The sequence below is a fragment of the Rhinoraja longicauda genome, chromosome 8 (genome assembly GCF_053455715.1).
Source record: "Rhinoraja longicauda isolate Sanriku21f chromosome 8, sRhiLon1.1, whole genome shotgun sequence".
Lineage (NCBI taxonomy): Eukaryota > Metazoa > Chordata > Chondrichthyes > Rajiformes > Arhynchobatidae > Rhinoraja > Rhinoraja longicauda.
The window spans coordinates 67979912-68042526 of NC_135960.1; the positions used below are offsets into that span (position 1 = coordinate 67979912).

Here is a 62615-nt window from a genome sequence, read left to right on the forward strand (position 1 = left end):
TAGGAAGGAGATGAGGAATTTCTTTAGTCAGAGGGTGGCGAATCTGTGGAATTCTTTACCACAGAAGGCAATGGAGGCCATGTCAATGGATATTTCTAAGGCAGCGATAGATAGATTCTTGATTATTACGGGTGTCAGGAATTATGGGGAGAAGGCTGGAGAATGGGGTTGAGCGAGAGAGAGAGAGATAGATCGGCCATGATTGAATGGCGGAGCAGACTTAATGGGCCGAATGGCCTAATTCTGCTCCTGTCACTTATGGCTTTTTTACCTTTATGCAAGATGGCCCAGTGCTCATTACGAAGGTAGACACAAAGTGCTAGAGTAACTCAGCGGGTCAGGCAGCATCTCAGGAGAGAAGGAATGGGTGACGTTTCGGGTCGAGACCCTTCTTCAGACTGGTGGTTACAGTACTTATTACAGTGTGGCAGCAAGCGAGGTAACATTCTGGAAACATATAAGATTCGGAGTGGAAGGGGTGGTGTCAAGGTGGATTCTGAAAGGATGCTCCCCCCCCTCCTGAGCTCAGAGTGTAGAACTCGGAGTGTCGGAAAATAACTGCAGATGCTGGTACAAATCGAAGGCATCACAAAATGCTGGAGTAACTCAGCAGGTCAGGCAGCATCTCTGGAGCGAAGGAATAGGAGACGTTTTGGGTCGAGACACTTCTCCAGTCTGAATAATGGTCTCAACCCGAAACCTCACCCACTCCTTCTCTCCAGAGATGCTGCCTGTCCCGCTGAGTTACTCCAGCTTTTTGTGTCTATCTTCAGTTTAAATCTGCAATTCCTTCTTACACACTTTAGTTTAGTTTAGTATAGTTTAATTTAGAGATACAGCGTGGAAACAAGCCCTTCGGCCCACTGAGTCCGCACCGACCAGCGATCCCCGCACATTAACATTATCCTACACACACTAGGGACAATTTACACTTATACCAAGCCAAATTAACCTGCAAACCTGTACGTCTTTGGAGTGTGGGAGGAAACTGAAGATCTGGGAGAAAGACCACGTGGTCACGTGGAGAACATACAGACTCCGTACAGACTCCGTACAGACAGCGCCCGTAGTCGGGATCGAACCCAAGGCTCTGACGCTGAAAGTGCTATAAGGCACCAACTCTACCACTGTGTCACCATGCTGCCCCAAGGAAGAAGTGGCAGATATTTAAACTATAAGACATGTAGAGAGCAGGAAAGTGGTGTTGAGGCTAAGATTGGACCCTGATGGCTCCATTGCATGATAGAGTAAGCTTAAGGGATTTCCTAGCCTGTCGCTGTTCCTGCTTGTGTTTCGTACGTACTTACAACACGCTGAGATAAAAAGCTCGGTCACTTTAATGCATAAAGGCCACAAAACTGCCTTAACAGTTCAGCCATCTGACCCCATTAATGTTGGTGTATGTTGAATGGAAATGATTCTTTCAGCAGGTTTGGCTGCAATGTGTGTTATTTACGTTTATGAACTATTTGCAGAGTTGGGCGTTACCTGTATAGATTGGTGCATTCAAGATCTTATGGTGAAGAGAAATTATCTTCGTTAAATCTAGACATTACACAGCCCCTGGCAGTTTAATGCTATGAAAAGATCACTGTATGTTCTGTTCAGTGTTCTCAGTTCACCAGAGGCTCTGATTCACTCTCTGCTCACCACAGAGTGCAAAGCATTAGCTGCCGACATCAAACGGAAAGTTTTGTCAGGACCGATGACGGGGAAGAGGGAAATATTACGTGTCGAACAGAAGTATTACATTTTGTTCTCGGTTTATTATTGACACACACACACCGAAATACAGTGAAAACCTTTGCTTTGCCTGGTATCTAGGCAAATCACAGAATACAAGGTGCCGCAAGGCTCAGTGCTGCAACCCCAGTTACTTACAATACTTACATTAACGATTTAGACGAGGGAATTAAAAGTAACCAAATCTCCAAGTTTGCGGATGACACAAAGCTGGGTGGCAGTGTGAACTGTGAGGAGGATGCTATGAGGCTGCAGGGTGACTTGCATAGGTTGAGTGAGTGGGCAGATGCATGGCAGATGCAGTACAATGTGGATAAATGTGAGGTTATCCACTTTGGTGGCAAGAACGGGAAGGCAGATTATTATCGGAACGGTGTCAGATTAGGAAAAGGGGAGGTGCAACGAGGCCTGGGTGTCCTTGTACATCAGTCACTGAAAGCAAGCATGCAGGTACAGCAGGCAGTGAAGAAAGCCAATGGCATGTTGGGCTTCATTGTGAGAGGATTTGAGAATGGGAGCAAGGAGGTCCTACTGCAGTTGTATAGGGCCCTGGTGAGACCACACCTGGAGTATTGTGTGCAGTTTTGGTCTCCAAATTTGAGGAAGGACATTCTTGCTATTGAGGGAGTGCAGCGTAGGTTCACCAGGTTAGTTCCCGGAATGGCGGGACTGACATATGATGAAAGAATGGCTCGACTAGGCATGTATTCACTGGAATTTAGAAGGATGAGAGGGGATCTTATAGAAACATACAATTCTTAAGGGATTGGACAGGCTAGATGCAGGAAAAATGTTCCCCATGTTGGGGGAGTCCAGAACCAGGGGGTCACAGTTTACGAATAAGAGGTAGGCCATTTAGGACTGAGATGAGGAAAAACCTGTTCACCCAGAGAGTTGTGAATCTGTGGAATTCTCTGCCACAGAAGGCAGTGGTGGCCAATTCACTGAATGTATTCAAGAGAGAGCTAGATTTAGCTCTTAGGCCTAATGGAATCAAGGGATATGGGGGAAAAGCAGGCACGGGGTACTGATTTTGAATGATCAGCCATGATCACATTGAATGGCGGTGCTGGCTCGTAGGGCCGAATGACCTACTCCTGCACCTATTGTCTATGTTTCTATCTTTCTAAATGAGTCTGAAGAAGGGTCTCGACCTGAATCGTCACCCATTCCTTCTCTCCAGAGATGCTGTTAAGTGTTGCGCTGAGTTACTCCATACATCAGCAGAAGGAAATAAGCACAATGTAGTCTCCGGTGTTGTAAGGCAGCAGCTCTACCACTGCACCACCCTGCTCTCAGTGCTGAGGACCTCATGTCGCTTTAAGTTCCTCCATCTTGTTTTCAATAGTTCAGGAGTATGTCGGGGAGAAGAGATTTGAAACTGCATTGTTGGGGGAGGGGGTCGGGGGAAACCTTTTTTCAATCTCTTACCTTGCCGGAGATGCGATTGTTTTCCGGATAGTATCTCCGGTCGCTCTGCGGCCTAACATCATGGTGCTGGCGGCCTTGCCTGGGACTGACTTTGAGCCCCATCACGGGGACATAGACAATAAACAATAGACAATAGACAATAGACAATAGACAATAGACAATAGGTGCAGGAGGAGGCCATTCAGCCCATCGAGCCAGCACCACCATTCAATGTGATCATGGCTGATCATTCTCAATCAGTACCCCGTTCCTGCCTTCTCCCCATACCCCCTGACTCTGCTATCCTTAAGAGCTCTATCTAGCTCTCTCTTGAATGCATTCAGAGAATTGGCCTCCACTGCCTTCTGAGGCAGAGAATTCCACAGATCTACACCCTCTGACTGAAAACGTTTTTCCTCATCTCAGTTCTAAATGGCCTACCCATTATTCTTAAACTGTGGCCCCTTGTTCTGGTCTCACCCAACATTGGGAACATGTTTCCTGCCGCTACCGTGTCCAACCCCTTAATAATCTTATACGTTTCGATAAGATCCCCTCTCATCCTTCTAAATTCCAGTGCATCTGAGCGTCTTACCATCTGAGCGTGCGATCCCTTGCCTGGGATCGACACTCCAACCGCAGACTTTAGCATCAGGGAGCTCGCAGTCTCGGTTTGAGACTGAAGTCAGGAGCTCCAAGCTACACGAGGTTCGACAACGTCTGACCTGGGGTAGATCGCCCGGTGCGGGGGAGCTGAGATTCCCCCCGATGCAGGAGCTCGATCGCCCCGATGTGGTGGGCCCGACCACCGGCTACGGGAGTCAAGATCGTCCCGTCTACGGAAGGTTCGAGGCCCCCGACTGCCGGAAGAGAAAGAAGGGAGAGATTGAACTTTTGTTCGCCTTCCATCACAGTGAGGAATGTGGTGGAGTCACTGTGGTGGATGTTCATGTTAAAATGTATTTTGTGTGTCCTGTTGCTTTTTATTGTTATGACTGTGTGGCAAATGAAATTCCTCGTATGTTGCAAAACATACTTGGATAATAAAGTATGATTATGATTATGATTGTTTTAACCTCACCCTCAGAATATTGTGTTCAGTTCTGGGCAGCATGTTATAGGAAAGATATTGCCAAGCTTGAAAGGGTCAGAAAAGGTTTACGAGGATGTTGCCAGGATTAGAAGGTGTGAGCTCTAAGGAGAGGTTGAGTAGGCTGGGTCTCTATTCCTTGGAGTGCAGGAGGATGAGGAGTGATCTTATAGAGGTATATAAAATCATGAGAGGAATAGATCGGGTAGATGCCCAGAGTCTCTTGCCCACAGAATCGAGGACCAGAGGACAGAGGTTCAAGGTGAAGGGGAAATTATTTAATAGGAATCTGAGGGGTAACTTTTTCACACAAAGGGTGGTGGGTGTATAGAACAAGTTGCCAGAGGAGGTAGTTGAGGCAGGGACTATCACATTGTTTAAGAAACAGTTACACAGGTACATGGATAGGACAGGTTTGGAGGGATATGGACCAAGCGCAGGCAGGTGGGACTAGTGTAGCTGGGACAATGTTGGCCGGTGTGGACAATGTTGGCCGGTGTGGGCAAGTTGGGCCGAGGGGCCTGTTTCCACACTGTATCACTCGACGTCTCTATGACTCTATTCCTTAGCATCAATCAATGTTCTGTTTGCAACCAAATGTGGAACAGTGGAAGAAATGAATCATAGGGTTCTGCAGATGGTGCCAAGATTGAACACTCATAGTTCATAGACCGTGGGAGGACTAGGAGGAAAGTATTTGTTAAGTGTCAGACATGGTGCGGTGAGTCGTGATTTCAATGCAGTAGGATGGATGCAGCAAAAATCAAGTGCACTCAACGGTGGACTTAGAATTTAAAGAGAGCACAAGGTGAAAATGCAGAGAGGGGATGACCACACACCACAAAAAACAAGAATGGACGTTTAGAGGCAAGAAACAGAGAATATTCTCTGTATTGTGTCCAAGGTGTTAGAGGGAAGTGCTCAAACAATTTAGAAGTTAAGGCAGCAGTTTTTAAGATGATGAACAGATTAAACATTGAACATTAAAACTTTGGTGGCGCAGCGGTAGAGTTGCTGCCTTACAGCGCCGGAGACCCGGGTTCGATCCTGACTATGGATGCTGTCTGTACGGAGTTTGTACGTTCTCCCCGTGACCGCGTGGGTTTTCTCCGAGATTTCCGGTTTCCTCCCACACTCCAAAGGCGTACAGGTTTGTAGGTGAATTGGCTTGGTCTAAATGACAAATCGTCCCCGGTGTGTGTAGGATTGTGTTAGTGTGCGGGGATCGCTGGTCGGTGCTGATGCGGTGGGCCGAAGGGCCTGTTTCCGCGCTGTATCTCTAAACTGAACTAAACTGAATGGAGTATTAAGAATTGATGACTGAGGATTAAAAAAAATCTGGTTTTTGGATTCGAAGCAAGATGGATTTCCTGGAGATAGCTCTGTGATGAAGGATATTTGGCTCAGACAGTCCATTTATGATCAGACAGCTTTCATCAGAGTGGAAAAATATAATGGAGGAATTAAAATTAATAGGGCCTACTTTTACAATGCTGAGTAACTTTAGACCTGTAAGATGGTGTGTGCAATGCATCCTCACATTCATGGTTTACATAGGATGTCAGTTGATAAGGGTGCGTTCATGGGACACACATGCAAGCTCAACTGGAATAAGTCAGGTTATAGTGTTGATTTATATATTTGATCCAGTGCTAACCCATCCATTTGGAGCAGAGCCTTGTATCTTCAGTAGGAATCTTGGCAGTGATCACCCACTCCTTTCTGGCACTTCATTGAGTGTGTTAGAACATAGAACAGAACAGTACAGCACAGGAACTGGCTCGTTGGTCCACAATGTTTGGTCCGAACATGACGCCTAGCTGAACTGATCTCATCATCCTGCACGTGATCCATATCCCTCTATTCCCTGTGTTTCCATGCGCCTACCTAAAAGAGTGTTGGTGGTGTGAGCCACAGAGTGTTGCATGTGTCCAGTGCCCTGGTATAAATCCAGACGCCATTGGCTAGCAGTTTTTGTGATAAAGGGAGCGGAGTGAGTGAGCCTCCCCCTGCCAGTACACAACCTCTGCATCATCAATACTCTCGCAGTGCCTCCTCCTGGCAACACATGGTAACTGGGGCCACCTTCAGTCCCAGGCTAAACTGCGCGGGGATCTCAGGGGAACTCTGGCCCCCAGAGATGCGACGTGCAGGTCCCACCGGCATGTGGACACATCCTGACGTCCATCAACCAGGTCCCAGCTATGGGTTGGAGAGCACCCCACGGCCTTGTGGGTAAGGCTCAGGAGAGCCAAAGGCACTGGAGCTGGAGCCCCCTAGAGACGGTCGGCTGATCCCTCGTGCGTCTGCCTTCCGGCAACTTCTGCAACCCCAGGAGTAGGCCCCAGGCGTAGCAGCCACGCCGCTCCTCTGGAATCACCCTATCAGGTGGAGAGGGGAATGCAGATGCTGGGCAAGTTTTGTATTCCCATTTACCTCAGCGGCCAAATCAAATGGAGAGGGCACTTCATCCTCGCTGGGAACAGTGAGATGTGACCACAGATGAAAAATCCTCCCTCCCCAAGCAGGACAACGCCAAGCCGCACCATCACCGCCCGCAGATGGACGGGTGCCAGTACGCATCTAAAAACCTGTTAAAGGCTTTTCGTCACCTACAACGGGACCCCACCACTGGCCACATCTTCCCATCCCCTCCCCTTTCTGCGTTCCGCAGAGACCATTCCCTCCGTAACTCCCTGGTCCACTCGTCCCTTCCTACCCAAACCACCCCATCCCCGGGCACTTTCCCCTGAAACCGCAGGAAATGCAACACCTGTCCCTTTACCTCCCCCCTCAACTCCATCCAAGGACCCAAACAGTCTTTCCAGATGAGACAGAGGTTCACCTGCACCTCCTCCAATCTCATCTATTGTATCCGCTGCTCCAGATGTCAACTTATTTACATCGGCGAAACCAAACGTAGGCTCGGCGATCGTTTCGCTCAACACCTTCGGACATTCCGCCTTAACCAACCTGATCTCCCGGTGGCTGAGCACTTCAACTCCCCCTCCCACTCCCAGTCTGACCTTTCTGTCATGGGCCTCCTCCAGTGCCATAGTGAGGCCCACCGGAAATTGGAGGAACAGCACCTCATATTTCGCCTGGGCAGCTTGCAGCCCAGCGGTATGAACGTTGACTTCTCCAACTTTAGATAGTCCCTCTGTCCCTCTCTTCCCCTCCCCCTTCCCAGATCTCCCTCTATCTTCCTGTCTCCACCTGTATCCTTCCTTTGTCCCGGCCCCCTGACATAAGTCTGAAGAAGGGTCTCGACCCGAAACGTCACCCATTCCTTCTCTCCTGAGATGCTGCCTGACCTGCTGAGTTACTTCAGCATTTTGTGAATAAATACCTTCGATTTGTACCAGCATCTGCAGTTATTTTCCTGTTGGGTTCCTAAAAGCCTGTTAAACATCAGTATCATCTCTGACTTCACCGCCACCCCTGGCAATGCGTTCCAGGCCCCGACCTCCCTCTGCATAAAAAAACTGCCCCGCTCATCCCCATTAAACGTTTCCCCTCTCACCTTATCGCTCTCCCCTCCAGTGTTGGATATTTCTACTCTGGGAAAAACATTCCGACTGTCTACCCTAACTGTGCCTCTCATCATTTGATATACTTCTACCAAGTCTCCCCTAACAATGAAGGCAAGCATACCATATGCCTTCTTAACCACCATACCACCACAGAGGTGTGAGGAGGAGACCTCTATGGTGAGGTATGGTATATGATTCCTCATGAGGGGAATAGATCGGGTAGATGCACAGAGTCTCTTGCCCAGAGTAGGGGAATCGAGGACTAGAGGACATAGTTTCAAGGTGAAGGGGAAAAGTTTAAATAGGAATCTAGAGGGGTAACTTTTTCGCACAAAGAGTAGTGGGTGCATGGAACAAGCTGCCAGAGGAGGTAGTTGAGCCTGGGACTATCCCATTGTTTAAGAAACAGTTAGACAGGTACATGGATAGGACAGGTTTGGAGGGATATGGACCAAGCACAGGCAGGTGGGACTCGTGTAGCTGGGACATGTTGGCCATTGAGGGCAAGTTGGGTGGAAGGGCCTGTTTCCACACTGTATCACTCTGTGACTCTACAGCTATCTACTTGTGCTGCCACGTACTGTGAGCTATGAACTTGGACTCCAAGATTCCTCCGCACATCAATGCTGTTAATAGTCTTTCCATTAACTGTATACTCTCTCCTTACATGGTGGCACGGTGGCGCAGGGGTAGAGTTGCTGCCTTATAGTGCTTGCAGCGCCGGTGGGCTGGATTCAAGGGTGCCGTCTGTACGGAGTTTGTACGTTCTCCCCGTGACCTCATGGGTTTTCTCCAAGATCTTCGGTTTCCTCCCACACTCCAAAGACATACAGGTTTGTAGGTTAATTGGCTTGGCAAATGTAAAAATTGTCCCTAGTGTGTGTAGGATAGTGTAAATGTGCGGGGATCGCTGGTCGATGCAGACCTGGTGGGCCGAAGGGCCTGTTTCCGCGCTGTATCTCTAAACTAAACTAAACTAAATTCAATCTCCCAAAGTGCATCGTTTAACTATTGTTCTGGTTAGATTCCATCTGCCATCTCTCCACCCATTTCTGAAGGTGGTCTGTATCCCTCTGTATCTTCTGACAGCATTTGTCACTGCACCCTGCAACGCCTCCAATTTTGGTGTCATCAGCAAACTTACTCACCAACCCATCCACATTTACGTGGATGTAGATGAGACATAGATGGCATAGCCCATGTCTTTCAGGGTCTGATTCTGTGACTACTACAGAGCTCAGAACCCCTAATAAGATAGCCATTGTGTCCATGTAGACAATAGACAATAGGTGCAGGAGGAGGCCATTCGGCCCTTCGAGCCAGCACCGCCATTCAATGTGATCATGGCTGATCATTCTCAATCAGTACCCCGTTCCTGCCTTCTCCCCATACCCCCTGACTCCGCTATCCTTAAGAGCTCTATCTAGCTCTCTCTTGAATGCATTCAGAGAATTGGCCTCCACTGCCTTCTGAGGCAGAGAATTCCACAGATGTACAACTCTCTGATTGAAAAAGGTTTTCCTCGTCTCCGTTCTAAATGGCCTACCCCTTATTCTTAAACTGTGGCCCCTTGTTCTGGACTCCCCCAACATTGGGAACATGTATCCTGCCTCTAACGTGTCCAACCCCTTAATAATCGTAAGGGCTCGCATTGCCAATGCAGGAGCCAAGAGGCTTCAATTCCAGAAATGGTGGGTATTTCTTGAAAGAAGTTCACTGCAAATCCCACTCAATTTCAGTGACGTCGTCACTGGGCCTGTACTCGCTGGAGTTTAGAAGAATGAGGGGGGACCTCATTGAAATGTACTGAACAGTAAAAGGCTTGGATAGAGTGGATGTGGAGAGGATGTTTCCACTGGTGGGAGAGTCTAGCCTCAGAGGTCACAGCCTCAGAATTAAAGGACGTTCTTTTAGGAAGGAGATGAGGAGAAATTTCTTCAGTCAGAGGGTGGTGAATCTTGTGGAATTCTTTGCCACAGAAGGCTGTGGAGGCCAAGTCAGTGGATATGTTCAAGACAGAGATAGATAGATTCTTGATTCGTACGGGTGTCATGGGTTATGGGGAGAAGGCAGGAGAGTGGGGTTAGGAGGGAGAGATAGATCAGCCATGATTGAATGGCGGAGTGGACTTGATGGTAGAATGGCCTAGTTCTACTCCTATCACTTTTGACCTTATGACGTCATTTATGACGTCGTATCCGCAGAGATACGACGCTGCCCCTAATGTTAAGGCTGGCTATGGTTATATTTGTGTCTCGATTACTCTGGCATTTTGATTGTTTGGACTCAAAACTTGGCATTGACTCCCGTTTCCTTCTAAGTGCATGTCTGAGGATTCCTCTGGCATTAATATTGCAAGCAGCATGTGAAGGTTAATTGAGCAAAGAGACTTATGCGGCCATTCTCAGGAACTATTTAATTCCTGTTAACTTGCCATATTGATGTAACCTAAAACTGGCATCATTACAGTTCTGAGAGAGTGCCAAATAAGTCAGCTTGTGGCCTAAATTAGATTTTTTTTCTTAACTCTATGGGAGAGTCCATAGAGAATTGTTGTATTTTGGATGAGGTAATTCAAGGAGAACCACACTCAGAACTTAAGATGAGGCCAAACCCTGTACTTTCCTGACACTTTCTAACAAGATCACATTAAGTTATTTTGACTTGATTGTAGAAGCATTGAAACGTAGAAAATAGGTGCAGGAGGAGGCCATTCGGCCCTTGCGAGCCAGCACCATCATTCACCATGATCATGGCTGATCATCCACAATCAGTAACCCGTGCCTGCCTTCTCCCCATTGCCCTTAGATTCCACCAGCCCCTAGAGCTCTATCTAACTCTCTTTTAAATTCATCCAGTGAATTGGCCTCCACTGCCTTCTGTGGCAGAGAATTCCACAAATTCACAACTCTCTCGGCGAAAAAGTTTCTTCTCACCTCAGTTTTAAATGGCCTCCCCTTTATTCTTAGACTGTGGCCCCTGGTCCTGGACTCCCCCAACATTGGGAACAGTTTTCCTGCTTCTAGCTATGTAGGTTAATTAAAACTAAATGCTGCAACTTGACTCATTGCATGCTTCATTAAAATTCATTACTAATTGCTTGCCGTGTACAAGGCAGTGAAGAAAGCCAATGGAATGTTGGCCTTCATAACAAGAGGAGTTGAGTTTAGGAGCAAAGAGGTCCTTCTGCAGTTGTACAGGACCCTAGTGAGACCTCACCTGGAGTACTGTGTGCATTTTTGGTCTCCAAATTTGAGGAAGGATATTCTTGCTATTGAGGTCTACTGTCCCATGTCTGACTCCAGATGCCTGAAGCAGAACTGAGGCACGTTACACATTTCAAGAGAGCGTAGGTTTACTAGGTTAATTCCCGGAATGGCGGGACTGTCATATGTTGAAAGACTGGAGCGAATAGGCTTGTATGCACTGGAATTTAGAAGGATGAGAGGAGATCTTATCGAAACGTATAAGATTATTAAGGTGTTGGACACGTTAGAGGCAGGAAACATGTTCCCAATGTTGGGGGAGTCCAGAACAAGGGGCCACAGTTTAAGAATAAGGGGTAGGCCATTTAGAACTGAGATGAGGAAAAACTTTTTCAGCCAGAGAGTTGTGAATCTGTGGAATTCTCTGCCTCAGAAGGCAGTGGAGGCCAATTCTCTGACTGCATTCAAGAGAGAGCTAGATAGAGCTCTTAAGGATAGCGGAGTCAGGGGTATGGGGAGAAGGCAGGAACGGGGTACTGATTGAGAATGATCAGCCATGATCACATTGAATGGCGGTGCTGGCCCGAAGGGCTGAATGGCCTCCTCCTGCACCTATTGTCTATTGTCTATTATCCATCTGCCATGTGTTCTGTTGGAGTCTGCTTTGAGCAGTACTCTTCTCCCACTGTCTCTCAGGATCAAGGATGACTTGCTGATGCATGTTGAGGCATCTGAGCAGCCCACTGAACTCTCTCCCCCTCCAAAAGCTGGAACAGGAGGCTTTGTATGTCGTGATGTGGTCCACTCCAACCACTGTCTATGCATCTCTGTGAGCTCCTGATAAATGGTCTTGACGTTCTCAATTCCATTCTGATTCAGTTTGTTGTCACGTGTACCAAGTTACAGCAAAAAAAAAAGCTTTTCGTTAATGCTAACCAGTCAATGGAAAGGCAATACCTGATTACAATCAAGACATTTACAGTGTACAGACCTATGATAAGGGAATAACGTTTAGTGCAGGATAAAGCAATATCAAAGATAATCCGAGGGGCTCCAATGAGGTAGATAGTAGTTCAGGACTGCTCTCTGGTTGTGAGTAGGATGGTTCAGTTGCCTGATAACAGCTGGGAAGAAACTGTCTTTGAATCTGAACCACACTTCTGTACCTTTTGCCCGATGTGAGAGGGGAGAGGATGGAATGGTCAGGGTGCGACTCGTCCTTGATTGTAAATTCGAAGGGATTTCTAAATTCTCCTTCGCTGCTTTGACTGGTCCTGGGTCAGAGGTTCCCACAGAACTGAGGCACGTTACACCTTTCAAGAGAGCACAGAGAATTTCCGTGAATCCATTTGCCTGGGAACCCACCTCCCATTCGAGTTTCACTGTACCTTAATTGGCATGCGTGACAGTAAACTGACCTTTGAGCCATTAAGAGATTGGAATCGAGTGCCTGTTTCAGGCATCTGGAGTCAGACATGGGACAGTGGACCATATCTAGAACTTAGAGGTCTGAAACGTATTTGAGCAGTGATGGTGGCATGGTGGCGCAGCGGTAAAGCTGCTGCCTTACAGCGGCAGAGAGCCGGGTTCCATCCTGACCTCGTGTGCCGTCTGTTCAGAGGTCGTACATTCTCCCTGTGACTGCTTGGGTTTTCTCCGGGTGTTCCGGTTTCCTCTCGCAACCCAAAACGTACAGGTTTGTAGGTTAATTGGCTTCTGGAAACTGTAAACTGTCCCTGGTGTGTAGCTGGTACCTCAGCTGCACGGAGGCAGAGAGGAAAGCTCTTCAGCGGGTAGTCCATAGAGCTCAGAAGACCACCGGAACACAGCTACCAGCCTTGGAGGGCATCTACAACACATGATGCCTCAAAAAAGCCACCAGCATCCACAAAGACTCTTCACATCCCTGCAACAGTCTGTTCGAACTTCTACCATTGTGCAGACGATACAAGGCCTTCTACGCCCGCACCTCCAGACTCAGGAACACCTTCATCCCCAGGGCCATAGCTGCTATGAACCGGTCCTGCTGAGCCGGATGGTCACATTGCACAGTGATCCGGCACAGATCTCCTTGCACTTCATTCCGTTTTAAAACTGTTACAATTTGTTTCATTGGGTTGTTTAAATTAATACTGATTAGCTAATTAAATTATTGCATCGTATGGGAGGCGCATTCCCAATCTCGTTGTACCCCTGCACATTGACAATAAAAATATATTGTATTGTATTGTTGTATTGGATAGTGTAAGTGGACGGGGTGATCTTTGGTCCACACAGAATGGGTGGGCCGGGGGGCCTGTTTCCACGCTGTATCTCTAAACTCTGAAGTCTACAGTCTATAGGTTTGCCACTACCCTGGGCCTGCCGGCCAACTGCCCCAGCCACTATTTGACTTTGAGCAGCATAGTCTCGAGCCCACCGGTTACTGGAATATCGGCCTGTTCCAGTACAACACAGGAATTCTCCCAGGTGGCTGTGCTGCCAGGATAGCTTTGGCAACCAGTGAGGCAACGCCTTCAGAGTCTTCAACTGTAGGACCTCAAGAGTATCCATATCAGAGATTCCATGTAAGAAATATATAATAAGCCCAAAAATAAAGTGGAAAATGTTGTAAGCCAGAAGACTGAAAGCACGCACACTGGACCTTTGGTTTGGTTTAGTTTAGTTTAGTTTAGTTTAGTTTAGTTTAGTTTAGTTTAGTTTAGTTTAGTTTACTTTAGTTTAGTTTAGAGACACAGCGTGGAAACAGGCCCTTCGGCCCACCGAGTCCGCGCCAACTAGCAACCACCCAGCACACCAGCACTAGGGACAACTTACAATTCTTACCGAAGCCAATTGACATACATCTTTGCAGAGTGGGAGTAAACCGGAGCACCCGGGGGAAACCCACATGGTCCCAGGGAGAGAGGACACAAACTCCGTACAGACAGCACCCGTAGTCAGGATCAAACCCAGGTCTCTGGCACTGCAAGGCAGCAACTCTACTGCTGCGCCGCCGTGCCACCCAGAACTTCTGCCAGTTTAATCTGGCACAGGTTGAGTGGGGAAATGTCCCACCCTGAGTGGAAGTATCAGTGGATGTTTGCTCTGCCCAATTAGACCACATCACAGATGGGCACAAATGTTTCCACGCCTTTCCTCCATTGTGTGTCATGTGGAGTCCAATAGGCTACCACAAGGGCCTTGCTGAGCAGGAGAGAGCTCTCCGGGCTTCCCTTTTTTTAAATATCAAAAATAATTAATTCAATGATGATACTGTGATGTTTGATGGACTGCGTGGGGTGGGAGGACCCGTTGCTCCTCCCGTGCAGCAGGCGGCGCTGCACAGGACAAAGGGAGATGTTTTGTACATAGTTATCTTGGCTGTACACAGTGTTGAGTGTGGGGTTGCAGCCATTTTAGTTGTCTTGCTGCCAGCATTGAGTTACTGTAATAAAGACTTCTGTTGTACCTTGAAGACTCGCAAAGTTTCATACAGGCATAGGACAAGAACACAAAAGATACAAAATAATATTTACAAAACAAAACTGTAGTAACACACCCACCATCATAATACAAAAACACTAAATTATCTAAGACACTAGATTTCCAAATAACTATAATGCAATCCTTAATCAGGATACATTCCACCCCACCCCCGCAGTGCCCAGTGGTCCCGGAAATCTCCCAGGGTGCTCTCGGACAATGGGTAGTTCAGTTCAATTCAATTCAATTCAATTCAATTCAATTCAATTCAATTCAATTCAATTCAATTCAATTCAATTCAATTCAATTCAATTCAATTCAATTCAATTCAATTCAATTCAATTCAATTCAATTCAATTCAATTCAATTCAATTCATTTCAATTCAATTCAATTCATTTCAATTCAATTCAATTCAATTCAATTCAATTCAATTCAATTCAATTCAATTCAATTCAATTCAATTCAATTCCATTCAATTCAATTCAATTCAATTCAATTCCATTCCATTCCATTCCATTCCATTCAATTCCATTCCATTCCATTCCATTCAATTCCATTCAATTCCATTCAATTCAATTGCATTCCATTCAATTCAATTCCATTCAATTCAATTCAATTCAATTCAATTCAATTCAATTCCATTCAATTCAATTTAATTCCATTCAATTCCATTCCATTCCATTCAATTCCATTCCATTCCATTCCATTCAATTCAATTCCATTCAATTCAATTCAATTCCATTCAATTCCATTCAATTCAATTCAATTCCATTCAATTCCATTCAATTCAATTCCATTCAATTCCATTCAATTCAATTCAATTCAATTCCATTCCATTCCATTCAATTCCATTCCATTCCATTCCATTCCATTCAATTCCATTCAATTCCATTCAATTCAATACATTTTATTAGTCAAGTATGTACACATACAAGGAATTTGCCTTGGTACTCCACTCGCAAGTAACGACACGACATACGGTAAACAATTAAGAATAAAACATAAAACATTCAAACATTAAGAATAAAACATCATAGCTTAAACATGTGAAGAATGAAATTAAATATCAGAGGCGACAGATGTTTGGTTGTTGAGTAGTCCCTCTCTAGTGCCACCCGGGCACAGACGTAACCCCGGAAAAGGGGCAGGTAGTCGGCTCGGGCAGAGCCCTCTTCCGCCTGGCGCCATGACTCACGGATGGCCAGCTTGGCCAGGCCCAGGAGCAACCCAACCAAGAGGTCTTCTACAGGTTTCTTTTGGGAATTTCCCACTAAATGTCGAATCACGAGCAAACCATCATGGAACGTGGGGGAGGATTTTCTCCAGAGAGGCTGAGTGTGTTTGACTGGGTTGAGTCTGTAAAGATGTTTTCTCTCAACGAGATCAACCAAGGACAACCAAACGCAGGCTCAGCGATCGTTTCGCTCAACATCTTCGCTCAGTCCACCTTAACCAACCTGATCTCCCGGTGGCTCAGCACTTCAACTCCCCCTCCCACTCCCAGTCTGACCTTTCTGTCATGGGCCTCCTCCAGTGTCATAGTGAGGAGGATCAAATTGGAGGAACAGCACCTCATATTTCGCTTGGGCAGCTTGCAGCCCAGCGGTATGAACATTGACTTCTCCAACTTCAGATAGTTCCTCTGTCCCTCTCTTTCCCCTCCCCTTCCCAGTTCTCCTGCTAGTCTTCCTGTCTCCTACTACATCCGATCTTTGTCCCGCCCCCTCCCCTGACATCAGTCTGAACAAGGGTCTCGACCCGAAACATCACCCATTCCTTCTCTCCTGAGATGCTGCCTGACCCGCTGAGTTACTCCAGCATTTTGTGCTTATCCCCAAGGACGAGGGTCACATAAATTTGGATAAGGCCTCAATTAAGGCCTCAATTAAGTCTCAGTGAGATGTGAATCTTTGGGATTCTCTGTAGCAATCTTTGGGATTGCTGTAGATCAAATAGATTTTTCCGACTATTGGGGAATAAAGGGTTGCGGTGACCAGACAGAAAAATGTAGCTCAATCCAAAGATCAAACCCTCCTCCTGCTCCTCCTTATGTTTTTTTTAATCTATTGTTGCATAATCCTTTCCTGTTTTGGACAATTCCAAAGCACTTCAATTGGCATCCACAAGTATATTTCTCAGTATATTACATTTCAGCAACTGTGACCCTGGTCTCTCATGATTCCAATCCTGCTCAGAGATTCTATCAAAAGTGCAGAAATGTTTCATTCTGCTTTTGGTCGAGGGGGCAGAGCAACAACAGAAATGAATCAGATTTCCATCTGCTTGTGCTTCTGGCCAATGCAGATCTCATCCAGACTTCTTTGCGTTAATAGCGTTCACAGCCCAGGGTATGGCTTGGGAAACGCACCCACAATCAGGGTCACAAAGGTAAATGTTAAAAGAACGACAAATTTAATGGGAGGGTTTTTTTTTAAAAAGAGCAACAGAATCATGAAAGGCTCAAGAAACATTTCAAGCTCTGGGCCGCCATAGGCTCGGCTAAAGGGGATTAAGGTTAGGAAAATGTCACTGGAAACAGAAGTTAAGATAAAAACAGATAATTTGATAACCTCAGGAATTACAGTGTAAGATAATTGACCCGAAACATCACCCATTCCTTCTCTCCTGAGATGCTGCCTGACCTGCTGAGTTACTCCAGGATTTTGTGAAATGCTTGGAATTATGGTGTTGTGGCCGTTACAGAAACCTGGTTGTGAGAGGGGCTATTATGGGTCGAGCTCAAACATAAAAAAGGAGCAATTATTCTAAAAGGAATATAATATAGGGCATCCAGTAGCCCGTGGGAGATAGAGGATCCGATATGTAGACAGATTACAGAAGGATGCAAGAAACACAGGGTTGGTGTAGAGGGTGACTTTATCCTCCCCAATATTAAAGGGATTAAAAGTACCATTAGCAAATTTGCAGATGATACAAAGCTGGGTGGCAGTGTGAACTGTGAGGAAGATGCTATGATCACCTACTAATTTGATCATGTTTTTGAGGATATGACCAAGGTGATCAAATGAGGGTAGGGTAAAGTCTGAAGAAGGATGATAGGTGACCCATATGGAAGTGCACAAGATCATGAGGGGGAGATGCACAGAATCTTTTACCCAGGTATTACGGAATGCTGGAGTAACTCAGCAGGTCAGGCAGCATCTAGGAGAGAAGGAATGGGTGATGTTTCGGATCGTCAGACTGAAGAAGGGTCTCGACCCAAAACGTCACCCATTCCTTCTCTCCAGAGATGCTGCCTGACCCGCTGAGTTACCCGAGCATTTTCTGAGAACAGGGGACTGAGTGCCGGTGCAGCTTATAGCGCGCATCTGTGAAGTCCTTTGCAGAATACTATTCATTTGCTTCTGGAAACCTGGCTCCAGTGTGAATGCGTCTCTCGAGTTGACGTCAAAACCAAACAAAACATCAACGTCGCAACCTGTGGGAGGAGGGGAGGGGAGGAGGGGTGTGATAATATTTTATATTGAGTTAACGGTGACTGAACAGGAGGGGTAGCAAATTAAAATTGCGACTGCACTCCTTACCACAAATGCTTCACATCACATCGTCTGCCCACCACAATCCCTGACACCACGGGCGGCACAGCGATAGAGTTGCTGCCTTACAGCGAATGCAGCGCCGGAGACCCGGGTTCGATCCTGACTACGGGCGCCGTCTGTATGGAGTTTGTACGTTCTCCCCGTGACCTGCGTGGGTTTTCTCTGAGATCTTCGGTTTTCCTCCCACACTCCAAAGACGTACAGGCATGTAGGTTAAATGGCTTGGTAAAATTTTTTTTTTTAATTGTCCCTAGTGGGCGTAGGATAGTGTTAATGTGCGGGGATCGCTGGGTGGCACGGACTCGGTGGGCCGAAGGGCCTGTTTCCACGCTGTATCTCTAAATCTAAATCTAAAATCTAATAACTGGACAAGTAAGCTGTCCCACCATGGTTCGTTCACATACGTCCCTCAGTTGCATGGGAGTTATGAGAGAGATCGGAACCAGCCACCATAGGAATTGTTCCCCCCCACCGTGATGTCACAAAACCCCCTCCTCCACGTGGAGCGGCCGGGGGTGGGGGCTGGGTGTGGGTCCAGGCTTATTAGTGTTGTCACCTGTACCGAGGTACAGAGCAAAGGTACTAGAGGAGCAAGATAGACCACTCATCCCTAAAAACCGTAGCACGGCACCAATTTAGTAGGCAGAAACTTGCAGAAACATTTAAAAAGAAAAATAACAAAAATCTGTGAATTGATAGATGAGGTATATTCTGCATTTTTATGGTGTCATCACACATACTGTTCCCCCAAAACATTGATTAAACTGCGAGAGGCAGAGCGAACGGAGGGTTTTGCCAACTAAAATGGCGGACGACACGCTCCTTTGCGTACTACACCAGTGCACGCGATATTGACGGAGTGGTCCATCTTGCTCCTCTAGTATCTTTGGTACAGAGAAAGGCTTTGTCTTGCATGTTACATCAGATCAGAGTTTAGCTTAATTTAGTTAAGTTTGGTTAAGTATAGTTAAGCTTAGTTAATTAAGTCTGATTAAGTCTAGTTAAATTTAGTTCAGTTTGGTTAAGCTTAGTTAAGCTTGGTTAAGCTTAGTTAAGTCTAGTTAAGTTTAATTACTCTTAGTTAAGCTTAGTTAAGTTTAGTGTCATGAGTAACCGAGGTAGAGAGAAAAGCTTAGTCTTGCATGCCACATCAGATAGGTCGATTTTGTTCTACAGTTACAGTTTTACTATTGGAGATTTCTTTTTTGCAGTGAAATCCCTTCCCTAATGAGAAGTTGCAAAATATTTATTTAAACTAAAGATCTGTTATTTTACAAGGAGCATCACCACAGAAAAAAAAAGATTAAATAATTGCCAGAAATTATTCAGCAAACTCACCTCAGCGTCATTTCGTAAAATACCAAAGCTGGCCGATCCTAACATATATTTCAGTATCGCTTTTTACTACAATAAATATACAAAAAAACTGGTGCACTGCTTTAAACCTCTAACAATTTATCTTTAAAAAAATAATAATTATTATTATTATTATTATTTTTTTATTTTTTTTTAAACTTTTATTTTTTATCATAATTTTATTTATTTATTGATCGCTTTATTTATCTATCTATCTATCTATCTATCTATCTATCTATCTATCTATCTATCTATCTATCTATCTATCTATCTATCTATCTATCTATCTATCTATCTATCTATCTATCTATCTATCTATCTATCTATCTATCTATCTATCTATCTATCTATCTATCTATCTATCTATCTATCTATCTATCTATCTATCTATCTATCTATCTATCTATCTATCTATCTATCTATCTATCTATCTATCTATCTATCTATCTATCTATCTATCTATCTATCTATCTATCTATCTATCTATCTATCTATCTATCTATCTATCTATCTATCTATCTATCTATCTATCTATCTATCTATCTATCTATCTATCTATCTATCTATCTATCTATCTATCTATCTATCTATCTATCTATCTATCTATCTATCTATCTATCTATCTATCTATCTATCTATCTATCTATCTATCTATCTATCTATCTATCTATCTGTTTATTTGTTTTTATGCTTATGTTTATGTTTACATATTTACTTATTTTCCTTGCATATCTTAAGTTGTATACCCTCTGAATGGTATTGTGGGTGGGGGTGGTGGGTGGGGGTGGGGGGGATATCTATCAGTACTAATGTGTTCATGCATTGAATTGTCAAAGCTGTATCAATAAAAAATCAGAAATAAACATTGTTCAAAGAAAACCCACAAATGTTATTCCAGGATAAAACCCTGGAACAGCCCAGTACCATTCTGTATTGTCCAAGGAGATTGCTTTGCATTTTATTAAATCCCTAAGAGCACAGCCCAGTCTACCACTCTAAGAAGCTGTCTGGTGAAATGGAAGGTATTTATTCACAAAATGCTGGAGTAACTCAGCGGGTCAGGCAGCATCTCAGGAGAGAAGGAATGGGTGACGTTTCGGGTCGAGACCCTTCTTCAGACTGATGAAATGTCTGGTGAAATATTGCTACGGTCCCTTTATCGCAAGTATTGGGAGAGCCGAGCATAGTTTTCAAGGTGCAATGCAGTTGTCTTCTTTAATGTTTGCTGTTCCTGTGTTAGCTTTCAGTGATTCCTAGTAAAGTACATTATGGAAATAGTCCCCTCGGCCCTCAATCTGATGCCAAGTTAAATTAATCTCCTCACCCTGCATGTGATCTATATCATTCCATTACCTGCTTACCCACGTGCCCATCTAAAAGCATTTAAAAACATTCATATTGTGTCCGTATTTACAACACACATGGTACCACATTCCAGGCACCCACCATCCTCTGTGTAAAAAACTGGCCCACCACATCTTTATACTAAAACTCGTGTTTGTTTGTTTGTTTGTCCTGAACTACAGCCAAAACGGTACACGACAGCGTGACAATTTTAGGCCCACCTTACTCACCGTCGTCCCTTTGGTGCTAATGGAAGAAATTCATTGAAATCGGTGTTATATTTTTAGAGTTATTCATATTTTAAAGTTTAAATCTATCTCCTAGGGAGGGAGGGGGGAGGGAGAGGGGGAGGATAAAGGGGGTTGAGGGGGATGGAGTGGGGGGGAGGGGAAGGAGGGAGGGAAAAGGGAAGGGGGGGAGGGGAGGGGGGGAGGGGAGGGGGGAGGAGGGAGGTGTGTGAACTCAGCCGGGAGACCTGACCACATGGGGGACTTGAACAAACAATAGTTTTATTTTGCATTGTTGATAGTTTGGGAATTGCATCAAAAGCAAGGATCAAAATGAGAATCCAGCATCTGCATTAGTTTAGTTTAGAGATACAGCACAGAAACAGGCCCTTTGGCCCACCGAGTCCGCACCGACCAGCGATCCCCGCACCTTAACACCATCCTACACCCACTAGGGACAACTTACACTTATACCAAGCCAATTAACCTACAAACCTGTCGGTCTTTGGAGTGCGGGAGGAAACCAAAGATCTCGGAGAAAACCCAAGCGGTCACGGGGAGAATGTACTGTACAAACTCCGTACAGACAGGACCCGTAGTCGGGATGGAACCCGGGTCTCCGGCGCTGCAAGCGCTGTAAGGCAGCAACTCTACCGCTGCGCCACCGTGACCGCCCCCAGCGCAGTGCTAGAACATCTGGTGCTTGCATGGGATGCTAAATGGAGACTGCATTTTAATTTTCACCCTTCCCCCAGTTAGTAACGATACTTGACTCAGAAAACTAAACAAAAGCGCTCATTAGCTCACGCTCAGAGCATGTGTTTATCAAACTGATCTCCCGGTGGCCAAGCACTTCAAATCCCCCTCCCACTCCCAGTCTGACCTTTCTGTCATGGGCCTCCTCCAGTGCCATAGTGAGGCCCAATGGAAATTGCAGGAACAGCACCTCATATTTCGCTTGGGCAGTTTGCAGCCCAGTGGTATGAACATCGACTTCTCCAACTTTAGATAGTTCCTCTGTCCCTCTCTTCCCCTCCTCCTTCCCAGATCTCCATCTATCTTCCTATATCCTTCCTTTGTCCCGCCCCCCTGACATCAGTCTGAAGAAGGGTCTCGACACGAAACGTCACCCATTCCTTCTCTCCCGAGATGCTGCCTGACCTGCTGAGTTACCCCAGCATTTTGTGAATAAATACCTCAGAGCATGTGATCAGTTTATATTTTGCGCGTAAGTGAATAATTTGTTAATTACCACCAGTTGATGGTGGGCAGAGTTCACCGTCACTAGCAATGATATCGATCGTGGCTAACAGGACTCGCTCGATCAGCTCAGAGAGTGTGTCCATGTCTGCCACTCTGAAGACCACGGCTGGCTCACTCGCGATTTTGTTCATTTCATCGACATCCGCATCCTGCACACCGATGGTGATAATCTTGAATCCTGCATTCTTCAGCTCCGTCGCAGCGGCGATCGCATCATCGTTGGATTTGCCGCCAATTATTAGGAATGCAATTTGTGGGACGCGTTGATCACTCCTGCTCCCCGCCGACTTGATAAACTGATTGTTCTTCACAAAGCGCAAGGCGGCTCCCACATTTAATGTCGTGTCCCCCTTGTACACTATATTCTCAATGGCCTTGAGGACATCTTCCCTGTTTCGGTACGAATTGAGGAAGAATTCGTTGGTGGCGTCAGAATTGTACTGGACTACTCCCACCTGGAGAGACTCGTCATCGATAAAGATAGCGTCAACTAGGTTGGAAACAAACCCAGTGATATGGGGGAAGTTTTGCCTTCCGACGTTGATGGACCCATCCAGAATGAATACAATGTCGGCTTTACTCTGTGGCAAAACTTGAAAAGCAAATGGAGGAGAATTAAATTAGAAAAAAAAACATCAATCTTTATCAATATGCATAATAGAATTTCAAACCATAAGGACTTAGTTGCTGTTTTACCTCCTTCCCTTCCCGTACGGTGTCACCTATTATCTGCGCACGTTGTGTTATGGTGCTGGGGATGTTGGGCATCTGATGATTGAGGGGGGATCTTATAGAAACTTACAAAATTCTTAAGGGGTTGGACAGGCTAGATGCAGGAAGATTGCTCCCGATGTTGGGGAAGTCCAGAAAAAGGGGTCACAGTTTAAGGATAAGGGGGAAGTCTTTTAGGACCGAGATGAGAACGTTTTTTTTCCACACAGAGAGTGGCGAGTCTGTGGAATTCTCTGCCACAGAAGGTAGTTGAGGCCAGTTCATTTGCTATATTTAAGAGGGAGTTGGATGTGGCCCTTGTGGCTAAAGGGATCAGGGGGTATGGAGAGAAGGCAGGTACAGGATACTGAGTTGGATGATCAGCCATGATCATATTGAATGGTGGTGCAGGCTCGAAGGGCCGAATGGCCTCCTCCTGCACCTATTTTCTATGTTTCTATGATGCACGAGGTCCTCTTTACCATCATGCATAAATGCCCATCTCTTCATTCACGCGGGAGCCTGGATTGCGTGAATGCGCGGGGGCCTCACTGAAACATACTGAAAGGCTTGGACAGAGTGGATGTGGAGAGGATGTTTCCACTGGTGGGAGAGTCTAGGACCAGAGGGCACAGCCTCAGAATTAAAGGATGTTTTTTTAGGAAGGAGATGAGGAGAAACTTCTTTAGTCGGGGGGCAGTGAATCTGTGGAATTCTTTGCCACTGAAGGCTGTGGAGGCCAAGTCAGTGGATATTTTTAAGGCAGAGATGGATAGATTCTTGATTAGTACGGGTGTCGGGGTTGTTGGGGAGAAGGCAGGAGAATGGGGTTAGGAGGGAGAGAAAGATCAGCCATGACTGAATGGCGGAGTAGACTTGAATGGCCGAATTCTGCTCTGTTCCTTATCACCTTGCGACCTTATGCTGCTGTGAGCAGCCGCTTCATGAAGTACCACTGCAAAGTGGGCTCCATGCTCCATGATTCTGTTGCCGGCGCATTCCCTTCCGGAGTTACCGGACGGTAAGTAAGCAAAACCACGATGGACCATTTCACGCTTCCCAAGTTTAGACTTCAAACACCAGCTGCTGTGGCTCTTGGCTGACAGGCAGTCATCTCACCATGAATGATGCATAAAAGCAACGAACATTAACCCTTCCAACCGGCCCATTTTCCGAGAAACAGTTTCGCCCACTATTTATCATGGTTCAACTTGTTCTTTTTGAATGCTCCTACCTTACAACTCTGTCAAGTTAAGTGCATCGGTTATTTCAAAGGCTTAGAAACATAGAAACATAGAAAATAGGTGCAGGAGTAGGCCAATCGGCCCTTCGAGCCTGCACCCACATTCCAGGCACCCACCATCCTCTGTGTAAAAAACTGGCCCACCACATCTTTATACTAAAACTCGTGTTTGTTTGTTTGTTTGTCCTGAACTACAGCCAAAACGGTACACGACAGCGTGACAATTTTAGGCCCACCTTACTCACCGTCGTCCCTTTGGTGCTAATGGAAGAAATTCATTGAAATCGGTGTTATATTTTTAGAGTTATTCATATTTTAAAGTTTAAATCTATCTCCTAGGGAGGGAGGGGGGAGGGAGAGGGGGAGGATAAAGGGGGTTGAGGGGGATGGAGTGGGGGGGAGGGGAAGGAGGGAGGGAAAAGGGAAGGGGAGGGGAGGGGGGGAGGGGAGGGGGAGGAGGGAGGGGGGAGGAGGGAGGGGGGAGGAGGGAGGGGGGAGGAGGGAGGTGTGTGAACTCAGCCGGGTGACCTGACCACATGGGGGACTTGAACAAACAATAGTTTTATTTTGCATTGTTGATAGTTTGGGAATTGCATCAAAAGCAAGGATCAAAATGAGAATCCAGCATCTGCATTAGTTTAGTTTAGAGATACAGCACAGAAACAGGCCCTTTGGCCCACCGAGTCCGCACCGACCAGCGATCCCCGCACCTTAACACCATCCTACACCCACTAGGGACAACTTACACTTATACCAAGCCAATTAACCTACAAACCTGTCGGTCTTTGGAGTGCGGGAGGAAACCAAAGATCTCGGAGAAAACCCAAGCGGTCACGGGGAGAATGTACTGTACAAACTCCGTACAGACAGCACCCGTAGTCGGGATGGAACCCGGGTCTCCGGCGCTGCAAGCGCTGTAAGGCAGCAACTCTACCGCTGCGCCACCGTGACCGCCCCCAGCGCAGTGCTAGAACATCTGGTGCTTGCATGGGATGCTAAATGGAGACTGCATTTTAATTTTCACCCTTCCCCCAGTTAGTAACGATACTTGACTCAGAGAACTAAACAAAAGCGCTCATTAGCTCACGCTCAGAGCATGTGTTTATCAAAATGATCTCCCGGTGGCCAAGCACTTCAACTCCCCCTCCCACTCCCAGTCTGACCTTTCTGTCATGGGCCTCCTCCAGTGCCATAGTGAGGCCCAATGGAAATTGGAGGAACAGCACCTCATATTTCGCTTGGGCAGTTTGCAGCCCAGTGGTATGAACATCGACTTCTCCAACTTTAGATAGTTCCTCTGTCCCTCTCTTCCCCTCCTCCTTCCCAGATCTCCCTCTATCTTCCTATATCCTTCCTTTGTCCCGCCCCCCTACATCAGTCTGAAGAAGGGTCTCGACCCGAAACGTCACCCATTCCTTCTCTCCCGAGATGCTGCCTGACCTGCTGAGTTACCCCAGCATTTTGTGAATAAATACCGCAGAGCATGTGATCAGTTTATATTTTGCGGGTAAGTGAATAATTTGTTAATTACCATCAGTTGATGGTGGGCAGAGTTCACCGTCACTAGCAATGATATCGATCGTGGCTAACAGGACTCGCTCGATCAGCTCAGAGAGTGTGTCCATGTCTGCCACTCTGAAGACCACGGCTGGCTCACTCGCGATTTTGTTCATTTCATCGACATCCGCATCCTGCACACCGATGGTGATAATCTTGAATCCTGCATTCTTCAGCTCCGTCGCAGCGGCGATCGCATCGTCGTTGGATTTGCCGCCAATTATTAGGAATGCAATTTGTGGGACGCGTTGATCACTCCTGCTCCCCGCCGACTTGATAAACTGATTGTTCTTCACAAAGCGCAAGGCGGCTCCCACATTTAATGTCGTGTCCCCCTTGTACACTATATTCTCAATGGCCTTGAGGACATCTTCCCTGTTTCGGTACGAATTGAGGAAGAATTCGTTGGTGGCGTCAGAATTGTACTGGACTACTCCCACCTGGAGAGACTCGTCATCGATAAAGATAGCGTCAACTAGGTTGGAAACAAACCCAGTGATATGGGGGAAGTTTTGCCTTCCGACGTTGATGGACCCATCCAGAATGAATACAATGTCGGCTTTACTCTGTGGCAAAACTTGAAAAGCAAATGGAGGAGAATTAAATAAGAAAAAAAAACATCAATCTTTATCAATATGCATAATAGAATTTCAAACCATAAGGACTTAGTTGCTGTTTTACCTCCTTCCCTTCCCGTACGGTGTCACCTATTATCTGCGCACGTTGTGTTATGGTGCTGGGGATGTTGGGCATCTGATGATTGAGGGGCGATCTTATAGAAACTTACAAAATTCTTAAGGGGTTGGACAGGCTAGATGCAGGAAGATTTCTCCCGATGTTGGGGAAGTCCAGAACAAGGGGTCACAGTTTAAGGATAAGGGGGAAGTCTTTTAGGACCGAGATGAGAACGTTTTTTTTCCACACAGAGAGTGGCGAGTCTGTGGAATTCTCTGCCACAGAAGGTAGTTGAGGCCAGTTCATTTGCTATATTTAAGAGGGAGTTGGATGTGGCCCTTGTGGCTAAAGGGATCAGGGGGTATAGAGAGAAGGCAGGTACAGGATACTGAGTTGGATGATCAGCCATGATCATATTTAATGGTGGTGCAGGCTCGAAGGGCCGAATGGCCTCCTCCTGCACCTATTTTCTATGTTTCTATGATGCACGAGGTCCTCTTTACCATCATGCATAAATGCCCATCTCTTCATTCACGCGGGAGCCTGGATTGCGTGAATGCGCGGGGGCCTCACTGAAACATACTGAAAGGCTTGGACAGAGTGGATGTGGAGAGGATGTTTCCACTGGTGGGAGAGTCTAGGACCAGAGGGCACAGCCTCAGAATTAAAGGATGTTTTTTTAGGAAGGAGATGAGGAGAAACTTCTTTAGTCGGGGGGCAGTGAATCTGTGGAATTCTTTGCCACTGAAGGCTGTGGAGGCCAAGTCAGTGGATATTTTTAAGGCAGAGATGGATAGATTCTTGATTAGTACGGGTGTCGGGGTTGGTGGGGAGAAGGCAGGAAGAATGGGGTTAGGAGGGAGAGAAAGATCAGCCATGACTGAATGGCGGAGTAGACTTGAATGGCCGAATTCTGCTCTGTTCCTTATCACCTTGCGACCTTATGCTGCTGTGAGCAGCCGCTTCATGAAGTACCACTGCAAAGTGGGCTCCATGCTCCATGATTCTGTTGCCGGCGCATTCCCTTCCGGAGTTACCGGACGGTAAGTAAGCAAAACCACGATGGACCATTTCACGCTTCCCAAGTTTAGACTTCAAACACCAGCTGCTGTGGCTCTTGGCTGACAGGCAGTCATCTCACCATGAATGATGCATAAAAGCAACGAACATTAACCCTTCCAACCGGCCTATTTTCCGAGAAATAGTTTCGCCCACTATTTATCATGGTTCAACTTGTTCTTTTTGAATGCTCCTACCTTACAACTCTGTCAAGTTAAGTGCATCGGTTATTTCAAAGGCTTAGAAACATAGAAACATAGAAAATAGGTGCAGGAGTAGGCCATTCGGCCCTTCGAGCCTGCACCCACATTCCAGGCACCCACCATCCTCTGTGTAAAAAACTGGCCCACCACATCTTTATACTAAAACTCGTGTTTGTTTGTTTGTTTGTCCTGAACTACAGCCAAAACGGTACACGACAGCGTGACAATTTTAGGCCCACCTTACTCACCGTCGTCCCTTTGGTGCTAATGGAAGAAATTCATTGAAATCGGTGTTATATTTTTAGTTATTCATATTTTAAAGTTTAAATCTATCTCCTAGGGAGGGAGGGGGGAGGGAGAGGGGGAGGATAAAGGGGGTTGAGGGGGATGGAGTGGGGGGGAGGGGAAGGAGGGAGGGAAAAGGGAAGGGGAGGGGAGGGGGAGGGGAGGGGGGAGGAGGGAGGGGGGAGGAGGGAGGGGGAGGAGGGAGGGGGGAGGAGGGAGGGGGGAGGAGGGAGGTGTGTGAACTCAGCCGGGTGACCTGACCACATGGGGGACTTGAACAAACAATAGTTTTATTTTGCATTGTTGATAGTTTGGGAATTGCATCAAAAGCAAGGATCAAAATGAGAATCCAGCATCTGCATTAGTTTAGTTTAGAGATACAGCACAGAAACAGGCCCTTTGGCCCACCGAGTCCGCACCGACCAGCGATCCCCGCACCTTAACACCATCCTACACCCACTAGGGACAACTTACACTTATACCAAGCCAATTAACCTACAAACCTGTCGGTCTTTGGAGTGCGGGAGGAAACCAAAGATCTCGGAGAAAACCCAAGCGGTCACGGGGAGAATGTACTGTACAAACTCCGTACAGACAGCACCCGTAGTCGGGATGGAACCCGGGTCTCCGGCGCTGCAAGCGCTGTAAGGCAGCAACTCTACCGCTGCGCCACCGTGACCGCCCCCAGCGCAGTGCTAGAACATCTGGTGCTTGCATGGGATGCTAAACGGAGACTGCATTTTAATTTTCACCCTTCCCCCAGTTAGTAACGATACTTGACTCAGAGAACTAAACAAAAGCGCTCATTAGCTCACGCTCAGAGCATGTGTTTATCAAACTGATCTCCCGGTGGCCAAGCACTTCAACTCCCCCTCCCACTCCCAGTCTGACCTTTCTGTCATGGGCCTCCTCCAGTGCCATAGTGAGGCCCAATGGAAATTGGAGGAACAGCACCTCATATTTCGCTTGGGCAGTTTGCAGCCCAGTGGTATGAACATCGACTTCTCCAACTTTAGATAGTTCCTCTGTCCCTCTATTCCCCTCCTCCTTCCCAGATCTCCCTCTATCTTCCTATATCCTTCCTTTGTCCCGCCCCCCTACATCAGTCTGAAGAAGGGTCTCGACCCGAAACGTCACCCATTCCTTCTCTCCCGAGATGCTGCCTGACCTGCTGAGTTACCCCAGCATTTTGTGAATAAATACCTCAGAGCATGTGATCAGTTTATATTTTGCGGGTAAGTGAATAATTTGTTAATTACCATCAGTTGATGGTGGGCAGAGTTCACCGTCACTAGCAATGATATCGATCGTGGCTAACAGGACTCGCTCGATCAGCTCAGAGAGTGTGTCCATGTCTGCCACTCTGAAGACCACGGCTGGCTCACTCGCGATTTTGTTCATTTCATCGACATCCGCATCCTGCACACCGATGGTGATAATCTTGAATCCTGCATTCTTCAGCTCCGTCGCAGCGGCGATCGCATCGTCGTTGGATTTGCCGCCAATTATTAGGAATGCAATTTGTGGGACGCGTTGATCACTCCTGCTCCCCGCCGACTTGATAAACTGATTGTTCTTCACAAAGCGCAAGGCGGCTCCCACATTTAATGTCGTGTCCCCCTTGTACACTATATTCTCAATGGCCTTGAGGACATCTTCCCTGTTTCGGTACGAATTGAGGAAGAATTCGTTGGTGGCGTCAGAATTGTACTGGACTACTCCCACCTGGAGAGACTCGTCATCGATAAAGATAGCGTCAACTAGGTTGGAAACAAACCCAGTGATATGGGGGAAGTTTTGCCTTCCGACGTTGATGGACCCATCCAGAATGAATACAATGTCGGTTTTACTCTGTGGCAAAACTTGAAAAGCAAATGGAGGAGAATTAAATAAGAAAAAAAAACATCAATCTTTATCAATATGCATAATAGAATTTCAAACCATAAGGACTTAGTTGCTGTTTTACCTCCTTCCCTTCCCGTACGGTGTCACCTATTATCTGCGCACGTTGTGTTATGGTGCTGGGGATGTTGGGCATCTGATGATTGAGGGGGGATCTTATAGAAACTTACAAAATTCTTAAGGGGTTGGACAGGCTAGATGCAGGAAGATTGCTCCCGATGTTGGGGAAGTCCAGAACAAGGGGTCACAGTTTAAGGATAAGGGGGAAGTCTTTTAGGACCGAGATGAGAACGTTTTTTTTCCACACAGAGAGTGGCGAGTCTGTGGAATTCTCTGCCACAGAAGGTAGTTGAGGCCAGTTCATTTGCTATATTTAAGAGGGAGTTGGATGTGGCCCTTGTGGCTAAAGGGATCAGGGGGTATGGAATGAAGGCAGGTACAGGATACTGAGTTGGATGATCAGCCATGATCATATTGAATGGTGGTGCAGGCTCGAAGGGCCGAATGGCCTCCTCCTGCACCTATTTTCTATGTTTCTATGATGCACGAGGTCCTCTTTACCATCATGCATAAACGCCCATCTCTTCATTCACGCGGGAGCCTGGATTGCGTGAATGCGCGGGGGCCTCACTGAAACATACTGAAAGGCTTGGACAGAGTGGATGTGGAGAGGATGTTTCCACTGGTGGGAGAGTCTAGGACCAGAGGGCACAGCCTCAGAATTAAAGGATGTTTTTTTAGGAAGGAGATGAGGAGAAACTTCTTTAGTCGGGGGGCAGTGAATCTGTGGAATTCTTTGCCACTGAAGGCTGTGGAGGCCAAGTCAGTGGATATTTTTAAGGCAGAGATGGATAGATTCTTGATTAGTACGGGTGTCGGGGTTGTTGGGGAGAAGGCAGGAGAATGGGGTTAGGAGGGAGAGAAAGATCAGCCATGACTGAATGGCGGAGTAGACTTGAATGGCCGAATTCTGCTCTGTTCCTTATCACCTTGCGACCTTATGCTGCTGTGAGCAGCCGCTTCATGAAGTACCACTGCAAAGTGGGCTCCATGCTCCATGATTCTGTTGCCGGCGCATTCCCTTCCGGAGTTACCGGACGGTAAGTAAGCAAAACCACGATGGACCATTTCACGCTTCCCAAGTTTAGACTTCAAACACCAGCTGCTGTGGCTCTTGGCTGACAGGCAGTCATCTCACCATGAATGATGCATAAAAGCAACGAACATTAACCCTTCCAACCGGCCCATTTTCCGAGAAATAGTTTCGCCCACTATTTATCATGGTTCAACTTGTTCTTTTTGAATGCTCCTACCTTACAACTCTGTCAAGTTAAGTGCATCGGTTATTTCAAAGGCTTAGAAACATAGAAACATAGAAAATAGGTGCAGGAGTAGGCCAATCGGCCCTTCGAGCCTGCACCCACATTCCAGGCACCCACCATCCTCTGTGTAAAAAACTGGCCCACCACATCTTTATACTAAAACTCGTGTTTGTTTGTTTGTTTGTCCTGAACTACAGCCAAAACGGTACACGACAGCGTGACAATTTTAGGCCCACCTTACTCACCGTCGTCCCTTTGGTGCTAATGGAAGAAATTCATTGAAATCGGTGTTATATTTTTAGAGTTATTCATATTTTAAAGTTTAAATCTATCTCCTAGGGAGGGAGGGGGGAGGGAGAGGGGGAGGATAAAGGGGGTTGAGGGGGATGGAGTGGGGGGGAGGGGAAGGAGGGAGGGAAAAGGGAAGGGGAGGGGAGGGGGGGAGGGGAGGGGGGAGGAGGGAGGGGGGAGGAGGGAGGGGGAGGAGGGAGGGGGGAGGAGGGAGGTGTGTGAACTCAGCCGGGTGACCTGACCACATGGGGGACTTGAACAAACAATAGTTTTATTTTGCATTGTTGATAGTTTGGGAATTGCATCAAAAGCAAGGATCAAAATGAGAATCCAGCATCTGCATTAGTTTAGTTTAGAGATACAGCACAGAAACAGGCCCTTTGGCCCACCGAGTCCGCACCGACCAGCGATCCCCGCACCTTAACACCATCCTACACCCACTAGGGACAACTTACACTTATACCAAGCCAATTAACCTACAAACCTGTCGGTCTTTGGAGTGCGGGAGGAAACCAAAGATCTCGGAGAAAACCCAAGCGGTCACGGGGAGAATGTACTGTACAAACTCCGTACAGACAGCACCCGTAGTCGGGATGGAACCCGGGTCTCCGGCGCTGCAAGCGCTGTAAGGCAGCAACTCTACCGCTGCGCCACCGTGACCGCCCCCAGCGCAGTGCTAGAACATCTGGTGCTTGCATGGGATGCTAAATGGAGACTGCATTTTAATTTTCACCCTTCCCCCAGTTAGTAACGATACTTGACTCAGAGAACTAAACAAAAGCGCTCATTAGCTCACGCTCAGAGCATGTGTTTATCAAACTGATCTCCCGGTGGCCAAGCACTTCAACTCCCCCTCCCACTCCCAGTCTGACCTTTCTGTCATGGGCCTCCTCCAGTGCCATAGTGAGGCCCAATGGAAATTGGAGGAACAGCACCTCATATTTCGCTTGGGCAGTTTGCAGCCCAGTGGTATGAACATCGAATTCTCCAACTTTAGATAGTTCCTCTGTCCCTCTCTTCCCCTCCTCCTTCCCAGATCTCCCTCTATCTTCCTATATCCTTCCTTTGTCCCGCCCCCCTACATCAGTCTGAAGAAGGGTCTCGACCCGAAACGTCACCCATTCCTTCTCTCCCGAGATGCTGCCTGACCTGCTGAGTTACCCCAGCATATTGTGAATAAATACCTCAGAGCATGTGATCAGTTTATATTTTGCGGGTAAGTGAATAATTTGTTAATTACCATCAGTTGATGGTGGGCAGAGTTCACCGTCACTAGCAATGATATCGATCGTGGCTAACAGGACTCGCTCGATCAGCTCAGAGAGTGTGTCCATGTCTGCCACTCTGAAGACCACGGCTGGCTCACTCGCGATTTTGTTCATTTCATCGACATCCGCATCCTGCACACCGATGGTGATAATCTTGAATCCTGCATTCTTCAGCTCCGTCGCAGCGGCGATCGCATCGTCGTTGGATTTTCCGCCAATTATTAGGAATGCAATTTGTGGGACGCGTTGATCACTCCTGCTCCCCGCCGACTTGATAAACTGATTGTTCTTCACAAAGCGCAAGGCGGCTCCCACATTTAATGTCGTGTCCCCCTTGTACACTATATTCTCAATGGCCTTGAGGACATCTTCCCTGTTTCGGTACGAATTGAGGAAGAATTCGTTGGTGGCGTCAGAATTGTACTGGACTACTCCCACCTGGAGAGACTCGTCATCGATAAAGATAGCGTCAACTAGGTTGGAAACAAACCCAGTGATATGGGGGAAGTTTTGCCTTCCGACGTTGATGGACCCATCCAGAATGAATACAATGTCGGCTTTACTCTGTGGCAAAACTTGAAAAGCAAATGGAGGAGAATTAAATTAGAAAAAAAAACATCAATCTTTATCAATATGCATAATAGAATTTCAAACCATAAGGACTTAGTTGCTGTTTTACCTCCTTCCCTTCCCGTACGGTGTCACCTATTATCTGCGCACGTTGTGTTATGGTGCTGGGGATGTTGGGCATCTGATGATTGAGGGGGGATCTTATAGAAACTTACAAAATTCTTAAGGGGTTGGACAGGCTAGATGCAGGAAGATTGCTCCCGATGTTGGGGAAGTCCAGAACAAGGGGTCACAGTTTAAGGATAAGGGGGAAGTCTTTTAGGACCGAGATGAGAACGTTTTTTTTCCACACAGAGTGGCGAGTCTGTGGAATTCTCTGCCACAGAAGGAAGTTGAGGCCAGTTCATTTGCTATATTTAAGAGGGAGTTGGATGTGGCCCTTGTGGCTAAAGGGATCAGGGGGTATGGAGAGAAGGCAGGTACAGGATACTGAGTTGGATGATCAGCCATGATCATATTGAATGGTGGTGCAGGCTCGAAGGGCCGAATGGCCTCCTCCTGCACCTATTTTCTATGTTTCTATGATGCACGAGGTCCTCTTTACCATCATGCATAAATGCCCATCTCTTCATTCACGCGGGAGCCTGGATTGCGTGAATGCGCGGGGGCCTCACTGAAACATACTGAAAGGCTTGGACAGAGTGGATGTGGAGAGGATGTTTCCACTGGTGGGAGAGTCTAGGACCAGAGGGCACAGCCTCAGAATTAAAGGATGTTTTTTTAGGAAGGAGATGAGGAGAAACTTCTTTAGTCGGGGGGCAGTGAATCTGTGGAATTCTTTGCCACTGAAGGCTGTGGAGGCCAAGTCAGTGGATATTTTTAAGGCAGAGATGGATAGATTCTTGATTAGTACGGGTGTCGGGGTTGTTGGGGAGAAGGCAGGAGAATGGGGTTAGGAGGGAGAGAAAGATCAGCCATGACTGAATGGCGGAGTAGACTTGAATGGCCGAATTCTGCTCTGTTCCTTATCACCTTGCGACCTTATGCTGCTGTGAGCAGCCGCTTCATGAAGTACCACTGCAAAGTGGGCTCCATGCTCCATGATTCTGTTGCCGGCGCATTCCCTTCCGGAGTTACCGGACGGTAAGTAAGCAAAACCACGATGGACCATTTCACGCTTCCCAAGTTTAGACTTCAAACACCAGCTGCTGTGGCTCTTGGCTGACAGGCAGTCATCTCACCATGAATGATGCATAAAAGCAACGAACATTAACCCTTCCAACCGGCCCATTTTCCGAGAAATAGTTTCGCCCACTATTTATCATGGTTCAACTTGTTCTTTTTGAATGCTCCTACCTTACAACTCTGTCAAGTTAAGTGCATCGGTTATTTCAAAGGCTTAGAAACATAGAAACATAGAAAATAGGTGCAGGAGTAGGCCATTCGGCCCTTCGAGCCTGCACCCACATTCCAGGCACCCACCATCCTCTGTGTAAAAAACTGGCCCACCACATCTTTATACTAAAACTCGTGTTTGTTTGTTTGTTTGTCCTGAACTACAGCCAAAACGGTACACGACAGCGTGACAATTTTAGGCCCACCTTACTCACCGTCGTCCCTTTGGTGCTAATGGAAGAAATTCATTGAAATCGGTGTTATATTTTTAGTTATTCATATTTTAAAGTTTAAATCTATCTCCTAGGGAGGGAGGGGGGAGGGAGAGGGGGAGGATAAAGGGGGTTGAGGGGGATGGAGTGGGGGGGAGGGGAAGGAGGGAGGGAAAAGGGAAGGGGAGGGGAGGGCGGAGGGGAGGGGGGAGGAGGGAGGGGGGAGGAGGGAGGGGGAGGAGGGAGGGGGGAGGAGGGAGGGGGGAGGAGGGAGGTGTGTGAACTCAGCCGGGTGACCTGACCACATGGGGGACTTGAACAAACAATAGTTTTATTTTGCATTGTTGATAGTTTGGGAATTGCATCAAAAGCAAGGATCAAAATGAGAATCCAGCATCTGCATTAGTTTAGTTTAGAGATACAGCACAGAAACAGGCCCTTTGGCCCACCGAGTCCGCACCGACCAGCGATCCCCGCACCTTAACACCATCCTACACCCACTAGGGACAACTTACACTTATACCAAGCCAATTAACCTACAAACCTGTCGGTCTTTGGAGTGCGGGAGGAAACCAAAGATCTCGGAGAAAACCCAAGCGGTCACGGGGAGAATGTACTGTACAAACTCCGTACAGACAGCACCCGTAGTCGGGATGGAACCCGGGTCTCCGGCGCTGCAAGCGCTGTAAGGCAGCAACTCTACCGCTGCGCCACCGTGACCGCCCCCAGCGCAGTGCTAGAACATCTGGTGCTTGCATGGGATGCTAAACGGAGACTGCATTTTAATTTTCACCCTTCCCCCCGTTAGTAACGATACTTGACTCAGAGAACTAAACAAAAGCGCTCATTAGCTCACGCTCAGAGCATGTGTTTATCAAACTGATCTCCCGGTGGCCAAGCACTTCAACTCCCCCTCCCACTCCCAGTCTGACCTTTCTGTCATGGGCCTCCTCCAGTGCCATAGTGAGGCCCAATGGAAATTGGAGGAACAGCACCTCATATTTCGCTTGGGCAGTTTGCAGCCCAGTGGTATGAACATCGACTTCTCCAACTTTAGATAGTTCCTCTGTCCCTCTCTTCCCCTCCTCCTTCCCAGATCTCCCTCTATCTTCCTATATCCTTCCTTTGTCCCGCCCCCCTGTCATCAGTCTGAAGAAGGGTCTCGACCCGAAACGTCACCCATTCCTTCTCTCCCGAGATGCTGCCTGACCTGCTGAGTTACCCCAGCATTTTGTGAATAAATACCTCAGAGCATGTGATCAGTTTATATTTTGCGGGTAAGTGAATAATTTGTTAATTACCATCAGTTGATGGTGGGCAGAGTTCACCGTCACTAGCAATGATATCGGTCGTGGCTAACAGGACTCGCTCGATCAGCTCAGAGAGTGTGTCCATGTCTGCCACTCTGAAGACCACGGCTGGCTCACTCGCGATTTTGTTCATTTCATCGACATCCGCATCCTGCACACCGATGGTGATAATCTTGAATCCTGCATTCTTCAGCTCCGTCGCAGCGGCGATCGCATCGTCGTTGGATTTGCCGCCAATTATTAGGAATGCAATTTGTGGGACGCGTTGATCACTCCTGCTCCCCGCCGACTTGATAAACTGATTGTTCTTCACAAAGCGCAAGGCGGCTCCCACATTTAATGTCGTGTCCCCCTTGTACACTATATTCTCAATGGCCTTGAGGACATCTTCCCTGTTTCGGTACGAATTGAGGAAGAATTCGTTGGTGGCGTCAGAATTGTACTGGACTACTCCCACCTGGAGAGACTCGTCATCGATAAAGATAGCGTCAACTAGGTTGGAAACAAACCCAGTGATATGGGGGAAGTTTTGCCTTCCGACGTTGATGGACCCATCCAGAATGAATACAATGTCGGCTTTACGCTGTGGCAAAACTTGAAAAGCAAATGGAGGAGAATTAAATTAGAAAAAAAAACATCAATCTTTATCAATATGCATAATAGAATTTCAAACCATAAGGACTTAGTTGCTGTTTTACCTCCTTCCCTTCCCGTACGGTGTCACCTATTATCTGCGCACGTTGTGTTATGGTGCTGGGGATGTTGGGCATCTGATGATTGAGGGGGGATCTTATAGAAACTTACAAAATTCTTAAGGGGTTGGACAGGCTAGATGCAGGAAGATTGCTCCCGATGTTGGGGAAGTCCAGAACAAGGGGTCACAGTTTAAGGATAAGGGGGAAGGCTTTTAGGACCGAGATGAGAACGGTTTTTTTCCACACAGAGAGTGGCGAGTCTGTGGAATTCTCTGCCACAGAAGGTAGGTGAGGCCAGTTCATTTGCTATATTTAAGAGGGAGTTGGATGTGGCCCTTGTGGCTAAAGGGATCAGGGGGTATGGAGAGAAGGCAGGTACAGGATACTGAGTTGGATGATCAGCCATGATCATATTGAATGGTGGTGCAGGCTCGAAGGGCCGAATGGCCTCCTCCTGCACCTATTTTCTATGTTTCTATGATGCACGAGGTCCTCTTTACCATCATGCATAAATGCCCATCTCTTCATTCACGCGGGAGCCTGGATTGCGTGAATGCGCGGGGGCCTCACTGAAACATACTGAAAGGCTTGGACAGAGTGGATGTGGAGAGGATGTTTCCACTGGTGGGAGAGTCTAGGACCAGAGCGCACAGCCTCAGAATTAAAGGATGTTTTTTTAGGAAGGAGATGAGGAGAAACTTCTTTAGTCGGGGGGCAGTGAATCTGTGGAATTCTTTGCCACTGAAGGCTGTGGAGGCCAAGTCAGTGGATATTTTTAAGGCAGAGATGGATAGATTCTTGATTAGTACGGGTGTCGGGGTTGTTGGGGAGAAGGCAGGAGAATGGGGTTAGGAGGGAGAGAAAGATCAGCCATGACTGAATGGCGGAGTAGACTTGAATGGCCGAATTCTGCTCTGTTCCTTATCACCTTGCGACCTTATGCTGCTGTGAGCAGCCGCTTCATGAAGTACCACTGCAAAGTGGGCTCCATGCTCCATGATTCTGTTGCCGGCGCATTCCCTTCCGGAGTTACCGGACGGTAAGTAAGCAAAACCACAATGGACCATTTCACGCTTCCCAAGTTTAGACTTCAAACACCAGCTGCTGTGGCTCTTGGCTGACAGGCAGTCATCTCACCATGAATGATGCATAAAAGCAACGAACATTAACCCTTCCAACCGGCCCATTTTCCGAGAAATAGTTTCGCCCACTATTTATCATGGTTCAACTTGTTCTTTTTGAATGCTCCTACCTTACAACTCTGTCAAGTTAAGTGCATCGGTTATTTCAAAGGCTTAGAAACATAGAAACATAGAAAATAGGTGCAGGAGTAGGCCATTCGGCCCTTCGAGCCTGCACCCACATTCCAGGCACCCACCATCCTCTGTGTAAAAAACTGGCCCACCACATCTTTATACTAAAACTCGTGTTTGTTTGTTTGTTTGTCCTGAACTACAGTCAAAACGGTACACGACAGCGTGACAATTTTAGGCCCACCTTACTCACCGTCGTCCCTTTGGTGCTAATGGAAGAAATTCATTGAAATCGGTGTTATATTTTTAGAGTTATTCATATTTTAAAGTTTAAATCTATCTCCTAGGGAGGGAGGGGGGAGGGAGAGGGGGAGGATAAAGGGGGTTGAGGGGGATGGAGTGGGGGGGAGGGGAAGGAGGGAGGGAAAAGGGAAGGGGAGGGGAGGGGGGAGGAGGGAGGGGGGAGGAGGGAGGGGGGAGGAGGGAGGGGGGAGGAGGGAGGTGTGTGAACTCAGCCGGGAGACCTGACCACATGGGGGACTTGAACAAACAATAGTTTTATTTTGCATTGTTGATAGTTTGGGAATTGCATCAAAAGCAAGGACCAAAATGAGAATCCAGCATCTGCATTAGTTTAGTTTAGAGATACAGCACAGAAACAGGCCCTTTGGCCCACCGAGTCCGCACCGACCAGCGATCCCCGCACCTTAACACCATCCTACACCCACTAGGGACAACTTACACTTATACCAAGCCAATTAACCTACAAACCTGTCGGTCTTTGGAGTGCGGGAGGAAACCAAAGATCTCGGAGAAAACCCAAGCGGTCACGGGGAGAATGTACTGTACAAACTCCGTACAGACAGCACCCGTAGTCGGGATGGAACCCGGGTCTCCGGCGCTGCAAGCGCTGTAAGGCAGCAACTCTACCGCTGCGCCACCGTGACCGCCCCCAGCGCACTGCTAGAACATCTGGTGCTTGCATGGGATGCTAAATGGAGACTGCATTTTAATTTTCACCCTTCCCCCAGTTAGTAACGATACTTGACTCAGAGAACTAAACAAAAGCGCTCATTAGCTCACGCTCAGAGCATGTGTTTATCAAACTGATCTCCCGGTGGCCAAGCACTTCAACTCCCCCTCCCACTCCCAGTCTGACCTTTCTGTCATGGGCCTCCTCCAGTGCCATAGTGAGGCCCAATGGAAATTGGAGGAACAGCACCTCATATTTCGCTTGGGCAGTTTGCAGCCCAGTGGTATGAACATCGACTTCTCCAACTTTAGATAGTTCCTCTGTCCCTCTCTTCCCCTCCTCCTTCCCAGATCTCCCTCTATCTTCCTATATCCTTCCTTTGTCCCGCCCCCCTGACATCAGTCTGAAGAAGGGTCTCGACCCGAAACGTCACCCATTCCTTTTCTCCCGAGATGCTGCCTGACCTGCTGAGTTACCCCAGCATTTTGTGAATAAATACCTCAGAGCATGTGATCAGTTTATATTTTGCGGGTAAGTGAATAATTTGTTAATTACCATCAGTTGATGGTGGGCAGAGTTCACCGTCACTAGCAATGATATCGATCGTGGCTAACAGGACTCGCTCGATCAGCTCAGAGAGTGTGTCCATGTCTGCCACTCTGAAGACCACGGCTGGCTCACTCGCGATTTTGTTCATTTCATCGACATCCGCATCCTGCACACCGATGGTGATAATCTTGAATCCTGCATTCTTCAGCTCCGTCGCAGCGGCGATCGCATCGTCGTTGGATTTGCCGCCAATTATTAGGAATGCAATTTGTGGGACGCGTTGATCACTCCTGCTCCCCGCCGACTTGATAAACTGATTGTTCTTCACAAAGCGCAAGGCGGCTCCCACATTTAATGTCGTGTCCCCCTTGTACACTATATTCTCAATGGCCTTGAGGACATCTTCCCTGTTTCGGTACGAATTGAGGAAGAATTCGTTGGTGGCGTCAGAATTGTACTGGACTACTCCCACCTGGAGAGACTCGTCATCGATAAAGATAGCGTCAACTAGGTTGGAAACAAACCCAGTGATATGGGGGAAGTTTTGCCTTCCGACGTTGATGGACCCATCCAGAATGAATACAATGTCGGCTTTACTCTGTGGCAAAACTTGAAAAGCAAATGGAGGAGAATTAAATTAGAAAAAAAAACATCAATCTTTATCAATATGCATGATAGAATTTCAAACCATAAGGACTTAGTTGCTGTTTTACCTCCTTCCCTTCCCGTACGGTGTCACCTATTATCTGCGCACGTTGTGTTATGGTGCTGGGGATGTTGGGCATCTGATGATTGAGGGGGGATCTTATAGAAACTTACAAAATTCTTAAGGGGTTGGACAGGCTAGATGCAGGAAGATTGCTCCCGATGTTGGGGAAGTCCAGAACAAGGGGTCACAGTTTAAGGATAAGGGGGAAGTCTTTTAGGACCGAGATGAGAACGTTTTTTTTCCACACAGAGAGTGGCGAGTCTGTGGAATTCTCTGCCACAGAAGGTAGTTGAGGCCAGTTCATTTGCTATATTTAAGAGGGAGTTGGATGTGGCCCTTGTGGCTAAAGGGATCAGGGGGTATGGAGAGAAGGCAGGTACAGGATACTGAGTTGGATGATCAGCCATGATCATATTGAATGGTGGTGCAGGCTCGAAGGGCCGAATGGCCTCCTCCTGCACCTATTTTCTATGTTTCTATGATGCACGAGGTCCTCTTTACCATCATGCATAAATGCCCATCTCTTCATTCACGCGGGAGCCTGGATTGCGTGAATGCGCGGGGGCCTCACTGAAACATACTGAAAGGCTTGGACAGAGTGGATGTGGAGAGGATGTTTCCACTGGTGGGAGAGTCTAGGACCAGAGGGCACAGCCTCAGAATTAAAGGATGTTTTTTTAGGAAGGAGATGAGGAGAAACTTCTTTAGTCGGGGGGCAGTGAATCTGTGGAATTCTTTGCCACTGAAGGCTGTGGAGGCCAAGTCAGTGGATATTTTTAAGGCAGAGATGGATAGATTCTTGATTAGTACGGGTGTCGGGGTTGGTGGGGAGAAGGCAGGAGAATGGGGTTAGGAGGGAGAGAAAGATCAGCCATGACTGTATGGCGGAGTAGACTTGAATGGCCGAATTCTGCTCTGTTCCTTATCACCTTGCGACCTTATGCTGCTGTGAGCAGCCGCTTCATGAAGTACCACTGCAAAGTGGGCTCCATGCTCCATGATTCTGTTGCCGGCGCATTCCCTTCCGGAGTTACCGGACGGTAAGTAAGCAAAACCACGATGGACCATTTCACGCTTCCCAAGTTTAGACTTCAAACAACAGCTGCTGTGGCTCTTGGCTGACAGGCAGTCATCTCACCATGAATGATGCATAAAAGCAACGAACATTAACCCTTCCAACCGGCCCATTTTCCGAGAAATAGTTTCGCCCACTATTTATCATGGTTCAACTTGTTCTTTTTGAATGCTCCTACCTTACAACTCTGTCAAGTTAAGTGCATCGGTTATTTCAAAGGCTTAGAAACATAGAAACATAGAAAATAGGTGCAGGAGTAGGCCATTCGGCCCTTCGAGCCTGCACCGCCATTCAATATGATCATGGCTGATAATCCAACTCAGTATCCTGTACCTGCCTTCTCTCCATACACCCTGATCCCTTTAGCCACAAGGGCCACATCTAACTCCCTCTTAAATATAGCCAATGAACTGGCCTCAACTAACTTCTGTGGCAGAGAATTCCTCAGATTCACCACTCTCTGTGTGAAAAAAAACGTTCTCATCTCGGTCCTAAAAGACTTCCCCCTTATCCTTAAACTGTGACCCCTTGTTCTGGACTTCCCCAACATCGGGAACAATTTCCCTGATCTAGCCTGTCCAACCCCTTAAGAATTTTGTAAGTTTCTATAAGATCCCCCCTCAATCTAAATTCCAGCGAGTACAAGCCTAGTCTATCCAGTCTTTCTTCATATGAAAGTCCTGCTATCCCAAGAATCAATCTGGTGAACCTTCTCTGTACTCCCTCTATGGCAAGAATGTCTTTCCTCAGATTAGGAGACCAAAACTGTACGCAATACTCCAGGTGTGGTCTCACCAATGCCCTGTACAACTGCAGCAGAACCTCCCTGCTCCTATACTCAAATCCCCTCGCTATGAATGCCATCATACCATTCGCTTTCTTCACTGCCTGATGCACCTGCAAGCCTACGAGAGCTTTGCGGAAAAAGCAATGAATGTGAGCATTGGATGGAAGACGGCAGAAATACAAAAAAGATTATGCTGGCTGCAACTAAATCAAGATTAGTCTTAATCATCACAGTCAAAAAACCTCAACCATCAGAACAGTGATGTCTGCCAATCTCTGCAGATTATTAGAAATTTGTTTCCCTAAATGATAAAAATGAACAAAATGTTATAGACAATAAAAATCTTTAATGAAATGTATGGCCAGCTATAGTTTGTTTGAAGCAAATTAAATTTAGCTTTTAACATTTTAACTCAAATCCCACAAATAGTTTTGGAAGTGTTGGTACAAAGACATACAGGTATGTAGGTTAATTGACTGGGTAATATGTAAAAATTGTCCCTAGTGTGTGTAGGATAGTGTTAGTGTGCGGGGATCGCTGGGCGGCGCGGACTCGGTGGGCTGAAGGGCCTGTTTCCGCGCTGTATCACTAAATCTAAATCTAAAAAAAAATCCCCCCCCTCCTCAAACCAAATTATTCAATGTTATCCAAATGGAAAATGTACCCTTTTTAATAACACAGGATGACTATATGAAGTGTAGTTTGCCTTTCACATTTTGTCATCCCAGCATGCAAATAGCACATCACCTTTAGATCTTGCTATTTTAACATCGATGTTATCCCTGTTATCGCTGATTAATGCTTTTGTTGCAAAAGCAAAGAAATGAAGCCCACCACGTTTTTCGCAACATTCACTCCTCGCCTTAGGTACTCACTTTCAGTGGGTGGTTCTGGCGTTTCATACGTATTGGGATTTTCCAATTGCAAGCGATCCTTCAAAGACTCTTGTATGCCTTTAAGTTCCTGAAAGTTATTGACGATGTAGGTGCCATAATTAACCGTCGCAATCCGTTGGAGTTCATTTGCATCCACGTTCTTTGCCCCTATGCCAAAGACATAAATTCCTGAATTTTGTAATGTCCCGAGGTAACGTTGAATATTGTCTCTGGAATTTCCTCCGTTGATGACGATCAGATACTGGGGTACTCCTTCGTGCCTTCTACCTCCAGCCTCCCTGGTGAAAAGACTTTTCATGACAAAGTCCAAACCTATGCCCATATTCAGAGGGGCACCTCCTTTTGGTCTCATTCGCCTCACGGCATTCTGAAGGGTGCCTTTGCCTACGTGTTGCTTCAGGGTGAACTCCATTTTCCCATTGCTGCTATATTGTGCCAGGCCAACGCGGACCGCGTTGGGTCCAATATCAAAGTTATTAATTATGTACTGGATAAAATCACGAATGTGGGCAAAATCTTCGGTCCCAACATTGTTAGACCCATCGATTAAAAACACAATGTCTTTCTTGTCACCACTGGGAGCTGCAAAAGAATGACACCAATCAATTAATTAATGAATTAATCAATAATCCTTTATTCGGCCCACAATGGGGAAAGTTTGCAGGGTTACAGCAGCAAAGTGGGTAGCAAAAATAAATAAGCGTTCATAAAAAAATTAAAATAGCAGTAATTATCTTTATTTGCTTGTCTGCTGGGAGCAGTGCTGGTTGTGCAGTCTGACAGCAGCAGGAAGGAAGCACCTTCGATATCTCTCCTTCACACACTTGGGGTGAAGGAGTCTGTCACTGAAGGAACTACTCAGTGCAGTGACCGTGTCCTGCATGGGGTGGGAGTCGTTGTCCAGCAGCGATGTTAGCTTTGCCATCATCCTCCTCTCTCCCACCGCCTCTGCACTGGGTCGAGGGGGCAACCCAGGACAGAGTGCTCAGTTTATCAACTCTCTTCCTGGCTCGAAGGGCCGAATGGCCTACTCCTGCACCTATTGTCTATTGTCTAAAGGCAAGGCCTGATTATGAATAGTCAGCATGACTTTGTACATGGGAAATCATACTTCAAAAATATGATTGATTTTTTGAAGAAGTGACCTAGACGATTGATGAGAGACATTGTCTACCTTGCAGGGCAGCTTACAACACAGTGGTATTTCAAGTAACCCCTTGCTTTCCCTCTCTCTCCACCCCTCCCCTTCCCAGTTCTCCGACCAGTCTTACTGTCTCCAACTGCATTTCATCTCTGTTGGCTTTGTGGTTCCCTTCACCCAGCTAACAATGATCCATTCTACATTTTCCTTGATCTCCATTCCCCCTGTCCTGCTTTCACACCTTACACTTCCTTATCTACATACCTCCCTCTCCCCTGACATCAGTCTGAAGAAGGGTCTCGGCCCGAAACCTCACCCGTCCCTTCTCTCCAGAGATGCTGCCTGTCCCCGCTGAGTTACTCCAGCATTTTGTGTCGACCAACGGTATGAATATTGATTTCTCTAACTTCAAGTAACCCTTGCTTTCCCTCTCTCTCTCCATCTCTCCACCACACGAGTTCCCTAAGCCACTCCCTGTTGCATGTGCCCTGTTAGATCCTTCCAACTACATCCTAGGCACAATATTCCAAGTGCAGCCTGACCAAAGTTCTGCACAACAGCACCGTGACATCCCAATTCTTATAGTCAGAGGTTTGAAAAAAATCCGTCCGTCCTTACTGTCCACGGGATTCTGCCGGTAGGTGCGCCGAATCGTCACCGTGTCCAGTATCTTCAGCGGCTGCAATACGCTCTGCCGCACGGTCATCACTCTCCTCAGGTCTGCGACCTTGTAAATGTAATCGGGAGAGAGGGAAATATGTCGGAGGTCTTCGTCATCGGCGGCTCTGGATCCAATGGCAATGGCCGCAACTCCAGCTTCCTTCAACGCTAGTGAAGGCCGGGCAACCTGGTCTGCCGACTTACCGGCCGTGAGCAGCACCAAGAACTGAGGCACGCCCTCCTTGATTCTGCTCCCGCCCGCCCTGGTGAAGACGTTGTTCCGGACATAATTTAACACTTCGCCAATTCTAATCTCCCGCCCCCCTTTGTGCTGCAGTCTGCTGATTGCGTTTGTGACTTCCCGTTTAGTAGAGTGGTCATTCAAGAGGAATTCCACTCTGGCATCATCACTGTACTGCACAACGGCAACACGGACCGCGTCAAGCCCGACGTCCAGTTGATCCACCGTTGCAGAAATGAAGGTGCGCAACGAAGGTAAAGCTGACATCGCATTATCCGACCCATCGAACACGAAGACAATATCTCTCTTGTCGGTACTTCCGCCTGCAAAATAAACACCTTTAATCTTTCTATCATTGCATCGAGATTGCAGAAGAGACATTAGCATTTTATTCAATCAGCAGAAACGTGTACAAATCTGTGGTGCACTTTTGTGCAAATGATATCATTCATTCGGGTTTGAAATTATTTTTTTGTGCAGCTTGAAGCGGGACTCAAGCAAAGCCAATGAAGCGGACATTATCCCATCATCTTAAGGAGCCCACATCAGCAGCACAGACGATCACAGACAAGCTACATCTTGTCTCGACACAAAATGCTGGAGCGACTCAGCGGGACAGGCAGCATCTCTGGGGAGAAGGAATGGGTCGAGACCCTTCTTCAGACGCTCAGCCCTAAAACGTCACCCATTCCTTCCATCCAGAGAAGCTGCCTGTCCCGCTGAGTTACTCCAGCATTTTAGAAACATAGAACGTAGGTGCAGGAGTAGGCCATTCGGCCCTTCGAGCCTGCACCGCCATTCAATAAGATCATGGCTGATCATCCAACTCAGTATCCCGTACCTGCCTTTTCTCCATACCCCCTGATCCCTTTAGCCACAAGGGCCACATCTAACTCCCTCTTAAATATAGCCAATGAACTGGCCTCAACTACCTTCTGTGGCAGAGAATTCCACAGATTCACCACTCTCTGTGTGAGAAAAACCTTTCTCATCTCGGTCCTAAAAGACTTCCCCCTTATCCTTAAACTGTGACCCCTTGTTCTGGACTTCCCCAACATCGGGAACAACCTTTCTGCATCTATCCTGTCCAACCCCTTAAGAATTGTTTAAGTTTCTAATAGATCCCCCCTCAATCTTCTAAATTCCAGCGAGTACAAGCCGAGTCTATCCAGTCTTTCTTCATATTCTTCATATTTTGTGTCTATCTTCAATTTAAACCAGCATCTGCAGTTCTTTCCTTCAACTTGTTTAGTTACATTGTGGAGCGACTTTAATTCTGTTCCATTGCAATGCTTTAGCCTCAACTCTGAAGAGTATCGGTCCCAAGACAGCACACTGTGGCAGAATAATTGGATGCACACTCACAGAAGCAAAGTGTTTGGCTGTTTTAGATTGTTCCTTCCCAGGGACTTGCAGATTGATCAGGTCAATGCTAACCAACAGTGAGGCTTCTTACACAGTACTTAGTGAAACTGTTGCTTCAGTAAAACACAAAGTGCTGACGGAACTCAGCAGCATCTGTGAAGGGAACATACGGGCAACATTTCGGAGATAGACACAGTAACTCAGAGGGACTGGCAGCATCTCTGGAGAGAAGCAATGGGTGACGTTTTGGGTCGAGACCCTTCTGCAGACTGAGTGTCAGGGGAGAGGGAGTCACAGAGATAAGGAAGTGTAAGAGATCAAAAGAGATGTAGATCAAGGAAAATGTAGGATAGACATTAGTAAGCGAGGAGAAAAGGTGACAACAAAGCAAACAGAGATACAATGTGATCAGGGGAACAGTTAGACTGGTCGGAGAACTGGGAAGGGGAGGGGGGTGGGGTGGGTGGAGGGAGAGGAAAAGCAAATGTTACGAAATTAGAGAAGTCAATGTTCATACCGCTGGGGTGTAAGCTGCCCAAGCAAAATATGAGGTGCTGTTCCTCCAATTTGCGTTGGGGCTCACTTTGACAATGGAGGAGGCCCAGGACAGGCCCAGGTCAGTGTGGGAGTGGGAGTGGGGAGTTAAAGTGTATGGCAACCAACCGGGAGATCAGACAGGTTCAGGCGGATTCGGTCGGGACCGTTCCTCACACTGATTGTGCAAGGCGGGAGAAAGGTGGAAAAGAGCACGGGACCAAGTCTGGCAAGTGATAGGTGGTTACAGGTAAGGGGTGGTTGGTGAATGGCAGGTGGGTGTGGAGTTGGTGACCAAGGCTAGAACTGAAGAGGAGGTAAAGGGGTTTCAGAATCGAAGAGGAATCAAATGTAGAGCCGGAGAAAGGGATGTGGTGGAGGGGGGGGGGGGGGAGGGAATAGGTGGGAAGGGAAAAAGCAGGGTTAAAAGAGTAATGAGTAACTCGAGGATGGCAGATGAATGTACAAAGGAGGTAAAAGAAATAGGATGGCTGGGGTGGGGGGGGGGGGAGATAGTGGAGGAAGTGGGTCCACATCAGCGTGGAGAAGGCACAGAAAAAAAGGAAAAAAAGATGGTGGGTGGGGGGGGTGGGTGGGGTGGGAGGTACACCTTGAAATTGGAGAATGTGATGTTCATACTGTTGAATATGGGGAATATGGGGCAGCATTCCTACCAGTTTTAAGTCCAGTTTCAAATGGAGTTCACGACAGAAACAACAGTATGGGAATGGGAAAGGGAGATGAAACGTTCAGCAATCGTGAGACTCAGCAGGTTCCAACATGTCCGCCACCTTCAAAATGAATCCACCGCCACCCGCCATCTTCTCATCCCCTTCCCATTCCACTGTCTGCAGAGGACAGACCCTCCACAGCTCACTGGCTCACACTCATTCCTTCCCACCCGACCCGCCCCCTCCTTAGGAATCTCCCCCCTGCACCCGCAGTAGATGTGACAGCCGTCCCTCTACTCCCCCTCTCATCTCCATCCAGGGATTGCAGCAGCTCTTGCAGCGGAGACAGAGCTTTGCGTGGACACCTTCAGAACCTCATCCACCAATTCAGTGCTCTCGATGTGACCTCCTTTCCATCAGCAACAGGCGAGGCAATCGTGTCACCGTACACTTGTGCTGTGTCTGCCAAGGCCTGTTGGATCCACTATTTGCTAACCGTTTTAGCACGCCTTACCATTCCCGCACCAACCATTCCGTCTTTGGCCTCCTCTGTTGTCAGAGTGAGGTCTGACACAAGCTGGAAGAAAGGTGCCTCCCCTTCCACTTGGGCAAGCTTACCTTAGATACATAGAAACATAGAAAATAGGTGCAGGAGTAGGCCATTCAGCCCTTCGAGCCTGCAACGCCATTCAATATGATCATGGCTGATCATCCAACTCAGTATCCCGTACCTGCCTTCTCTCCATACCCCCTGATCCCTTTAGCCACAAGGGCCACATCTAACTCCCTCTTAAATATAGCCAATGAACTGGCCTCAACTACCTTCTGTGGCAGAGAATTCCACAGATTCACCACTCTGTGTGAAAAAAAACTTTCTCATCTCGGTACTAAAAGACTTCCCCCTTATCCTTAAACTGTGACCCCTTGTTCTGGACTTCCCCAACATCGGGAACAATCTTCCTGCATCTAGCCTGTCCAACCCCTAAAGAATTTTGTAAGTTTCTATAAGATCCCCCTCAATCTTCTAAATTCCAGCGAGTACAAGCCGAGTCTATCCAGTCTTTCTGAAAGTCCTGCCATCCCAGGAATCAATCTGGTGAACCTTCTCTGTACTCCCTCTATGGCAAGAATGTCTTTCCTCAGATTAGGAGACCAAAACTGTACGCAATACTCCAGGTGTGGTCTCACCAATGCCCTGTACAACTGCAGCAGAACCTCCCTGCTCCTATACTCAAATCCCCTCATTATGAATGCCAACATACCATTCGCTTTCTTCACTGCCTTCCGTGAAGAAAGTACCTTCTAACGGTGTGAACATTGAGTTCTCCATTTCTGGTAATATGCCCTCTCTTTCCTGTGCTACCCCCTGTACTCCAGTGTGCACACAATTCTCCCACCCCATTCCCATCCCCCATCCCCCTCCACCAGTTACCCTGCTCCATCCCCCTCCTTCTTAGACTCATCTCCTATCCTCAAAGCCATCATTTCTTTTCTACCCTCTCTCTTTGTAATTCATCCGTCCCCTTCCACACGATCCCCTTTACATTTCACTTCTCTCTCCTTCTCAGATCCAGCCTTTGTCAATTACTCCAGCCATCCGCCAATCGAACACCCCCCCCCCTCCCCCTCAATTGTATCCACCTGTCACTTGGCAGACTTTGCCCTGCCCCCCACCTCTCCCCATTCCTACTTTCTCCTTCCCTCCCTCCTGCAGTCAGTCTGAAGACAAGTCCTGACCTGAAACATCGCCAGTCCATTCCCCCAGTCCACCAATTTGTATTCCCAGCACCTGCAGTTCCTCGAAACCGCGGGTGAACAAAGAGGAAGATGGTTGGACTTTATTGCCTTCCATCACAATGGGGAATGTGGAATCCGCTGTGCTGGATGTTTATGTTAAATTTTACTTTATGTGGCTGTGTGTCTTGTTGCTTTTCACTTAGTGTGGCTGTATGGAAACTCAAATTTCACTGTACCTTAATTGGTACATGTGACAATAAATTAGAAAATAGGTGCAGGAGGAGGCCATTCGGCCCTTCGAGCCAGCACCGCCATTCATTGTGATCATGGCTGATCATCCACAATCAGTAACCGGTGCCTGCCTTCTCCCCATATCCCTTGATTCCACCAGCCCCTAGAGCTCTATCTAACTCTCTCTTAAATTCATCCAGTGATTTGGCCTCCACTGCCCTCTGTGGCAGAGAATTCCACAAATTCACAACTCTCTGGGTGAAAAAGTCCCTTCTTTCCTCAGTTTTAAATGGCCTCCCCTTTATTCTAAGACTGTGGACCCCGGTTCTGGACTCCCCCAACATTGGGAACATTTTTCCTGCATCTAGCTTGTCCAGTCCTCTTATCATTTTATGCGCCTCTATATGATCCCCTCTCATCCTTCTAAATTGATCTTGAAATCTTGAAATCTTGGAATTTTGCATTCTCTTACCTTGGGTGTCCCTGATTTCAATGATACGATCGGTTTCTAGATCGGTCAAGGGATCTATAAAGTATTGCTTGATACTTTCGACGTTTTGCAAATCGATAAATTTGAAGACGTAGTCGGGAGACAAAGAGATCTGCTGCATTTCAGCCGTGTCGACATTCCTTGTTCCAATCACGAAGGGAGCGACATCTTCCCTTTTGAGGGTCTGTGCTGCCTGCACACTCCTGCATTGGTGCAGCACCCCCTCCTCCCCTTCACCCCTCCCCCTCCCCCCCTCCCCCATTCCCTTCACCCCTTGGATGAAAGGATTAAAAGTACCATTAGCAAATTTGCAGATGATACAAAGTAGGTGGCAGTATGAACTGTTAGGAAGATGCTATGAGGTTGCAGGTTGACTTGGACAGGTTGTGTGAGTGGGCGGATGCATGGCAGATGCAGTTTAATGTGGATAAGTGTGAGGTTATCCACTTCGGTGGTAAAAATAGGAAGGCAGAGTATTATCTGAATGGTGTCAAGTTAGGAAAAGGGAACGTACAACGAGATCTGGGTGTCCTAGTGCATCAGTCAGTGAAAGGAAGCATGCAGGTGAAGCAGGCAGTGAAGAAAGCCAATGGAATGTTGGCCTTCATAACACCACCAGCTCGCCGTCTAAAAACAGCACCGAAGGGGCGCTGGCTAGCGAGGCTGGAGGGGGATCCACCGCCGGGGATGTGCACACATTCTCGGTGTCCGAGCATGAGGTGAGGTGGGATCTGACGCGTGTGAACACGAGGAAAGCTGGAGGCCCAGATGGTATATCTGGGCGAGTACTAAAGTCTTGTGCTACTCAGCTTGCTCCAGTGCTCACCACAATATTCAACCTCTCCTTGGCAAAGTTCGTGGTCCCTGCATGCTTCAAAATACCCATCATTGTACCGGTGCCAAAGAATGCCTCTCCAGCGTGTTTAAATGACTACCGACCGGTGGCCCTCACCTCGGTTGTCATGAAATGCTTGGAGAGGCTAGTCAAGAAGCACATCTGCGCCCTCCTTCCTCGCAACATGGACCCACTACAGTTCGCATACCGTCCGAACAGGTCCACGGATGATGCGGTCTCCCAGGTTCTACACACCGCTCTCTCTCATCTGGACAGCCAGGGGGGCTATGTGAGGATGCTGTTCATTGACTTTAGTTCAGCATTCAACACAATAGTCTCCAGCAGACTGGTTGAGAAGCTGCTGGAACTGGGGCTTAGCACCCCTCTGTGTGCCTGGGTCCTGGACTTTCTCACTGCCAGGCCCCAAGTTGTCAGGATGGGGGAACACACATCTAGCTCCCTCACCCTGAACATAGGATCCCCCCAGGGCTGCGTCCTTAGCCCCCTACTCTACTCCCTGTACACACATGACTGTAGGGCCAGGTTCAGCTCAAACTCCATCATCAAGTTTGCTGATGACACTGTGGTGGTGGGCCGGATCTCCAACAACGATGAGAAGGCCTACCGGGAGGAGGTGGCTGATCTGGCACTCTGGTGTCAGGACAATAGCCTCCTCTTGAATGTCACTAAAACAAAGGAGCTGATTGTGGACTTCAGAAGGGCTAAACATCCAAGGACGTACACGCCACTGGAGATAAATGGGTCTATTGTGGATAGGGTGAGCAGTTTCAAATACTTGGGAGTCCGCATCTCAGAGGATCTGACGTGGGCAACGCACATTGCCGCACTGGTGGGTAAGGCTAAGCAGCGCCTTTACCACCTTAGACAACTGAGGAAATTCAGAGTGTCGCTGAGGATCCTCCATTGCTTCTACTCTGGGGCTGTAGAGAGCATCCTGTCCGGCAACATCACAGTCTGGTTTGGGAACAGCTCTGCCCAGGACAGGATGGCCCTGCAGAGAGTAGTGCGTTCGGCAGAACGCACCATGGGAACTACACTCGTCCCCCTGCAGGACCTATACATCAGGAGGTGCAGATCCAGAGCAAGCTTTCTTCACTGCCTGCTGCACCTGCAAGCCTACGAGAGCTTTGCGGAAAAAGCAATGAATGTGAGCATTGGATGGAAGACGGCAGAAATACAAAAAAGATTATGCTGGCTGCAACTAAATCAAGATTAGTCTTAATCATCACAGTCAAAAAACCTCAACCATCAGAACAGTGATGTCTGCCAATCTCTGCAGATTATTAGAAATTTGTTTCCCTAAATGATAAAAATGAACAAAATGTTATAGACAATAAAAATCTTTAATGAAATGTATGGCCAGCTATAGTTTGTTTGAAGCAAATTAAATTTAGCTTTTAACATTTTAACTCAAATCCCACAAATAGTTTTGGAAGTGTTGGTACAAAGACATACAGGTATGTAGGTTAATTGACTGGGTAATATGTAAAAATTGTCCCTAGTGTGTGTAGGATAGTGTTAGTGTGCGGGGATCGCTGGGCGGCGCGGACTCGGTGGGCTGAAGGGCCTGTTTCCGCGCTGTATCACTAAATCTAAATCTAAAAAAAAATCCCCCCCCTCCTCAAACCAAATTATTCAATGTTATCCAAATGGAAAATGTACCCTTTTTAATAACACAGGATGACTATATGAAGTGTAGTTTGCCTTTCACATTTTGTCATCCCAGCATGCAAATAGTACATCACCTTTAGATCTTGCTATTTTAACATCGATGTTATCCCTGTTATCGCTGATTAATGCTTTTGTTGCAAAAGCAAATAAATGAAGCCCACCACGTTTTTCGCAACATTCACTCCTCGCCTTAGGTACTCACTTTCAGTGGGTGGTTCTGGCGTTTCATACGTATTGGGATTTTCCAATTGCAAGCGATCCTTCAAAGACTCTTGTATGCCTTTAAGTTCCTGAAAGTTATTGACGATGTAGGTGCCATAATTAACCGTCGCAATCCGTTGGAGTTCATTTGCATCCACGTTCTTTGCCCCTATGCCAAAGACATAAATTCCTGAATTTTGTAATGTCCCGAGGTAACGTTGAATATTGTCTCTGGAATTTCCTCCGTTGATGACGATCAGGTACTGGGGTACTCCTTCGTGCCTTCTACCTCCAGCCTCCCTGGTGAAAAGACTTTTCATGACAAAGTCCAAACCTATGCCCATATTCAGAGGGGCACCTCCTTTTGGTCTCATTCGCCTCACGGCATTTTGAAGGGTGCCTTTGCCTACGTGTTGCTTCAGGGTGAACTCCATTTTCCCATTGCTGCTATATTGTGCCAGGCCAACGCGGACCGCGTTGGGTCCAATATCAAAGTTATTAATTATGTACTGGATAAAATCACGAATGTGGGCAAAATCTTCGGTCCCAACATTGTTAGACCCATCGATTAAAAACACAATGTCTTTCTTGTCACCACTGGGAGCTGCAAAAGAATGACACCAATCAATTAATTAATGAATTAATCAATAATCCTTTATTCGGCCCACAATGGGGAAAGTTTGCAGGGTTACAGCAGCAAAGTGGGTAGCAAAAATAAATAAGCGTTCATAAAAAAATTAAAATAGCAGTAATTATCTTTATTTGCTTGTCTGCTGGGAGCAGTGCTGGTTGTGCAGTCTGACAGCAGCAGGAAGGAAGCACCTTCGATATCTCTCCTTCACACACTTGGGGTGAAGGAGTCTGTCACTGAAGGAACTACTCAGTGCAGTGACCGTGTCCTGCATGGGGTGGGAGTCGTTGTCCAGCAGCGATGTTAGCTTTGCCATCATCCTCCTCTCTCCCACCGCCTCTGCACTGGGTCGAGGGGGCAACCCAGGACAGAGTGCTCAGTTTATCAACTCTCTTCCTGGCTCGAAGGGCCGAATGGCCTACTCCTGCACCTATTGTCTATTGTCTAAAGGCAAGGCCTGATTATGAATAGTCAGCATGACTTTGTACATGGGAAATCATACTTCAAAAATATGATTGATTTTTTGAAGAAGTGACCTAGACGATTGATGAGAGACATTGTCTACCTTGCAGGGCAGCTTACAACACAGTGGTATTTCAAGTAACCCCTTGCTTTCCCTCTCTCTCCACCCCTCCCCTTCCCAGTTCTCCGACCAGTCTTACTGTCTCCAACTGCATTTCATCTCTGTTGGCTTTGTGGTTCCCTTCACCCAGCTAACAATGATCCATTCTACATTTTCCTTGATCTCCATTCCCCCTGTCCTGCTTTCACACCTTACACTTCCTTATCTACATACCTCCCTCTCCCCTGACATCAGTCTGAAGAAGGGTCTCGGCCCGAAACCTCACCCGTCCCTTCTCTCCAGAGATGCTGCCTGTCCCCGCTGAGTTACTCCAGCATTTTGTGTCGACCAACGGTATGAATATTGATTTCTCTAACTTCAAGTAACCCTTGCTTTCCCTCTCTCTCTCCATCTCTCCACCACACGAGTTCCCTAAGCCACTCCCTGTTGCATGTGCCCTGTTAGATCCTTCCAACTACATCCTAGGCACAATATTCCAAGTGCAGCCTGACCAAAGTTCTGCACAACAGCACCGTGACATCCCAATTCTTATAGTCAGAGGTTTGAAAAAAATCCGTCCGTCCTTACTGTCCACGGGATTCTGCCGGTAGGTGCGCCGAATCGTCACCGTGTCCAGTATCTTCAGCGGCTGCAATACGCTCTGCCGCACGGTCATCACTCTCCTCAGGTCTGCGACCTTGTAAATGTAATCGGGAGAGAGGGAAATATGTCGGAGGACTTCGTCATCGGCGGCTCTGGATCCAATGGCAATGGCCGCAACTCCAGCTTCCTTCAACGCCAGTGAAGGCCGGGCAACCTGGTCTGCCGACTTACCGGCCGTGAGCAGCACCAAGAACTGAGGCACGCCCTCCTTGATTCTGCTCCCGCCCGCCCTGGTGAAGACGTTGTTCCGGACATAATTTAACACTTCGCCAATTCTAATCTCCCGCCCCCCTTTGTGCTGCAGTCTGCTGATTGCGTTTGTGACTTCCCGTTTAGTGGAGTGGTCATTCAAGAGGAATTCCACTCTGGCATCATCACTGTACTGCACAACGGCAACACGGACCGCGTCAAGCCCGACGTCCAGTTGATCCACCGTTGCAGAAATGAAGGTGCGCAACGAAGGTAAAGCTGACATCGCATTATCCGACCCATCGAACACGAAGACAATATCTCTCTTGTCGGTACTTCCGCCTGCAAAATAAACACCTTTAATCTTTCTATCATTGCATCGAGATTGCAGAAGAGACATTAGCATTTTATTCAATCAGCAGAAACGTGTACAAATCTGTGGTGCACTTTTGTGCAAATGATATCATTCATTCGGGTTTGAAATTATTTTTTTGTGCAGCTTGAAGCGGGACTCAAGCAAAGCCAATGAAGCGGACATTATCCCATCATCTTAAGGAGCCCACATCAGCAGCACAGACGATCACAGACAAGCTACATCTTGTCTCGACACAAAATGCTGGAGCGACTCAGCGGGACAGGCAGCATCTCTGGGGAGAAGGAATGGGTCGAGACCCTTCTTCAGACGCTCAGCCCTAAAACGTCACCCATTCCTTCCATCCAGAGAAGCTGCCTGTCCCGCTGAGTTACTCCAGCATTTTAGAAACATAGAACGTAGGTGCAGGAGTAGGCCATTCGGCCCTTCGAGCCTGCACCGCCATTCAATAAGATCATGGCTGATCATCCAACTCAGTATCCCGTACCTGCCTTTTCTCCATACCCCCTGATCCCTTTAGCCACAAGGGCCACATCTAACTCCCTCTTAAATATAGCCAATGAACTGGCCTCAACTACCTTCTGTGGCAGAGAATTCCACAGATTCACCACTCTCTGTGTGAGAAAAACCTTTCTCATCTCGGTCCTAAAAGACTTCCCCCTTATCCTTAAACTGTGACCCCTTGTTCTGGACTTCCCCAACATCGGGAACAACCTTTCTGCATCTATCCTGTCCAACCCCTTAAGAATTGTTTAAGTTTCTAATAGATCCCCCCTCAATCTTCTAAATTCCAGCGAGTACAAGCCGAGTCTATCCAGTCTTTCTTCATATTCTTCATATTTTGTGTCTATCTTCAATTTAAACCAGCATCTGCAGTTCTTTCCTTCAACTTGTTTAGTTACATTGTGGAGCGACTTTAATTCTGTTCCATTGCAATGCTTTAGCCTCAACTCTGAAGAGTATCGGTCCCAAGACAGCACACTGTGGCAGAATAATTGGATGCACACTCACAGAAGCAAAGTGTTTGGCTGTTTTAGATTGTTCCTTCCCAGGGACTTGCAGATTGATCAGGTCAATGCTAACCAACAGTGAGGCTTCTTACACAGTACTTAGTGAAACTGTTGCTTCAGTAAAACACAAAGTGCTGACGGAACTCAGCAGCATCTGTGAAGGGAACATACGGGCAACATTTCGGAGATAGACACAGTAACTCAGAGGGACTGGCAGCATCTCTGGAGAGAAGCAATGGGTGACGTTTTGGGTCGAGACCCTTCTTCAGACTGAGTGTCAGGGGAGAGGGAGTCACAGAGATAAGGAAGTGTAAGAGATCAAAAGAGATGTAGATCATGGAAAATGTAGGATAGACATTAGTAAGCGAGGAGAAAAGGTGACAACAAAGCAAACAGAGATACAATGTGATCAGGGGAACAGTTAGACTGGTCGGAGAGCTGGGAAGGGGAGGGGGGTGGGGTGGGTGGAGGGAGAGGAAAAGCAAATGTTACGAAATTAGAGAAGTCAATGTTCATACCGCTGGGGTGTAAGCTGCCCAAGCAAAATATGAGGTGCTGTTCCTCCAATTTGCGTTGGGGCTCACTTTGACAATGGAGGAGGCCCAGGACAGGCCCAGGTCAGTGTGGGAGTGGGAGTGGGGAGTTAAAGTGTATGGCAACCAACCGGGAGATCAGACAGGTTCAGGCGGATTCGGTCGGGACCGTTCCTCACACTGATTGTGCAAGGCGGGAGAAAGGTGGAAAAGAGAGATGGGCACGGGACCAAGTCTGGCAAGTGATAGGTGGATACAGGTAAGGGGTGGTTGGTGAATGGCAGGTGGGTGTGGAGTTGGTGACCAAGGCTAGAACTGAAGAGGAGGTAAAGGGGTTTCAGAATCGAAGAGGAATCAAATGTAGAGCCGGAGAAAGGGATGTGGTGGAGGTGGGGGGGGGGGGGGGGGGAATAGGTGGAAAGGGAAAAAGCAGGGTTAAAAGAGTAATGAGTAACTCGAGGATGGCAGATGAATGTACAAAGGAGGTAAAAGAAATAGGATGGCTGGGGTGGGGGGGGGGGGGAGATAGTGGAGGAAGTGGGTCCACATCAGTGTGGAGAAGGCACAGAAAAAAAGGAAAAAAAGATGGTGGGTGGGGGGGTGGGTGGGGTGGGAGGTACACCTTGAAATTGGAGAATGTGATGTTCATACTGTTGAATATGGGGAATATGGGGCAGCATTCCTACCAGTTTTAAGTCCAGTTTCAAATGGAGTTCACGACAGAAACAACAGTATGGGAATGGGAAAGGGAGATGAAACGTTCAGCAATCGTGAGACCCAGCAGGTTCCAACATGTCCGCCACCTTCAAAATGAATCCACCGCCACCCGCCACCTTCTCATCCCCTTCCCCTTCCACTGTCTGCAGAGGACAGACCCTCCACAGCTCACTGGCTCACACTCATTCCTTCCCACCCGACCCGCCCCCTCCTTAGTAATCTCCCCCCTGCACCCGCAGTAGATGTGACAGCCGTCCCTCTACTCCCCCTCATCTCCATCCAGGGATTGCAGCAGCTCTTGCAGCGGAGACAGAGCTTTGCGTGGACACCTTCAGAACCTCATCCACCAATTCAGTGCTCTCGATGTGACCTCCTTTCCATCAGCAACAGGCGAGGCAATCGTGTCACCGTACACTTGTGCTGTGTCTGCCAAGGCCTGTTGGATCCACTATTTGCTAACCGTTTTAGCACGCCTTACCATTCCCGCACCAACCATTCCGTCTTTGGCCTCCTCTGTTGTCAGAGTGAGGTCTGACACAAGCTGGAAGAAAGGTGCCTCCCCTTCCACTTGGGCAAGCTTACCTTAGATACATAGAAACATAGAAAATAGGTGCAGGAGTAGGCCATTCGGCCCTTCGAGCCTGCAACGCCATTCAATATGATCATGGCTGATCATCCAACTCAGTATCCCGTACCTGCCTTCTCTCCATACCCCCTGATCCCTTTAGCCACAAGGGCCACATCTAACTCCCTCTTAAATATAGCCAATGAACTGGCCTCAACTACCTTCTGTGGCAGAGAATTCCACAGATTCACCACTCTGTGTGAAAAAAAACTTTCTCATCTCGGTACTAAAAGACTTCCCCCTTATCCTTAAACTGTGACCCCTTGTTCTGGACTTCCCCAACATCGGGAACAATCTTCCTGCATCTAGCCTGTCCAACCCCTAAAGAATTTTGTAAGTTTCTATAAGATCCCCCCTCAATCTTCTAAATTCCAGCGAGTACAAGCCGAGTCTATCCAGTCTTTCTGAAAGTCCTGCCATCCCAGGAATCAATCTGGTGAACCTTCTCTGTACTCCCTCTATGGCAAGAATGTCTTTCCTCAGATTAGGAGACCAAAACTGTACGCAATACTCCAGGTGTGGTCTCACCAATGCCCTGTACAACTGCAGCAGAACCTCCCTGCTCCTATACTCAAATCCCCTCATTATGAATGCCAACATACCATTCGCTTTCTTCACTGCCTTCCGTGAAGAAAGTACCTTCTAACGGTGTGAACATTGAGTTCTCCATTTCTGGTAATATGCCCTCTCTTTCCTGTGCTACCCCCTGTACTCCAGTGTGCACACAATTCTCCCACCCCATTCCCATCCCCCATCCCCCTCCCCCAGTTACCCTGCTCCATCCCCCTCCTTCTTAGACTCATCTCCTATCCTCAAAGCCATCATTTCTTTTCTACCCTCTCTCTTTGTAATTCATCCGTCCCCTTCCACACGATCCCCTTTACATTTCACTTCTCTCTCCTTCTCAGATCCAGCCTTTGTCAATTACTCCAGCCATCCGCCAATCGAACACCCCCCCTCCCCCTCAATTGTATCCACCTGTAACTTGGCAGACTTTGCCCTGCCCCCCACCTCTCCCCATTCCTACTTTCTCCTTCCCTCCCTCCTGCAGTCAGTCTGAAGACAAGTCCTGACCTGAAACATCGCCAGTCCATTCCCCCAGTCCACCAATTTGTGTTCCCAGCACCTGCAGTTCCTCGTGACCGCGGGTGAACAAAGAGGAAGATGGTTGGACTTTATTGCCTTCCATCACAATGGGGAATGTGGAATCCGCTGTGCTGGATGTTTATGTTAAATTTTACTTTATGTGGCTGTGTGTCTTGTTGCTTTTCACTTAGTGTGGCTGTATGGAAACTCAAATTTCACTGTACCTTAATTGGTACATGTGACAATAAATTAGAAAATAGGTGCAGGAGGAGGCCATTCGGCCCTTCGAGCCAGCACCGCCATTCATTGTGATCATGGCTGATCATCCACAATCAGTAACCGGTGCCTGCCTTCTCCCCATATCCCTTGATTCCACCAGCCCCTAGAGCTCTATCTAACTCTCTCTTAAATTCATCCAGTGATTTGGCCTCCACTGCCCTCTGTGGCAGAGAATTCCACAAATTCACAACTCTCTGGGTGAAAAAGTCCCTTCTTTCCTCAGTTTTAAATGGCCTCCCCTTTATTCTAAGACTGTGGACCCCGGTTCTGGACTCCCCCAACATTGGGAACATTTTTCCTGCATCTAGCTTGTCCAGTCCTCTTATAATTTTATGCGTCTCTATATGATCCCCTCTCATCCTTCTAAATTGATCTTGAAATCTTGAAATCTTGGAATTTTGCATTCTCTTACCTTGGGCATCCCTGATTTCAATGATACGATCGGTTTCTAGATCGGTCAAGGGATCTATAAAGTATTGCTTGATACTTTCGACGTTTTGCAAATCGATAAATTTGAAGACGTAGTCGGGAGACAAAGAGATCTGCTGCATTTCAGCCGTGTCGACATTCCTGGTTCCAATCACGAAGGGAGCGACATCTTCCCTTTTGAGGGTCTGTGCTGCCTGCCTAACATCATCGGAGGACCTGCCCGCGGTGAGAAGAATCAGGAACTGAGGCACGTCTTCATCCTTTCGACTTCCGCTTGACCTGGTGAACACATTCCTTCTGACATACTCCAAAGCTCTGCCAGTGTTGCTTTCTCTGCCACCTTTGGGCTTCAGGCCTCTGATCGCTTGCACCACATCGGATTTCCTGGTGTAAGTGTTTAGTAAGAACTCGGGCACGGAATCGTCACTGTATTGCACGACAGCCAGCCGGATGCTGTCCCTTCCAATGTCCAGGTTTGTTGCTACGTTGGTCATGAAGGATTTGATCATAGGAAACGAAGCCTGGGCCCGGTCTGATCCATCGACAAGGAATACAACATCTCTCTTGGGCATCGGTGGGGTGGGTTGTGGAACTACAACAGAAATGTCAGTTCAGCAAAGTTCACAGAGATAAGGATGTAAAATGTAAAAGTAAAAGTTCAAAAATTAAAAATATACTAGACCAAGTGGGGTCCACTTGGGGTCCACTTGGGACCAGACCACTCCTGCATTGGTGCAGCACCCCCTCCTCCCCTTCACCCCTCCCCCTCACCCCTCCCCCATTCCCTTCACCCCTTGGATGAAGGGATTAAAAGTACCATTAGCAAATTTGCAGATGATACAAAGTAGGTGGCAGTATGAACTGTTAGGAAGATGCTATGAGGTTGCAGGTTGACTTGGACAGGTTGTGTGAGTGGGCGGATGCATGGCAGATGCAGTTTAATGTGGATAAGTGTGAGGTTATCCACTTCGGTGGTAAAAATAGGAAGGCAGAGTATTATCTGAATGGTGTCAAGTTAGGAAAAGGGAACGTACAACGAGATCTGGGTGTCCTAGTGCATCAGTCAGTGAAAGGAAGCATGCAGGTGAAGCAGGCAGTGAAGAAAGCCAATGGAATGTTGGCCTTCATAACAAGAGGAGTTGAGTATAGGAGCAAAGAGGTCCTTCTGCAGTTGTACAGGGCCCTAGTGAGACCGCACCTGGAGTACTGCATGCAGTTTTGGTCTCCAAATTTGAGGAAGGGTATTCTTGCTATTGAGGGCGTGCAGCGTAGGTTTACTAGGTTAATTTCCGGAATGGCGGGACTATCATATGTTGAAAGACTGGAACGACTAGGCTTGTATACACTGGAATTTCGGTATGAACATTGACTTCTCCAACTTTAGATAGCTCCTCTGTCCCTCTCTTCCCCTCCCCCTTCCCCGTTCTCCCTCTATCTTCCTGTCTCCACCTATATCCTTCCTTTGTCCCGCACCCCTGACATCAGTCTGAAGAAGGGTCTCAAACCCAAAAATTCACCCGTTCCTTCTCTCCCGAGATGCTGCCTGACCTGCTGAGTTACTCCAGCATTTTGTGAATAAATACCTGGAATTTAGAAGGATGAGGGGATCTTATCGAAAGATATAAGATTATTAAGGGGTTTGACAAGTTAGAGGCAGGAAACATGTTCCCAATGTTGGGAGAGTCCAGAACCAGGGGCCACAGTTTAAGAATAAGGGGTAGGCCATTTAGAACTGAGATGCGGAAAACCTTTTTCAGTCAGAGAGTTGTAAATCTGTGGAATTCACTGCCTCAGAAGGCAGTGGAGGCCAATTCTCTGAATGCATTCAAGAGAGAGCTAGATAGAGCTCTTAAGGATAGCGGAGTCAGGGGGTATGGGGAGAAGGCAGGAACGGGGTACTGATTGAGAATGGTCAGCCATGATCACATTGAATGGTGGTGCTGGCTCGAAGGGCCAAATAGTCTACTCCTGCACCTGTGGTCTATGGTCTATTGTCTATTCAATCCTTATATTCACTCAAAACAGAGATCAATAGATGACTTAATTTTAAATGACTTACTAGATGGGACAAGAAATGTTGAGGTGAAGATATTGTTTGAATAGTGGATAGAGACAAAATGGTGGAGTAACTCAGCGGGTCAGGCAGCATCTCAGGAGAGAAGAAATGGGTGACGTTTCGGGTCGAGACCCTTCTTCAGACTCAAGGTATACCAACGGCTCCTGGTATAGACAATAGACAATAGACAATAGGTGCAGGAGGAGGCCATTCGGCCCTTCGAGTGATCATGGCTGAACATTCTTAATCAGTAGACATTCTAGCCTTAGAGGGAGTACAGAGAAGGTTCATCAGATTGATCCCTGGGATGGCAGGACATTCATATGTAGAAAGCCTGGATAGACTAGGCTTAGACTCGCTGGAATTTAGAAGACTGAGGGGGGATCTTATAGAAACATATAAAATTCTTAAGGGGTTGGAGAGGCTAGATGCGGGAAGATTGTTCCCGATGTTGGGGAAGTCCAGAACCAGGGGTCACAGCTTATGGATAAGGGGGAAGTCTTTTAGGACCGAGATGAGAAAACAT

General features: G+C 47.3%; 1 protein-coding gene across 1 annotated transcript; it reads right to left on the minus strand.

The window, feature by feature from the left end:
- Positions 1–20205: 20205 nt before the first annotated feature.
- On the minus strand, positions 20206–60613 carry LOC144596372 (collagen alpha-3(VI) chain-like). Its single transcript, XM_078404628.1, has 12 exons — positions 60017–60613; positions 54718–55323; positions 52925–53540; positions 50191–50348; positions 44898–45503; positions 43118–43720; positions 39678–40280; positions 36193–36795; positions 32687–33289; positions 29191–29793; positions 25684–26286; positions 20206–22790 (listed from the first exon to the last, which is right to left on the minus strand). Exons 1-12 carry the CDS (start codon positions 60603–60605, stop codon positions 22180–22182), a joined length of 6804 nt encoding a protein of 2267 aa, XP_078260754.1. The 5' UTR covers positions 60606–60613; the 3' UTR covers positions 20206–22179.
- Positions 60614–62615: the final 2002 nt, after the last annotated feature.

Coding starts and splice junctions, on each gene's coding strand:
- LOC144596372 (XM_078404628.1), bottom strand. CDS start 60,605: ATGCCCAAGAGAGATGTTGTATTCCTTGTCGATGGATCAGACCGGGCC. Junction 40,281..43,117: donor GCCAGAACCACCCACTGAAA/GTGAGTACCTAA, acceptor TTGCTTTTCAAG/TTTTGCCACAGAGTAAAGCC. Junction 22,791..25,683: donor CTGCCCACCATCAACTGATG/GTAATTAACAAA, acceptor TTGCTTTTCAAG/TTTTGCCACAGAGTAAAGCC.